Below are 72,089 nucleotides of genomic sequence, written 5' to 3'. Positions count from 1 at the left end.
TTAGGATGTTGAAATCTTTAGGACTACTTATACACTATTAATGGGAGTATATAATTATACTCTACTTGGGAAATCATGTTAGAAAACAATTTAGAATTGTTTTGTAAAGCTGAAGGTAATATCCCCGATGGCCCAGAAATTTCACTCTTAGGTACATATCCTGGAGAGACTCTTAGATATGTGCACTGTGACAAACACACAAATGTTCGAAACACTGTGGTTTTGAACAGGAAAAAATTGAATTGACCCAAAGGTTTTGAATAGTAAAATGTATAAAGGAATCACGACATATTCAAGTAATGTAAGACTGTAAACAGTTAAAATGAATGAGTTCTAGCTTCATTTATCGATCTGGATGAGCATCAATAATACAATGTAAAGTAAAATGTACATTCACAAAAGAATACATAGGTTTATTTTCCATTTATATTAAGCCAAAAACAAGCAAAAATGGATATTATATGCTTGAGAGATTCATAAATGTAAGGCAAAAGTATAAAGACCAGTAAAGATGTGGCACATACCGAGGTCTTTAAAGGTACTAATTATGCTAGTTTTTGTAAGCTGGATGTCGGATACAAAGATGTTTGTAAATTATTCTTTATCTTGCACTTACACATATATACATATAAGGTATTTATTATTTTAAATGTATGATTATTTCTATAAATGTATGTGCTGAAAAGATCAAGCAAAATATTATAATGGCATTCTTCTTTACAAGAAAGCAAAGCAAAAACAACATTCTTTACCATGTACTCCCATCTGGTGTAAATACAGAAATTCTCAGCTCCCTTTGTTTTTTCATCACTGTTTCTTAAGATGCCCCAATGGCTTTTTTTTTTTAATTTTATTTTTTTCCCCCAAGGCCCCAGTAGATAGTTGTATGTTATAGCTGCACATCCTTATAGTTGCTGTATGTGGGACGCGGCCTCAGCATGGCCGGACAAGCAGTGCATCGGTGCACGCCCGGGATCCGAACCCGGGCAGCCAGCAGTGGAGCACGCGCACCTAACCACTAAGCCACAGGGCTGGCCCATCTTCATCACTGTTTCTTCATCACAAACTTCATCACTTCTCCGTGCTCGTGATTTTCTTTTGCAAAATGTAATGCATATTTTTCATTCATCTTGGAAGAATGCCAAGGGCACAAAATGTAAGTGCTTCGAAAACAAAGCTAACGAATTCTTACCTATTCACTATAGGGCTGCAACTACCCTAGGAAAAATTATTGAATTGCTCGTAACTCTTTACAATGGATTTTCAAAGAAAAATATCTTTCCATTTTTTGAGCATTCACTACCATCATTTAATAACAACATCTTGTATGCACTTTAGTTTTTCAAAGCTATTTTATATTTGTGCTTCATTTTATCCTCATAACACCCTTGTGAAACAGTGAAGAATTGTTAATATCATTTAACAAAGAGAAAAGTGAAAGTCACAGTGCTAGTAACATCCATGGTTAGTTAATCATCTAGCATCAATCCATTATTCTTTATGTCATAATATACACTATAATTCAGTTTCTAAATGTCTTGAAATAGTCAATCAAAGTGTTCTCTTTTATTTAGATTATTCTTTTAAAAGAGCAACAACTTTCAAATTGACATTGTCAATTATGTGGCTGTTTTTAAAACTTTTTAAGGATACTTAAACTTTTGCAAAAAGAGAAGTAGTGTCTCTTATTTTGTATATTGACAATTGAGATCTACAAAAACTGAAATTTGTTTAAGGTCAAAAAATAATGTGAGATCCTAAAAAAAGTCATTGCATTTCTATTATCTTATTTTTTTAAAACTAGTTTTCTAGGGAGTAGAATTAAGCTATTGAGTATTTGAGGGAGTTGCAAATAGTGTAAAACTTAATGTAAAACTTCATTTATTGAATCCCCTTAAATAGCAGCATAAAGAGATAAGTGCTACCTATATAATCATGGATATTTAGCCCACAAGAAAGAGTAGTTCTAGACTTATGCTTTTTTTAACCTCCATCTACTTCCTGATACAATTAAATAGCAAGACTTTCTTTGCTTCATAAAATTGTCTAAAATCTGTCTTCCATCTGCATTTGCCTTTTCAAGATCTTGTTATATTATCATAATAGTCAGGGTTCTCCAGAGATATAGAACCAACAGGATATGTGTGTGAATAGATATGTATATATATGAGACAGAGAAAGAGAATTATTTTAAGGTATTGGCTCAGGCGATTGTGGAGGCTTGGCAAATCCAAAATCTGATGGGGTAGGTCAACAGGCTGGAGACTCAGGGAAGAGTTGCAGTCTGCTGGCACAATTCCTTCTTACTTGAGGGAGGTCACCCTCTGTTCTATTAAGGCCTTCAGCTGATTAGATGAGGCCCAGCCACATTAGAGAAGGTAATCTGCTTTACTTGAAGTCTACCTGTTTAAATGTTAAACTCATCCAAAAAACAACTTCACGGAAATATCCAGAATAATGTTTGAGCAAGTATCTGAGCACCATGGTCTAGGTAAGTTCACACAGAAAATTAACCATCACAACTTTGAATGCTCTAGACTCCAAATCATCCCCTAAATAATTCTCCATGCTTACAGTATAACTCATTTAAAATGATACTTTACATTTTTATTAATCCATCTAAATTGTAAATCTGATGATGTCCTCTTTTGATAATTGCTATAGACTGAATGTTTGTATGCCCCAAACATTTTATACGTTGAAACCCTAACCCCCAGTGTGATGGTATTAGAAGGTGAGACCTTTGAGAGGTGATTAGGTCATGAGAGTGGAGCCCTTATGAATGGGATTAGTGCTCTTACAAAAGAGACCACAGAGAGCTCCCTTGTCCCTTCCCCCATGTGGGGACACAGTGAGAAGACTGCCAACTGGGAACCAGGAAGTGGGCTCTCACCAGACACCTAATCTGCTGGCACCTTGATGTTGGAATTCTCAGCCTCCAGAATTGTGAGAAATAAGTTTATGTGGTTTATAAGCACCTTGTCTATGGTATTCTGTTACAGCAGCCTAAAAGGACTAAGACAATAATATCCCTCTAAGACAATAAGAAAAACTCTGCCAATTATTTTTTAAAATGCTTGAAGACACTGAAGTGATAACAAGATAGATTGGTAAGCTTAGGAAGACCTTGAAGAGGGTAGAGCTCTATCCAAGGTGTTAAGTCTGGCATTTGGGACTTTTTTTTTTCATTGTGGAGGAGGCCAAACTCAGAGGTAGAGGCTAAGAGGTCTAGAGGCTGAGTAATTTTTTGTCAATTCTTGAGGTTAAGAAGAAAAGCAATATTATCCAGACTGTGCCGGAAAGTGGGAGCACAAGTAAATCCCTCGCTTTGAGTTTGGACTGTGGAAGGCTATACATCAGGAATTTTGATGAATTGGATGTAGGTCTTTGCAAGGACTGCAACTCATCTGATGTTAACTCAAACCCTAAAAATTTATTTGTCTTATCTGAAAGAGATTGTGTCTAACATTGCCTTCCCAAAGCGATCATAATCTTCTATGGACGAAGATATCATTTTAGATCTCAAATTATTTTTACAAAAAATGTTGCACATATAATAATAAGAACACCATCATAAACAACCAAACACACAGGGACAATACTACATGGACACCAACCAGCATAAACTGTAAGCTATAGGAATAGAGCCACAGAGAATCTGTCTGGTTACTTGAAATAGACTATAAAATAGCTATGTTTACTATGTTCCAGAAGATAAAGTACATGACTAAGAAATTTAGCAGATAACTGAATAATGTAAAGATAACTTAATCGAAACTCTAGAACTGACAAATATAACAATGAAATTCAATAATACAATTGATGGGTTCAGAAGCAACTGGATTTTTAATGATGAGGAGAGAATTAGTCAGATTGGTCAGAAGAAAATATCAGAATTTAGCATAGAGAGGCAAAAGAATAAAAATCAGAAAAGAAGTTAAGAAACAAAGATGATGAGACAGTGATATGATCTAACATAAATTTAATCGATATACCAGAGAATGGGGCAGAAGTTATATTTGAAGAAATAATGAATTATGATTTTATAATGCTATGGAAATACACTTATCTGTAGATTTGACAAATGCTAAGAACCTAAGCAGAATAAATACAATTAAATCCACACCTAAGTCAATCACAGTAAAAGTGCTGAAAAGTAAGCACAAAGAGAAAAACTTTAAAAATATTCAGAAAGACCATCTTTAAAACAAACAAAAAAAACAGGCAACAAACAGATGACTTCTCAACAGAAACAATGGCAGTGGATACAGTCTCTCATCATTTTTATGATTTGCAAATATTTCTTCCTATTCAGCGGTTGGTTTTTTACTTTCTTGATATCACTTTTTTTTTTTTGTGAGGGAGATCAGCCCTGAGCTAACATCCATGCCGATCCTCCTTTTGCTGAGGAAGACTGGCCCTTAGATAACATCCGGCTGATTTTCCTCCACTTTATGTGGGATGCCGCCACAGCATGGTCTGACAAGCGGTGCCTCCGTGCGGGCCCGAGATCCAAACCCTGGCCGCCAGCAGCGTAGTGCGCTCACTTAACCGCTATGCCATGGGGCCGGCACCATTTTCTTGACATCTTTTGAGGCACAAAATGTTTTAATTATGATTAAGTCCAATTTACCTATTTTTTCTTTATTGCTTGTGTTTAAGTGTTGTATCTAATCAGGCCATGTATATGTGTATACATCTATACGTGTATATATGTGTATATGTGTGTATACTTCTATATTCATCTATATGAAGGTTAAAATCTGAAATTTTGCTTTAAAACTCAGTAGGATTTCCTGTATTTCTTTTTTTCCCAACAGTTTTCTTGTTGTGAAATTTTTGTTGTACATTATTGTTTGTCAGTCAGCATATAAATGCATCCCTTCACCCCTTGTGCCCACCGCCCACCCCCTTTGCCCCTGGTAACCACCAAATAATTCTATCTGTCCTTGTGTTGGTTTATCTTCCACAAATGAGTGAAATCATGCAGTGTTTGTCTTTCTCTTTCTGGCTTATTTCGCTTAACATAATACCCTCCAAGTGCAGCCATGTTGCTGCAAATGGGACGCTTTTGTCTTTTTTTATGGCTGAGTAGTATCCCATTGTATATATATACCACATTTTCTTCATCCAATCATCAGTCGAGGGACACTTGGGTTGCTTCCATGTCTACGTTTCTCAACCTTATTGCTAAATAACCTGTTTTTTCTCAACATGTTGATTTTTCTATACAATCTTAAAAAGGTGTGTTTTCTACAGATTGTTCTTCATTCTGATTTCCAATTCCATTGACCTTTCTTAAGTCACCAAGAAGCCAAAAAGTTGACTTGTCATTTTGTAGAAAACAAAATATGAGAATTTTTGCCGAAAGCAGAGTCGACATCTTCTTATGCCTTAAATCCAGATGCTTGCTTCTAGTTCTCAACCTCATGCAAGGTATTAAACAATGATCAATGTGTTTCTCAGATTATTTTTTGGTGAAATGAATTTCTTGATATTTTATTTCTTGCTTAGAAGATTGAAACATCATGGTGAAACAAGTTTCTCAAATCAGAATCACAAGTTGATGAAGATTGGGATGAGGGTGGAAGTATAAGGAGACTGGAGAAGGCTTAGGATTCCCAGCACGGAAGGGGAAATATGGCCTGGGTTGTTTGTTATTGTCAGGAAATGGGAAACCTGTCCACTCTGCTATCCTCTGCCATGCCCTGCAGCTTCTGCTCCCAAGGCTTCTTCCACGATCGTCTATGCTCTTGTTCCTAGCAGAAAGAGAGAAGGTCATAGTAAGAGAATTCAAAATATTTGCCCAGTAGCAACGATGAAAGCCAGTCTCTAAGCTAGTTACAGTGCTTCGAGTACTGCTCAATATTTTTATTCTGTGGATCATGCATTACCTTTTGAGAGGTTATAAATTCTTTTAGGTTATAAATTCTTTTTATCTTTTAGAATAGAAGATATTCAAGTAATTACTCAGAGGACTAGAGTTTTCCCTGGTTCAACCAGAGATTTAGCTCTGTAATTTATAGTACTCAGAACAAATCAGCCAATTCGTATTCCCAAAGTAGGAAACAATAGAAAAAACAGCTCAGATTTTTTTTTCTGCTTCCTAACTTACTGCATGGAAAACAAAGTCCTATAGGCTATGATTTGCTAGAAATACTGCCAAGAACACTCCTTAAACTATTGACTTCAGCTTTTAGCTTTGGGGTAAATGATCTTAAAGACTATTAAAGAAATAGTATTTCAAGTGTTGTTGTTTCATGCATTTTGGAATTACAGTTCAAATGGATCATTTATTAAAATATTTATAATAAGAGAATCTGGAAATGATTATGAAAAGTGTTAAATTTGATAACAAAATGATTTTAAGTCTTAAATAATAATTTTTAAGTTGAGATTTTTGTTCAGCTCATATTTTTTTGTTTGTTTGCCTGAGCCAGGATAATATGAGATTCTGACAAAATTTAGAAGGTAATCAATAATATGTTTATATAACCAAAAAGAAAGAACAGGTTAAAATCTGGACCTGAAGATAAACAAAAAAGGTTTCCAACCTTTCTGTGTTGCTTATGTGCAATCAAGTAGTCCAACCAAAATCAGCATTTAGAAACAGATATCCCTTAGAAGAAATTTAAAAATGTTGGCAAAGTCAGTTTTAGTTTCAAAAATAAATTAAGAATTTGAGCAATAAATGTAGGAATCTATTGCCACTTCACTGATTAGAAAAGAAATAAAACAAAAACTCACTGAATACCTCTCATGTAATAGGCACTTGAGTATAAAATTTTTATCGCAATACTTAAAATTAATAATCTTGTAAGGTTTTACACTACCCATTTTCCAGACAGATGTAAAGAGAGACTAAGTTACTTTCCCAAGTTAACTCAGGGAGTAAGTAATGAAATCAGATTCTGAATCTTGTTCTATTTGAAAGTTATGACCTTACTAATCACTGTTGAAATTGCTCTGGAGTTGACTATTTCCCTGTAGCTTCCTTTGTCTTAGGTATCTTCAATTTGTCTGAATTTTAAAAATAATTATTTTTAGCTCAATGATACTTTTTAGACAACATAGTTTTTGTTGACATGGATTTAAGGAATGGAGGATCAGAATGTAGTTAGTAGGCACCATCACTGAATGTCAAACCAAAATTATCCAGCCAATCTTATCTAACCTTCTCACCAATTATCTGTTTCCAAATACTTAGAAATGGGGCAGGGTTTAAAATTTTTATCTAAATATACATTGTGAAAAATTTTAGATGTTAAAAAATGAATTTTTAATACCACTGATATACTGTGTATCTGTTTATGTACTGTATGTATATTTGTGTTTTATACATAAAGAGAAGCAAGATTTTTTTGATCCCCAAGAACCAATTTTTGCTCCTGTAGAGATGGCCCCCACTGAGACTGTATGATCTATATCATGGCCACTTTACTTCCAATATTATTTATTTGTGTCTTCTTTCATTTTCTCTTGAAAATCTTTCTATTTTTTAGCCTTTTCAAAGGACCAATTTTAGGCTCTTTTGGTCCTAGTTTACCTTTTTATATCCTATTTCATTAATTTCTGCTTTTATATTTATTATTAGTTTTTTTCCTAGCTTCTTTGATGATATGCTTGTGTTCTTTTTTGTAAATTTTTAAGTGATTAAATACTTTGCATTTTGAAATTTTTTCTCCAATATTAATATTTAAGTTCAGTTATATCTTGCAATCTTTTAAGTAATATTTTCATTATAGCTAATAGTTTCCAAGCACTTACTACTTTTAAATATCTATGGTAAAATTTTACATATTTTAGCTCATTTAATCTTCACCCCAAAACCTTTAAGTCAATAGCGTTACTTTCTTCCTTCTTCACAGGAAACAAAGAGAAATAAAGTAACTAGGTCAAAGTCACACAGCTAGTAAATCCAGGAGGTGAGATTCAGCCCAGGTGGTCTAACCCCTGAATCTAGATTGTTAACCCTTTAAACTACACCATGTTTTCTTTTTTCATTATTATTTTTAATTGAAGTGTGAGTTGACTAGAAGTCTTATTTTGTTTCTCTATATATGGAGTTTTTAGTTATCAACATTATATATTTATAACTTAAATGACCAGAGAACATATTTAAATAAAACCAGTTGTTTAAAATATGTGAACTAATACATGAATAGTCTTCTTTAAAGTTTCATACTTACTTAAGAATTATATATTCATTTTCTTAGTTAATGAGGACAAGTTGCTATCCTCTTTATTAGATCATTCTTATTAACTTTTTGTCCAAAGCGTCTGTTTCTTTACAATCTTTTGTCTGCTTGTTGAATAGATACTTGAGAATTACATAGTAAATTTTTTTCTCTCTTAATCTGGATTTTACATTCTTCTGTTTAATTATGTTAATATGTGCTACACATATTATGAAGCCACTTTATTGTAGGCATTCAAGACTTTTAAATCTAATTGTTGCATATACATTTTATCAGTATGTAATGAGTCACCTTCATACTGCCAGTGCCTTAAAAATATGCTTTCTATGACATTTTGATATCAGCTTTCTTTTAGATTGGTTTTTGTCTAGTATATCTATTTCCAACCTCTTCTTTTCAACGTGGTCTTTATTTATTTTGTATTTTGTTATATCTATGACTCATTTCTAAAAGATTATTAGGTTCTGTGATGGTCAATTTTATGTGTCAACTTGGCTAGACCATAGTACCAGGTTTTTGGTCAAATATCAGTCTAAATGTTGCTGTGTAGGAAATTTTTGATGTGATTAACATTTCAATTAGTAGACTTTGAATAAAGCAGATTACTCTCTGTAATGTAGGTGAGCCTTATCCAATCAGTTGAAGGCTTTAAGAGAAAAAAACTGAGGTGTCTCGAGGAAGAAGAAATTCTGCCTCCAGACTGCCTTTGGCTACAACATCAACTCTTCCGTAGGTCTCCAGCCTGCCAGACTGTTTTGAAAATTTAAAACTTGCCAAGCCTCACAATTGCACACATATACATGTTATATATATACATATATATATACACACACACACACATATATATACACATTATACACACACATATATACACGCATTCTATTAGTTCTATTTCTCTGGAGAACCCTGACTAATACAGATTCTTTCCTCAAATGTGTCTTGGCCTAAAATAAAAGTATATAAACTATATTTTACTTTCTCATTTATTCATTTCCATCTCTCATTTATTTATGCATTTAAACATACTCATTTTATAACCTGTATCTGATTATTTCATTACGGAAATTTTTAAGTCTAATTCTGTTATTGGTGAGTTTTGTTTGTTTATTTACTCTCTCTCATCATGCCTTGTTTCCTAATGTATTTAAAGTTTGGACTGAGCTTATGTTTTGTGGGAAACCTACGGAGTCTTGGTTAAGGGAAGCCCCTCTGAAAAGGATTTGAATTGGCCCCGGGGCTCACAGGAACTACCATTATGAGAACACTTTAAGTTCTTGCCTTGATTTGAGGTTTCCTGTATCATGCAGGTGCTATAAATTTGAACCTCAAACCCATATAAGACAAGTCTGAGGTTATAATACTTATGGGAGACTTTATTTTCCACCCAAGCTCAAGCCAAGGCAGACATGCTTATTTTGTAACCTTCTTTTCCCAATGGGTAGTATTTTTTTCTATTTTATACTTTCACTACAGGTACATCATTTTAAGGGTCCCAGTTTTATTTAAGGGTCTCAATTCTAAATTCCCACCTTGAGTAGGTTAAAGACCCCTCTGTGGTCAAAATGCCCTTAAAACACACTCCTCCTAGTTGGTGGGATGGCCAATCCCCTCCGGACAGCTAGACCTTCAAATTCCCTGTCTGATTTTTAGGTTGTTCTTCACTGACTATCTCTGGCAAATTTCTTTTGTGTTTTTCAAATCTCAGCTATACTGAGAAGCATATGTGTTTTACTGAGCATTTCTACCTGGTTTATATCAAGATTTTTTGCAGGACATATAGCCTTCATATGTTTTTTCTTAAGCTATTTAAAACTAATGTCCTTGGTGGAACAAAGCAATTTTAGTCTTAATTATTAATGTCAGTCTTTTGAATGCTAAACTGAATTTTAAAATTTGTAAATTTTTTTATATATGTAATTATCTTAAGCATAAAAATAAAATAAACATTGTTCTTTTTCTTCACTTCTGCATGACTTACACACTCACTCAATTCCATTAATAGAATTCTCTTCTTATTCTTTTGTAATTATTAATAAACAATGGAGAATATGTGTATAATTTAAACTTCTCATTTCTTGTTCAGAGTTCAAAATTTTTGTGAACACTCTTGTGAATAATTTTCTTCAAAATATCATTTTATAAATCATTTTAGAACAAATTAAAACAATGTTTTAAATTATAGTGATATTGAAATTTGTGTAGAAGAATGAAAAAGTATAGGATATGATTTTGAAACTGTTTTAATTTCTCAATTGTGACAGTATGTGTGCTGAATTTGTTTCTTTTTTTGCAGGGAGGAAGATTAGCCCTGAGCTAACGTCTGTTGCCAATCCTCCTATTTTTGCTGAGGAAGATTGGCCCTGCGCTAACATCCGTGCCCATCTTCCTCCGCTTTATATGTGGGAAGCCTGTTACAGCATGGCTTGATAAGCAGTGTATAGATCCTCGCCCAGGATCTGAACCTGCCAACCCCAGGCCGCCAAAGCGGACCACGTGAACTTAACCACTACACCACCAGACCGGCCTCTGAATTTGTTTCATTTTTTATCTTGTCTCTCTGAGGTGTCAGGTAAACAAAATAAGGATAAGACTCACTGTCCACTTCCTTTCTATAAAAGATGTTCCCTCAATTTCAAAAATATGTTTTGGAGCATCTGTGTAAGCAGATTTAAAAAATAGTGTCAGAAATGAACATGCCTTAAATAAAAGATCAACCTCAGATGAACCTGAAGGACATTGTATGTTAAGTGAAATAATCCAGAAACAGAAAGAAAAATACTGCATGATCTCATGTATGGAATCTAAAAAGGTCAAGTTCATAGAAGAATTCATAGAGTAGAATGGTGGTTACCAGGGGAGTGGAGGTGGGGGAAATGGGGAGATGTTGGTTAAAGGGTACAAAGTTGCAATTATGTAGGATGGATAAGTTCTAGAGATTTAATGTACAGCATGGTGAGTATAGTTAATAATACTATGCAGTCATGCATTGCTTGACGACAGGAATATATTCTGAGAAATGCGTCCTTAGGCGATTTTGTTGTTGTTGTGAACATCACAGAGTGTACCTACACAAACCCAGATGGTATAGTCTACTACACACCTAGGCTATATGGTACCAGTCTTATGGGACCACTGTCATATACGCAGTCTGTCATTGATCAAAACGTTGTTATGCAGCACATGACTGTACTGCATGCTGGAAATTTGCTATAGAGTAGATCTCAGGTGCTCTCATGACACACAGAAAGAATATGGTACCTATGTGGGGGGATGGATATGTTAATTAACTAGACTGTAGCAATCATTCCACTATATATATATATATATATATGTATATATATATCAAAACATCATGTTGTACACTTTAAATATATACAATCTTTACTTAAAAAATAAATATGCCTTAAGAAAACTTCTACTTTGTAGATTTCCATTGAGCCTATGTATCCAATGAATGGCACTCCTTTCTGTTCCTTTCATTGCTAATTCTAACAGATTTGTGAGCAAGTACTTTTTATGTATTTATGTATATATGACATTCAGCATTTCTTTTCCAGAATTTCCAGGTGACCTTCCAAGGTTGAAACTAAAAGTGAAGGTTGGTAAATATTAATTTTCTATTGAAATGACTAAAACCTCAATTTACATCTCTGAAACTGGGGATAATAATGCATACTTTTAAGATTTTATGCAAAGGAAACGAGATAATATTTAAGAGAACAATTAGCCCCAATGGTGGACACGATACATTCTCATAACCCTTTTATATTTCACTTAAATTTTCAATTTTATTTACTTTAGGCTCTAGGAACAATAGCTACGTACATGGATACTGCCTAAAGGATTATAGTTAAAATATAATTTAGTACCAGTGTTGAAAGCATTCTTAAATAGGACAGTGCCATTAATTTTAGTAAGTTTATGAAACAGTAGTTATACTATTAAGAGCTCAGCTCAACACAAACTGCTATTACCTGATGTTGGTTTTTTACTAAAACTAACAAGAGTCAAATCTTGACTCTTCTAAATGGGACCAGACATCTTAGCAAGCAGTTAATAATGCCTTCTGAGTGAAGGAGTAAAAGGGAAGCAACTTCTGGCTAAAAATATGCTTCTCTTTCCACCCATTCATTTCTGTGTCCAGTATTTCACTGGGATAACTATTTGGATCTTAAAAGTTGTTGGCCTTGGGGGTCGGCCCCGTGGCTTAGCGGTAAAGTGCACACACTCCGCTGCTGGCGACCTGGGTTTGGATCCCAGGCGCACACTGATGCACCACTTGTCCAGCCATGCTGAGGTGGCGTCCCACATACAGCAACTAGAAGGATGTGCAGCTATGACATACAACTATCTACTGGGGCTTTGGGGGAAAAAATGAGGTGGATTGGCATGGATGTTGGCTCAAGGCTGATCTTCCTCACACACGCACAAAAAAGTTTTTGACCTTTATCAAAGATCCCTATTAGAATACAAATCCTTCAGAAAAGGACAAACATCTTAAGTCTTAATTATCTTAAAGTATATCAAGAGCTGTGTTAACTAAGAACTATGAAACGTTTCTGCAAGAAGGACAGAGGCAATACACATGTTATGCAGAATGATTTAGTCATACAGACACGTGCACTTATAAAGAAACACACATTCTAGCCGTAGAATACTGATGAGTCACACTATTACATCTATCTGTGTGTGGATACACTATATAAGAAGAACACATCTTCCATCAAATTTTAATCATCTGTGTGCATTTTTGACGCACTCAAGCATTTTTTAAAACAAAATTTTGAGGCAAGTTAAACTATCTTTGGGGTTAAGCCATCTGCTTTTCACATCAAAGAAAAATAAAGAACAGATCACTTACATATATTTTTGATTTCTTCAGCTAGAGACAGAATATCTCCAAAGGGAAACAGAATTAGGAGCACTAAGAAGCTCTGATCATCTTGAATCATCTTCATCTCTTTTTAGCATGTGAAAATTTTCTTTGATGAGTCAGTAGTGATGTGTGCATTTTAATTCTGTTTTTATACTTGACCAATTTTATCCACACTTTCTTCCTCAGAATCAACTTGTACTTTGTCAGAGATGTGGGTACATATGAGAGTAATAGCCATACTAACTTGATTCTGGCATGACCTTTCTGCATCACTAATGCTGAATTGAGTATTCTAATCATGCTAGGATATGCCTTGGTTTGGGGTTAATTTTCTGAGCTATTCACCTGACTGTTTCAATATGTAGATTTAGGTCTTCTTTTATTTCTGCAAAATTTTCGTTGATTATAGTTTTAAATATTTTTCTGTTCCATTGCTTTGTTTTTTTTTCTTCAGGCTAAACAATTATACTTATGGTGGATTGTCTTTGCCTATCTCCCATTTCAACCTCTCTTTCTTTCTCTCTCTTTTATTGTGCTGTCACAAAAGTATTACAATGTACAATCTCCTAGTACACAAGTGAGTTTTTCTATGATAAATGCTAGGACAATTTTAAATTGAGCTATGGCAATTTTTAATTTTAATACTTATTGCTAATTTGCCATCAAAAATGACTATTCCAATTCACAGTATGCAAACTACAAAAAAAGTTATTGTGTCCCCTTACTCTGGCTCTTACTTACTATCAAACTTTTTTTTTCACTGTACTGTGGAATATAACTCAGTACCCAATACTTGCATTAATTTGCATTATCTTAATTACTAGAGATGTTAATTGGTTTATCCTATATTTATTGGCTATATTTATTTTCTTGTGAATTCCTGTTCATTTGCCCATTTTTTATTGTGTCTTTTTTTCTTATTGACTTATGGGAGATCTTTATATATTGTTTCATTTACATATTGAATATAGCCTGTTATATATATCTACATATATAAATAAATTCATACTTTTTAACTTTTAAAGTTTAATCATCTTTTGGGTTACATAGCTTTAAAAATCTGTTGTAGCTATATTTGTTCATTCCTTCCTTAATGACCTTTTATTTTGTCACTAAGAATCCCTCTCTTTCCTACCCTAAATCATAAACACATTTTCCTATACTTTCTGCTCGTATTCAATAGACTTTTTTTACATTTAGGTATTTATCTAAATATATTAACAATTTATGTTTGTGAATTTGTGAGAAGAAGGGAAATTTTTTTTTTCCTTCAAGTGGTAGGTAAAATTAAATAAAATTTTTATGGGGAGAACATTCTTCCAATCCAAGAAAGTCTTTTTTCAATGGACGTCTGCTTTATCAGATAAATATCATATCTAAAGGAAAACATTCATCATTTATCTTAAAATATTTTTTATAATTGTGGATTTTATAAAATGTGTATAATATGCTGAATTTTAATTGAATACAAGTTTCATATAAACCTATATCACATGTAATTATGTCTGCTAATTTTATTACCCAGTCTTAGGTGGAATTTACAGGGCTTTAGTGCTCAGATCATGAGAAATAAGAATTCAACTACACTTAGCAGTGACACAGCCCTGGGAGTTGGTGTTGATTTCTAGTGGCCATATTTTTAGGATTAACATTGTACACTGGACGAGAACAGACTTAATGACATTTTGCATACGAACAAGGGAAGATCTGGGGCCTTCAGCCTGAAGAAATCTTAGAGGACTCGTGGTAGCTATCTTCAAATATTTGAAAAAAATATTATACGTAAAGAAACAGACCACTGAATAAGAGCTAGAGAGAAGCAACATTTAGTTTAATGAAATAGAAAGTTATTTATTGCTAAAACTGACTAAGAATTGAGTAGGTGGTCATGTGAGGAAGGGAGCTTCTGGTCACTGAATGAGAGTAATCCAACAGAGGCTGAGTGACTCTCTTTCAGATTGTACAAAAGGGACAGGGATTAGACAGTCAGCTGGAGGTTCGACTAACATATCTTTTATTTCTTATATGCTATTATTTAATTTTGTGCCATTTCACTCTGAGCTTTCACAGCCCAATGAAAATTAAGTGATGGGAATATGAACTGAGGAATTTTCTAATGAAAATGAAAATTTCATTACAGATGTAATGAAAAGAGTAAGTGAAGGATTGCAAAACAGTAAGGGTAGTGTTTTGTCATTTCTGTTGGTTGCCGTAAACATACTTCCTAGCATAGACAAGTGAGGGAAAGCAAAGTCGAAGTTGCAAAATCCAGGAGGCTAATAGCAATGAGATGGAGGGAAAGGAAGGTTGACATTTCTGGAGCCTAAAATATTCTGGGTACTCAACTCTCATAACCTCTGTTGACCTGTATGTTGGCTTCCCAGCACATTTCAAGACATCTAAGTCACTCATTTCTATGTGTTGTTTTAGTCACTTCGATTCTTGCTTATCAGTGTTCTTAAATTTCTCTCAACACAAGTGTAAATACTTTAAACAAAGCACTATTAAGCAAAACATGCTTTAGGCTGCATCATATCAATTGTCTTTCCAACTTACATGCAAGCAGGAGAGGTCTGGACAAATATAGAAGCTGGAATTTCAATCTGATGGTGGACTCTGAGAAAGTATGTTAATTCACCTGAAATAACACACCTCATACTAATTTACTTCATGACCCTGTATATGAATTTGAAGGATATATCATTACTTCAGGAATTAATAAAGTTTATGTGGGGTTTACTATGGAGCGCAACAATTATTTGCATTTCTAACATGAGAAGGTAGGAGCGGAATTAGGGAACTGGAATGATAGGAAGTGAGGCAAAGAAGAATAAAATCACAACCTCCCATGGAGCTTGGGCATGGTGGGTGCACCTGCACGAGGGCCGGGGGATGGAGGGGGGCAACAGAGTTACTGTGACAAGTCCACATGACTAATTTTATCAATGAAATTTTCTTACGAAGAAACAGAAAAACAGGAAGGTCATTCACTTGTCAGGGACAGAAACTGCTCTCTTAATTTTCTTTATTATCTCTTCTCATGTAATTCAGCCTGCCTAATGTAGAACACAGAAAAGCAGAAAGAAATATGCAGAAAGAAAACTGTGTTAAGTTCTTCATGAAGCATCCATAAAGGTCAAATAATGACAGGGAGAGTTTTGACATTTTTGCAAATGATTATATGGGAGACACTCAAAGAAAAAGCCCCTTAGCCTTGGTTAGAAGAAAAAGTGATGGAACTTCACCACAGGTATTTCCTGAATGGCATCTACTTGAAATATTCCTTCCTCTCTCCCTCCATTTCTCCCCCCTTTTCTCTCTTCCATTCTATACACCTTCTTTTATTTATTTTCACAATTTCCTCCCTACTGATTTACTTTAATATAAAATACACGTAAAATAAAAAATATAAAAATACTAAAATATAAATCCTAGACTCTGATTCAAACTATGGGTGTGTCCCTCTTCCAGAAGAAAATGTTGTGCACCCCCCTTCCTCCCCACACTATGATGATTAGGACATTAGGCTGGTTCAAGGGCAATGTGCTGAATGATAGAATAATCTCTGAGCATATCTTTTAACTAAATGCCCAGCATGGTACTCCTAGTACTGAATGTTTTAATTGGCTATTTTCTTCCCCTGGAGCCCAGCATAAAAATGGTAATCTTATTTTCCAGATGCTGTTAGCACTGGTTGGCATTTTCCTAATAAAGCCACAATGCTCCTGGCCTTTCATCATAGCTTTCCAGTCGTTTCTCCAAACCATTCTACCTTAATTACTGTAGCCTGGAAACATCACCTCCCACCCCCTGCAAGTTTTACTGAGCAATCAGCAATTTGCTGAGAAGAATGATGACTGTGTTATATTTCTCAGACTTTCATGTAGTCAGGCTTCTTTTAAATCAATTCAGCTTTGTGTTCTGTCTTTGAAAGATGGTAGTGAGGCTGCTATTTCCAATTCTCGGAGAGCAATCAGTAGCAATAGGTAGAAATGCCTCCTATGAAGAATTAATTATCGTGGCTGTTAACCTGTGGATCAGAGCTGGATGAGAAGCTGGGTGAGATAGTGTCATCTCCCCAAAGTTGGCCTGTTGAAATATGATTTCATGAGCATGGTTTTTCCTTACTTCTGTTTTAGTCCTTATTGAAATGAAAAAGAAATGCCTCACGAAATTGAAATATCTGGTCACTGATAGTACTGCCTACAAGTCAAGTCACTGTTTTCTTCATATTAACTATCCATCTTTTCCTCAAAAAATGGGTAGAAAGGGGCTTCTTTGTCTTGAGATTCCTTTTTGAATCCCAAATGGGAGTGTTCAGGTAAATGAATCACAGTGAAATACTCCTTTTTTTGAGAAGAGATTTATTATTAATAATGTCCTCAATAAATAGAAGGAGTGGAGAATACATAGAAATCTGAGTCAGACAGGTACAAAGCGATGCAATGCAAGAGAACTCTAAATTGCATACTCAGAAGAGGAGGAAGGAAAAGCTATTCCCATGAGAAAGGGTGAGATACAGGAGGAGAGTTTACTTCAACATTGACAAAAGGCCAGCAATTAATACCTGCAGGGAAAAAGAATAAAAGTACCATCACATATAATCAATATTCCCCTGAAGAACATGTGTTCAAAGAGAAGGGGAGGAATTAGAATTTGGTGACCATCGTTCCACATGCAATTCATTTGTTCTTCAGAGGAACTCTTTGATGATATGTTATTTGCATTTCACAAATTGAGTATTAGAAAGATTGAGAGGTGCCCTCAGATCACATCACTAGAGGGTGAAGAATGAGGTTTGTGGGGCTCTGAACCCTTTGTTCTGTCTACTACAGCACACTGTCTCAAACTGAGAAGCAGGTACATGTAGAGACAAAAAGGTGTTTAAATATTGCTATACAAGTTCTTTAAGCAGAGATGTATAATCTTTGTTAAATTGTCTAACCATTCATTTAATGTATATTTATCAGGAATACTATGTATCTGGGGATATAATAATTGAACGTAGACAAAATACAGCTTTTACAAACCTCACAATATAGAAGGAAAAATAGACAGTGAACAAATAATTATTACTGTGATGAATTTTCTGAAAGAGTATTCCTCAATGCTATAGAAGTACATAATGCCCCATTTAACTTATAGTCTTCTATAACATGGCAACAGGAGGGTGAGATTACAGGGCTGCTCACTCTCACAACTATTGTTTTTTTTTTTAATTTTACTGAAAATATTAGATAATAAATTAGACGTAAACTAGGAAAGGAGGAGATTAAACTGTCACTCTTTGCACTTCAAATTATTCTAAAACTGAAACCCACCATAGAATCCATTGAAAAACTATACAACCAATACAAAAATGCAATAATATAATAGAGTACAAAATCAATATATAGAAATCAATTCCATTCATACACATAAAACAGAAAGCACTTAGATGGTATACAATAAAAGAAAATTGCCCTCATTTACAATTGCAACAGAACGATAAAAATAATTAATATGCTTAATAAGAAAAGCACAAGATCCATGTGGAGAAATGTTTATTATACACTCCCCCCCAGAACATAATCAGATTATGTTCTGATAGGAAGGCTTAAAAGATATGCAAGTTTTCTCTGAGTCAATTTATAGTTTTAACATGATCTAGATAAGATATCAACACTTTTCTTCTTCTTCTTTTTTTTTTTTTGGCCAACAATGAAGATGCCTCTAAAGATCAAGTGAGAAAGTAACAGAAATAGTCTGGAAACTATGAAAATGAAGATCAGGGAAATGGGCTTAGTTCTACCATTTATTAAAATAATTATAAAGTCTAAATGAATAGAACGTTATGGCCATGTCTCATGAACAGACATGAAAACCAAAGGAATAGAATAGAAATGCCAGCAATAGACCCAAGTGCATTTAGGAATCTAAGTTATGAAAGGCAGCATATGCAATCAGTTAAGAAAAGAAAGTTCGTTCAGTAAGTGGTTATAGGACACCTGATAGTCATCTCGGCATAGTCAGATTTATACCTTCCATCTTTCACCAGGATAAATTTCTAGTGGAGTAAAGATGCAAATGTAAAAAAATAAAACCATAAAATGAGACCATAAAAGAATGTATTCCTAACCTTGGAGCAAGAATAATATTTCAGGAGCCATTAAAATGGAGCCATTAAATTCAGGAACCATTAAAATAGATACGTTCAAGTAATTTTAAAAAGGACATCTGCATGCCTTAAGATAAGCAAACAAAAGAAAACTAAAATATATCAAAAATGACAGGAGCAAAGAAAAATATAAATTGGTGTAATATGCTTTGAACTCATACTATCCATGAAGGAATAATTTTCCATAGATAGATAAATAGGTAGATAATCCAGAAAACTTCAAGCAAAAGATCAGAATCACAACAGAAAAATAAGCAAAAAATACAAATAGAGAATTCAGTAAAAAAAGAAAATTCAAAGAGGTCTTAAAAATAATCCAGGTAATGACAATTCCACCCTTCTAGTTGTGCAGGCCAGAAAACTTGGAGTAATAATTTACCTTTTTATTTTCCTTACATCACATATCCAATCATTCAGTAAGTCTTGTTTGCTATATTTTCAAAATATATCCAGAATCTGACAACCCAGTTCTACCACTACCTCCCTGGACCAAGCTGCCATCATCTCTTGATAGGATTGTTGTCTTAGCCTTCTAGCCGGTCTTTCTGCTTCCACCCTTTCTCTGTATGGTTTAATCTTAATAGCAACTAGAGGAATCCTCTTAAAACTGTGTCAGATCATATCCCTCTTTTGCAGGAATTCCTCAGTGGATTTCCATTTCATCCAGAATGAAGGCCAAAGTCCTATGCATTCTGGCTTCTCATCACTCTGACAATTTCTACCACTCGTCCCATCTCCAATTCTGTTCCAGTCGCACTGAACTCCTGGTATTCCTCCACAGTGCCAGATATTCTTCCATAGAGAGAATTTTGCCCTGGTTCTTCCTCCTACCTGGAACTCACTTCCCCCAGATATCTGCTTAGGCTACTCCCTCATCTTCAAGTTTTTGCTCAAATGTAACTCTATTAGTGAAGCTTATCTTAACTCTCATTCCTCCTTCACCTTATTCTATTTTTATTTCTTCCTAACAATTATCACCATCTAATATAACATATAATTTACTATACATATGTGATTATATATATAATCATATACATATAAGAATTTTTTTCTATTCAGTTCACTTTTATATTTCCATCACCTAGAATAAGGATGGCACAGAGTAAGGACTCAATAATTTGTTCAATGAATAAATTTAATTCTTCTCCTAATCTTACAGAAAAAAGTAAATTAAAATTTCAACAAGATGTCATTTTCACATAAATTGGCAAAAATGAGAAGTTGGTGACATCCTCTGGCAAAATATACTTTGATAAATTACTGATGGGAGTATAAAATGGTACAACCTATATGGAGGAAAATTTGGTAATATGTGCTAACGTACATTGACATATGTCCTTTGGAATAGCAAGTCAATTAGTATTTGCACGAGGACAAAATGACACATGTTCAGGCTATTTGTTGTCATGTTGTTGTTAAAGTAAAAGAGTGGAAAAAACTAAAAATTAATAAAGAACTAGTTGAAAAAATTATGGTACATCAATACATTGGATTACTATATAGCTGGAAAAAATAGTAGGTAGTTCTCTATGCACTGATTTGGAAAGCTTTCCAAAGTATCTTATTAAATTTTAAAGAAGGTACAGAATAGTGTGTACAGTAATGTAGCATTTGTGTAATAAGGAAACTAAGCCAATACATATTCACATTTGTTTCCATCTATATCTATCATCCATCTATCTATCTATCTATGTATCTATGTATCTATCTATCTATCTATCTATCTATCTATCTATCTATCTATCTATCTACCCATCTACCCATCCATCCATCCATCCATCCATCCATCCATCCATCCATCCATCCATCCATCCATCTATCTATCTATCTATCTATCTATCTATCTATCTATCTATCTATCTATCTATCTATCTATCCATCCATCCATCCATCTATCTATCTATCTATCTATCTATCTATCTATCCATCCATCCATCTATGTATCTATCTATCATCTATCTATCTGTCTGTCTATCTATCTATCTATCTATCTATCTATCTATCTATCTATCTATGTATCCATCCATCTATCTATCTATCTATCTATCTATCTATCTATCTATCTATCTATCTATCTATCTATAACAATGGAAGGAGAAGAAGAAATTAACTGGTGTTTGTAGGATGGAAGTAGTGGGAAAAGGAAAAGTGAAGGACAAAGGTGAGCAGGTGATATTTCTCTCCATATTTTGAATTTTTTTTTAGATTTTTGAACCATGTTATAGATGATATATTGATATATTTAAAACATAGAATATATAAACAGAATTTAAAGTTACTACAAGGTAGTATACACAATAAACCACAAGAGGTATAGACAAAGGAATCGACTCTTCAATTACATTCTAAGAGTAATATAATGGCACAAATTTTCTTCAGAACTTAGAACTTTGTTAAACTTTTGAGAATAGATTGCAGAAAATCAATATGTAAATGGATGAAGTCAGCCATATGGAAAAACACCCACCTAAGTAATTATTTCTTGGAAATAGGTGGTCCTAATCAAGAGATGAGGGTGTAGTTTCTATCAAAATATGACTACATTTCCTGTTTAAACTTTGACTAAGACAATGCTATTAATAAATTAAAAGGAAAAGGATATCCACTGAAGGTAGATGGTTGATTGGAAACTGAAATGCCAGAGACAGAAAGAGCAGCTGGCAGTTCATTTCTCAATGTCCCACGGTGGGAGTCCTCTGGACAATGGTCATTAGCTTATGGTCTCTTTAGTGTAAGTATTCACCATGCAGATGAATGCAACAGACCATTAAAGCCTGACGTCAAATCCACTGAAAGTATCTCACTCCATCGCCCTATTTTAATTAAAAACAACTTTCTTATTATTATTAGATGCAACTTTCTGAGAGTGAATAAAAAGATAAGGCTCATTTGAGCATTCCATTCTACTTGATGATTCTATTTTTTAATAGTAAACAGTACATGTACATTTTATTCTGTTGAGATTTTGGTTAATGTAAGTCCATCTCCCTGACTTTGATCATCTTAGTGATACTGACAAATGCTACAAACTCATGAAACTGAAGGCTAGATGCAGAATTGATATCGTATCACCAAGGGGTTGCCAGAAGACATTGTCTGGATGACCAGCCAGTGACATTACTGATGTCACCTTGTATTATTATGCTCTTCCTGCTACAATGATGAAAACAAAGGTAATTCACTAGAGGAACACAGGATGGGAAGAATGAGGTGACTGAGTTAACTCCCAGTATGTCCCAGTTTTTTTAATGCTATCAGGATGAAAACGTGAAAAAGTTATTTGTTCCCTAGAATAACTAGCCATCAAGGTATAATTCTAAAAAGAGAACAGATTATCTCCTACTCCATTAATACAGAACAATCACGAAATACACTGATAATAAACTACAAGTAGGGCACCCTTCATAAAAAACTGAAAAAGTTGAATTCCCGGGCCGGCCCTGTGGCTTAGCGGTTAAGTGCGTGCGCTCTGCTGCTGGTGGCCCGGGTTTGGACCCCGGGCACGCACCGACGCACCGCTTCTCTGGCCATGCTGAGGCCAGGTCCCACATACAGCAACTAGAAGGATGTGCAGCTATGACATACAACTACCTACTGGGGCTTTGGGGGAAAATAAATAAATAAATGAAATTAAAAAAAAAAAAAGAATTTCTTTAAAAAAAAAGAAAGTTGAATTCCCTCCTTCTCAGTTACTATACAAATAAAAATTGATAAGAGCTTCCATGTCTTTTTCAGTTAACGACCACTCAAGCAAGAGAATATTTTGTTAGAAAAAACCAACACTTCCACACAGTATCATATTTTTCAAAGTATGGGTATGGTGACTAATAGTTGTCTTTTAAGTATAGAATTATGGAGGCTGAAAATTCGTAAGAAAACAGTTCTAGAAGCTCCTACTCCCCAATTATGCAAATAATTTTCTTTAGAGGTTTTTATTTCATTTCTGCTAAACCATTTCCATTTAAACTTTTGCCCATGAGGGAAGTTTTTCTTTTTTTTGCCGCATATGGTGAATCTGTAAGTGAATCAAGTATTTATTGAATACTAGAGCATGGAGTAGGACAAGAGTCCTAGCAGACCTCTGTTCTAACTCCTGCTCTGTCCCATTAAAGCTACTTATCCTTCTGGGCCATTTGATCTCTCCATCCTCCCAAACTATGATCTACTGACTATTGCTTATCTTTTGCTTTCTTTCTTTCCATCATTCTAATGCTACTTACATACTTATCATTGGAGACAAAAGATGCTACCATACATAATTATGTGGAGAATTAAATGAGGTAACAGTTGTAAACATAAAAGGAAGTGCTTCTTTTTGTTTTCTGTATGAGGCACTGTGCTAAGCACTTCACAGATATTACCTCATATGGTACTCAAAATCATCTTTTGTATCCCCACACTGCAGACGAGAAAACCAGCAATCACAGAAGTCACTTTTAATCACATAGTTAGCAAGAGGCAATGTCATGTTCAGGACTCAATTTCTTTTGGAACTGTGTGACACATATACCTCCAAAGAATGGACAAGATCAACTGACTTTCCTTTTCCCTATTGATTCTCCTTATACAATCTCTTTCCAGCCCTTCTGAGATGGGTGCTCTGGGGATGAGTCCCAGATTATTAGGCAGAAACCACTGGTCCTGAATTGGACTTGTGCCTGGATTCTGCAAAAGGAAATTGATTAGATGATCTCTAACATTCTTCTGACCCACCATAGAACTGGAATCTAACCCATGTATCTTAGCTTGGATTCCCCAGGAAACAGACTCTGAGACAGATTAGTGTGAAGGAAGTTTATTGGAGAGTATTTGTCTCAGTCCGTTCAGGCTGCTATAATAGGATATCATAGACTGGGTGGCTTATGAGCAGCATAAATTTCTTTCTCACAGTTCTGGAGGCTGGGAAGTTCAAGATCAAGGCACCAGTAGATGTGGTGTCTGGTGAGTGCCCGCTTCTGGGTTCATAGATGGCTATCTTTTCCTTGTGTCCTCACATGGCGGAATCGTCAAAGAGCTCTCTGGAGTTTCTTTTCTAAGAGCACTAATCCCATTCATGAAGGGTCCACCCTCATGACCTAATCACCTCCCAAAGGCCCCACCTCCTAATACCATCACATTGACAGTTAGGATTTCTACATATGAATTTGGGTGGGGACACAAGCATTCAGTTCTTAACAGTGAGCTTGGTGACAACACCTGATAGGGAGGAAGTAAGAAAAGCAGGATAACGTTCATGGAGAACCTCAACTATGATGCAGTTGCAACAAAGGCCTCAGCCCATTCCACAGTGAACTCTGGAGCTTGACTTGTCTTTTAGAGTTATCCCAACTTGAGGCAAGAAACTGGGTCTTTGTACTTCCACATCAAGAGTCACTGGTAGTAGGCTACCAGGGAAAAGGCATAAACTTGGCAAGGCATATCCCTTCATCCTGAGGCAATGTATGAGGAGGAGCTCAGCTGTAAACCATCAACAGGAATCATGTCTGGTGGCTGGGAAGAATGAGGGCCTTCATATGAAAGAAGGGAGCTTGATGGCACACAAGAGCATTTGCTGCGTCTGATGTCTCTTCTCTGCTCCATTGTGGTAGTGCTGGGTTCCTGCCTAGATTTTGTCTGTCTCTGCCCAGAGCTATGGTCTACTTGAATACTTTGTCTCTCCAATTGATTCAAGTCCTACACATTGGCGATGTCGTTTTTGGAAGGAAGTCCATGAGGTTTATGCATATACTGGTGATAATGATTTGGGTTTTTCAGGGTGGTTCTCCCAATTACAAATATATTAACAAGAGTTGATTAGGTATTCTGAAATTTACTGGAAAAGCTCGTTCATTATGCAATTTGAAAACAGTCAATGTTGAGTTTTCCGTCTCATGCCTTCATTGAGCTTTGGCCCAGTCCACATTTCTATAAACTTTGTGGATTTCAACTTTGGTATGTTACTTGTAAGTTGGCCTTTCCCTTTCCAGGGAAAGGGAATATGCTCACTTTGCCATGGAAATGGGGAACTATTAGAATCTCCAGAAGATTGTGGTGCTGGACATGTATAATTTCAAAATTTTTATCAATACTTATTACTACTTACTTTGATATTTTGAAAACGAAAAAAAAAATTCTTAACGTAGGCTACAAGAATGCAATCTCTGCAAAAGTCATCTTGACTGGAAGACCATAGGCTTAAAAACACTGGCATAATTAATGTGCCGATGCAGGGCAGTAGAAGCCGACACACAGCGGTCAGGATGCAACTAGCAAGTTTTTCTTTATTTGCCTTCTTTCCTACTCACATTTGTTTCCTTCTTGGCCATCTTTTTCTTTGAAAAATCTGACTTCCCTCTTTTAAATATGAAATTTGGCAGAATATTTCAGACATGAATACTGACAATTTGCAGAACAGTTTAATTGGTTGGGGGTTATTATCACTGATGGGAGAGTTGTACGTAGAGAGTGTTGGGTTGCTTAAAAAGGATGAAAAAGATGATTCATGTACTGTAAATAGCTGTGAAGAATGTGATCATAAGGCATAGTAGAAGGGTTGAGGCATTGTTTTTCAACATATTTTTGGCTTTAATAATTAGGTCTTTTGAGTAGAAAATTGCTGGGTAGGAAAGCCAGATTGTACAGACTCAAGGTCAAAGCCAGTGGAGAGAAAATGGCAACAGCTGGCAGAGATCACTTAATATGAACCCACTCTTCTAAGACTAAAAGAAAGGAATAAAGGCAAAGAACAGAGAGAGAAATGTATTGCGGTAGGGGACAAAAACAATAGGAAATATGTGCTTATGTGCAATGGCATAAAAAAGGGAGGAGGTCAACTCAACTTTGGGGGCTGCAAGATGAATTAAAAATAAGAAGAGTGAATGGATAATTTTTTTCAAATGGGAAATGCAATCTTCTGCCTTATTCAAATACGTAAAAACATTGTGAGAAAAAAATCGTCTTTTGACCTAGTAAATTTCAATGAATTAAAAGAAACCTAAATCCCGTGGTCCTAAAGCATAAATTAGGCCATTTGAGAATGGATTCTTTAGTTTGAATCTTAAGTACTATGTCCTTGCTGTCTCTTCCTCCTCCAAATCCTTCCCCCAGAATTTGAGACTTCCTGTAATCTTTGGTAACACTTTTTGATGCTAGTACCTCTCCAGTAATAGATGACCAGATTATTGCTCCAGTGTTGATCAACAAATCCCCCAATGCCTGGAATATAATTTAAAATGTGTAGGTATGCTCATGGGGCTCCCTAATTTGCAGGATAATTGATGGGCAGCATTTGCAGGCCCACATCACATTCTCTTCATGTCAGTGATATCCTTCCAGCGTTCCTACAAATCTATATATGTAACATAGCTAAAAGTCAATCACTCCGAACACACACACTGCAGTTATATTTAAATATCTGATCTATCTGGATTTTTTTTCAGAATAGTTAGTGAATTATGAATCTACTTTTTTCTTTTTCCCCCTGCCCAAAAAAGCAAGTCATTTGTTTCATGAACTTTTAGAAAGTAAATCAATTTCACCAGTGAGTTAAAAAGCCAATTTTACTAAGCATTGAATGATAATATGTAATAGGTCTATTTTGAGAATTACTAATTTCTTCCAGCTATCATTTAGTGTATTTCTTCTTTAAGAGCAAATTGTTTTAATTCCAGGAATTTATGCTCCATTTCAACTTGCTAAGACAGATTCTCCCTCATTATTTCTCTATCCAGAATTTTCCCTGCTATTCTAACCTATGTATATTTCCATGTAAACTTTAAAATTATTTTGCAAGTTAACAAAATAAATATATAACATTTCCTGAAATATTTAGTTGAGCTATCACCAAATTTGTAGATTTCTTTGTGGATACTGTGTTTACAATTTTCACCTTCCTTAAATTAGTTTAAATGACCCCCAGTAAAGTTTTGTAGAGTTTTTATAAGTGCTATACATTTCTTGGGAAGATATAAATTTCTATTTCTTATGTTACTATTTTAAGAGAGATTAATTATTTTATTATCTTTTCTCGCTGGCTATTTCCAATATTAAAAATCATCATACTCTATAAATTCATTCAGTAATTGGCTAAATTACCAAATTATACTTTTTCTTAATACCTTCTTAGTTAATTCATTTTTAGGGGTTTTTAAACAAATATTCAGTCAAAATTTGAAAATTGTGCCTCCTCTTTTTTCAATAGGTAGATATAAATTTTGTCTTGTCTAATTGAATTGGTTTAGTAAGAAAGGATAGTGCATATAATCTTCACATTCTCGAATTTAATAATAAGACTTCTAATGTTTTACCACTGAAATAATATTAAGCATTCTTATGATCTCTCATGAAGGATTGTGATTTTGATTAAGAAATTTGATTAGAAAATTATTAGATTTTCTCATTTATAAGTTAATTGAATAATTATATTAATACACTTCTAAATTATAAATTTTCCTTGAATTCCTGAAAAAAAAATGCTACTTATAAATGATATAGATTTAAGTATCTACCAGAATAAATACATAAATGTAGCATTTTTGCAACCACATGCATAAAAAATATTGAACTTCCTTTGCCAATACAAAAAGTTGCTATATTTGTATTATGCTAATGGCAGTTTTGTTTCCATTATGGTTGAATAAATTACTAACAGATTTACTCTCCTGTAGACAACAACTATAAGCTCTGGGAAATACACACACAGACCCCAAACTTCCTGAATTTTCTGAAGAGTAAACAAAAGCAGAAATTCTGGATGAGAGTCACAATTTGGAAGAAGAGACCGGTATGGTGTGAGTTTTCTATATTTTTAGCTTTTAGTCAGAGTCAGGCTGCAGTCAGGGTGCCACAGGCAGCATCTAAAACACTGGTAACCCACACTTTCTGGCCTGATGCACCAGAAGTCAAGGGCGAGGGGAGCCCCAAATTCAGTGTATACATTCTACCTGTCTCTGACTGAGCCCTGACCATGCATGTGTGGGGCAGGTAGCAAATGGCCTTGCTAAAGGTGAGAAAAATGAGATTTGAATTGCTATCCAAGAGATAAAGATCGAAATTTAATAAAGTTAATTGAAATACAATATTAAAGTTATTGAAATTCAATAAAGTTAATTGCATACTAAAACAAAAATGTCAGCACTCCGTAATAATAGAAACTAATCCTGGGTTCCCATGATACTACATTCACAGAGTACAGGATGCAAAAATAAAAATAAACTTGACATAAATAAAACAGGAGAAGGCAACACATTTTCAAGACAAAATACAGTCAACAGAGGCCAACTCTGAGATGACCCAGATGCTGGAACTAACAGAAGAAGACTTTAGACTTTAAATAGCTACTATAGACACTCTGAATGTGGTCAAGGATAATGTGCTCATGGTAAATAATACGATAAGAAATCTCAGCAGCGAAGTAGAATCTAATAAAAAGTAATTAAGTACAAAATCAAGAACTACAAAATATAATATCTGAAATTAAAAATTCACTGAATGGGCTTACCAGCAGAATAGAGATGGCAGTCAATAAATTTGATCAATAAAATGTTCCAATCTTGAGAATAGAGTTAAAGAAATTTTTAAAAACTGCATAGAAATGTAAGGACCATTGGAATATCAAAATGCCAAATATACGTTAAATGGAGACCCTGAAGAAGAGAAGATGTGGATGTGGCAGAAAAAGCATTTGAAGAAATAATGACTAAAAAATTTCACAATTAGGTAAAAGATATAAATTCAGAGGTTTTGTAATTTCAGCAAGCCCCAAGAAGAATAAATATGAAGAAAAACAAAACTAGGCACTTCACAAACAGTTGAAATCCACAGTAGTTTAAAATCATGTGAGATTTTAACAAAGTTTGATACATTAGCTATGCAGAGGCGCTACTGGAGTTCTGAGTTTCTTGCCCCAAACTGGAGGGTTATGGCAAGGTTCTGGAGATTATGCTGTACCTGACTCTTAACATAATATTTAGCAAGAAAGAAAAAGGTGGGAAGGTTTTTCTCGGGCTAAATGAGTATATGCACAGGTATTTGAAATAGGGGCTGCAAGCACTTCATCCTCCTTTAGTAGGTTGAGTGGAGAGTGTTGAGTTATGAGATTGGGAAGATAGATGCAGATTTCTGGTACTTGATTTCCATTATTAGCTCAGATCAAACATTCAATTTGGCTCTCATTATTTCACATACTTGCCAAGATGTTAGTCTTTAAAGCACATTACCCTGAAGGGAGGAGGAAGAAACTTGAAGTGTGAGGTGTGATTCCTGCCTTAAGAGGGAAGACTACAAACACGGTTAGACAGAAGCATGACTAAAATAACAATGGTGACTTTTTAGAAACTTTATTTAGGTTTAAATATTACACACATGTCTTATGAGCTCTTTTTTAGGTCAAAGAATCATGCATTAGCAATAAAGTGAGTGATAAAGAAATAAAATCTTGCCGCATTTTTGTAACACCAAGATATGAGATTCACTTAGAGATGTGGTTCTTGAGACTTAACAGAAAGCCACTCTGCAGTCATTTTGAATGGATATTCAAACTCATAGTTGTATTATCAATTTACAGTATGCACATTACCATTTCAAGATACTTTTCCTTGAGAAATAATTTATTTTGGAATAAAAATATACTAAATATGAATAATAAACATATGCTTTTTTTCAGCTTTATTGAGGTATGATTGACAAAATTTGTATATATTTAAAGTGTACAAGGTAATGATTTGATCTATATATACATTGTGAAATGATTACCACAATGAAACTAACATATTTATCACCTCATATTGTTACACATGTAAGAGAGATCATACAGTATTTTTCTCTGTCTGACTTATTTCTTTTAGCATAACGTCCTCAAGGCCCATACATATAGTTGCAAATGGTAGGATTTCCTTCTTTTTTAAGGCTGAATAATACTTTATATCTATATCCATATTTATCTATAGATAGATAGACAGATAAATAAACACCCCCCCACACACACACATTTTCTTTATCCATTCATCTGGACACTTAGGTTGTTTCCTTATCTTGGCTATTGTGAATAATGCTGCAATGAACATGAGAGGGCGGATATCTCTTCAAGGTAGTGATTTATTTTCCTTTGGATAAATACTAAAAGTGAGATAGCTGGATTGTATGGTAGTTCTATTTTTAAATTTTTGAAGAACCTTCATACTTTTTTGCTATAAAGGCTTTACCAATTTACTTTCCCACCAACAACATAAAAGGGTTCCCTTTTCTCAACATCCTTACCAACACTTATTATCTTTTAACTTTTTGATGATAGCCTGCCTAATAGGTGTGAGGTAATATCTCATTGTGGTTTTAATTTGCTTTTCCCTGCTGATTAGTGATGTTGAGTATTTTTTTCATATACCTTTTGGCCATTTATATGTCTTGTTTAGAAAAATATCTGTTCACATCTTTTGCCCGTCTGTTAATTGGATTGTTTTATTGCTATTGAGTTGGTATGAGTTTCTTATATATTTTGGATATTAACCTCACATTTTTTGCAAATATTTTCTCCCATTCATAGGTTGTCTTTTTGTTTTGTTGATTGTTTTCTTTGCTGTGTAGAAGCTTTTTAGTTTGATGTGGTCCAACTTGATTATTTTTGCTTTTGTTGCCTGTGCTTTTGGTATCATATCCAAAAAATCATTGCCAAGACCAATGTCTAAAATCTTTTTCGTACGGTTTTTTCTAGGAGTTTTACAGTTTCAGGTCTTACATTTGTATCTTTAATCCATTTTGAGTTGATTTTTGTGTATGGTGTGAGATAAGGGTCCAATTTCAATCTTTTGCCTGCAGATATTCAGTTTTTCTAGCACCATTTATTGAAGAGACTATCCTTTCTGCATTGTGTATTCCTGGCACTTTTGTCAAAGATTAGTTTATTGTATATGTGTGGGTTTATTTCTGGGCTATCTATTCTGCTCCATTGGTCTATATGTCTATTTTTATGCCAGTACCATACTATTTTGAGTACTATTGCTTTGTAATATAATTTGAAATCAGTGAGTCTGATCCTCCAGCTTTCTTCTTCTCTCTCAAGATTGCTTTAGCTATTTGGGGTCTTTTGGGGTTCCATACAAGTTTTAGGATTGTTTTTTCTATTTCTGTGAAAAATGCCCTTGACATTTTGATAGGGATTGCATTGAATCTGTAGATTGCTTTGGGTAGTATGAACATTTTAACAATATTAATTCTTCAACCCATGAACACAGGCTATCTTTCTATTTATTTGTGTCATCTTCATTTTCTTTCATCATTATTTTATAGTTTTCAGTGTATAGATATTTCATCAGTAGTTTTGGCTGAACTTATTTCTAAATATTTTATTCTTTTTGATGCTATTGTAAATGAGATTGTTTTCTTAATTTTCTTTTTGGGTAGTTTGTTGTTAGTGTATAGAACACAAATGATTTTTGTATGTTGATGTTGTATCCTGCAACTTTATTTAATGCATTTATTAGTTCTAATAGTTTTTTGGTGGAGTATTTAGGATTTTCTATGTAGAAGATCATGTCCTTTGCAGAGACAATTTTACTTCTCTCTTTCTGATTTGGTTACATTTTATTTATTTTTCTTGCTTGATTGCTCTCTCTAGGACTTCCAGTAGGATGTTGAATAGAAGGGGTGAGAGTGGGCATCTTTGCCTTATTCTTGGTCTTAGAGGAAAAGCTTCAGCTTTTCATCATTGAATATGATGTTTAGTTGTAGGCTTATCATATGTGGCCTTTATTATGTTGAGGTCCATTCATTCAATACTTAATTTATTGGGAATTTTTATCATGAAAGGGTGTTGAATTTTGTCAGATGCTTTTCCTGCATCTATTGAGTTGATCATATGATTTTTATCCTTCCTTCTTTTAATATGGTGTATCACATTTATTGATTTGTATATGTTGAATGAACTTTGTATCCCATGAATAAATACCACATGTTCATGATGTATGATCCTTCTACTGAGCTCCTGAATTTGGTTTGCTAGTATTTTTTGAGAATTTGCATCTATGTTCATCAGAGATATTGGCCTGTAATTATCTTTTCTTGTAGTGTCCTTTTCTGGACTGATTCAGTCTCTGTACTCATTATAGGTCTTTCAGATTTTCTGTTTCTTCATGATTCAATCTTGACAGGTTGCATGTTCCTAGGAATCTATTCATTTCGTTTAGGTTATTCAATTTGTTTGCACATAATTGTCTATAGTAGTCTCTTATGATCCTTCGTGTTTCTGTGGTATCAGTTGTAATGTCTCCTCTTTCATTTCTGATTTTATTTATTTGAGTCTTGTCTCTTTTTTTTCCCTTAATTAGTCTAGCTAAAGCCTTGCCAATTTTCTTTATCTTTTTTTAAAACACAACTCTTAGTTTCATTGATCTTTTATATTGTTTTTCTATTCTCTATTTCATTCATTTCTGCCATATGTGTTTTAAGATCTTTAGGTAACTATTGCAATTTTTACCTTATAATTACATCTTCTTGTTTTATATTTAAACTCCTATTGAACTTACATTTCATTTAATTTAATATTGAACTTACATTGAAGTTGTGTTGAAATTTCCTGTCCATTTGGTCTTCATTTCCTTGATATCTTGTCCATAGAGACCAAAGAAAGGCAAGTGATGGTTAATTCAATATCTCTCTAGCATTTAAGATGCCTTTGCCTCTAACTCATAACTATCAGCTATTAAAATTAATACTGAATAAACAAAACTCTCATTAAAAAAATGTTGAGAAATGAGCACTGCCTAGTAACTTCATTCTCACAGATGTTTAATGTTATTACAAAGGATAGACATATACTTTGGAATTTCTGCTCCCCTTTCCAAAGGTTGATAAACTCATAATTTATTGAGTCTTACTCAAAACTAAAATGAAGTTTTTTTTTTTTTTTTTAATCGTTTCCACTGACATTCTGTCAGGATTTTCTACCTAGACATTGAATTTGTTTTCTACAGACAAAAGTTGTTTCATTAAGTCTTCTTGATGAACATCGTCTTTAACATATTTAAACAAGGGCGTGAATCTCTTGCCCCCATCATATGTATCATATGATTAAATATTATAGGGTTTTAAAACATGGTGAGTACTATGGACTGAGAAAGTTTAATAAGGACATGATTTTGAAATGGCTTCTAAAATACGGATAGGCATTTGATTTAGAACTTCCATAAGGAGCATCAAGTGTAATCTGTTATAACGGGCTCACGTGTACACCAATAAAACCATAGAAGGAGAAGTATCCAGTACTACAAAAATGAAAGAGAATCTAACTATAATAGAGACATTTTTGTCCAAAAGTTGCATGAAATAAAGTTGGAGACCTTTGATTTTATACTGAAATCAACATGGAACCATTGTAAGTTTCACACAGAAGACTAGGTCTTTAGGCAAGAACAAAACAAACAGCAAAGCAAATGGTAGGAAAGAAATTTTTTTAAAGAGCCATAGTAAGAAAATCACATTTTCTTATCAAAGAAAAAGAAGCTACCTACAACGAATAAAATTTTTACTTAAAAGCAAATCTTTCCCGAAGAAAGAAACGAAAATTAAGTAATGCTATTTGAATCATAGATGTAGTACCATCTTTCATGCTTCCCAGTGATCTCCAAGAAGATGGCATTAGTAAGAGTGATGAAAATTACCATAACTGCTGTGTAGTGCCAATATAAAACCAGTTGCAAAACTTCTTTCCATAGGAGGGTCTATTGGTTGCTATTCATCTCCTTGTGCATTTGTTCTTTAAGAACCACAGTTGAAGTGATACTTTTGGCAACTGATCATATTTTACTATTGCTTTTGAAATGGAATATAGTTAAATGTGGGAAAGACATATAGTTACTTTAGTCAGTTTTTAAACCTCACTTAGAAATATTAATATACAATCTGATAGGCAAACCTGTTTATAATGCCATTTTTTCTTAAATATTTCTTCTTTTGAAGTGAAGATATTCAAGTAATGTTAAGCTATTATCGGACAAGAATATATCGTGAGGAGATGTTCCCAAATCATAAATACTGCCTTTCCAAGTTTGATATCTCTTAGTATTGTTGTTTTCGAATTGTGCTCTGAGAATCCTCAGTGATTTCAGTAAAACCCTTCACAGCTGCCTTTGAGGAAGACTGAGGGACTTGTAAGCAGAAGGGGAGGCCCCCAGCTTCCCCTGTATATATATATATATTTTTTTTGTGAGGAGATCAGCCCTGTGCTAACATCCGCCAATCCTCCTCTTTTTTTGCCGAGGAAGACGGCCCTGGGCTAACATCTGTGCCCATCTTCCTCCACTTTATATGGGACGCCACCACAGCATGGCTTGCCAAGCAGTGCATCGGTGCACGCCCGGGATCCGAACCAGCGAACCCCGGGCCGCCGCAGCGGAGCGTGCGCACCCAACCGCTTGCGCCACCGGGCCGGCCCCCCCCCCCCCCCGTATATTTTTTAACTAGAAAAGCTGAGACACTTTACATTAGTCCTCTACTTAAGAGGTCTTTTGAAGAGACAATATTTCTGCCTTAAAAAGAAAAAAAATAATATTTTTTTTCCTTTACAAAGGTTTTTTGAGCTAATGAGCTGGAACCATTGACCTGGTGTGCTTTATTTAAATAACTCATTTAATTTCATGTATTCTCTGGAAAGTCAGTAAAAACTTGAACTGAAATATTTCTTTTATTATTGTTCTTTTCCACAATATTATGAAATTCATCTTCTCCAGACCTGTCACCACTTTTTAAAGACACTAACATTTTTTTCAGAGAGAAAGGGCAGACACGATAAAATAGGTGTTTGGTCTGAAGAGAAGTTCACTGTGGTTGGGCTAACTCCAATTTAATAACACTGTTTTTGCTATTTGAATTAAGGAAAAGGCCTTTACAGCTAGAGCCCTTGTCTAGTGATAGAAATGGCAATGTCTCCAAGAGGTAGAGATGATTCACAAGTGATTTTAGGTAGAGGGTGTAGGATGTGTGGGTGGCAAAAAGGAAAAAATTTCACCCGATTCCGAGACTAGATCCTTGAGGAACAAAATGTGAACTCAAGAAGAGAGTCAGTGAGAAGATGGAGTTTCTTGAGCATTTAGCAAAAGAGGAAGTTGGCAGCTTGGTGAAAGATGGCTCCAATAAACGAGAGTCCTGCCACGTGGGGGTGGGGGAGGCAATATCTGAGACTTCTTATTAAAGTGCTACAGTTCCAACACAATTTGGTTTATATGCTTGGCAAGATATCCAGGATTCTTAAAATTTGAAGAGAACATTGAATGCCATCCAAAACTTCAATTCAAATTTTTTTGTTAATTTACTTGATCTGTGGAGAAAAATGAGATATTCGGAAGTTAATTTTTTTATATTTGGCATCTGTTCTTCTCTCAAGTAATAACTTTGAAGAAAACACAATTCTGTGATGAGCATAATGTGCCAGAACAAAGCAGAGATAGTCCTCTGAAATTGAGTTTAGGGAACTGGAGAGGATTTTCAGCTTTATAAGGACATAAACCATGCAAAATAGACTTGTGCTTTCCTTTCTGGAATAGACTTAATTTTGTCTGTCCATCTGAGAAGCTTCAGGATTCTCTTATCAGTTGACTCTTGAATGTCTGTACTGGTTTGCATGGTCTGTGTACATACATAGATACAAACATACATACACAAATGCATCATGTTATAAAACAGTGGCCTGGATCCCTTCAAAAAAACCAATTGAAACCTACATGTGCTGCTGATAATGTACAAGTTATTGTCGTGAACCACATAGATATCTCCTAGGATAATTAGAACCAGTTTTGCATTCTTCCATTCCAAAGATTATCCTGTGTCAGCTTTCATATAATAATCTGTCCTAGAAAATCTTTCTCTTCTTCCACATATCTTCTCTATCCTACCCATTAGAATTTTCTGTATTCTCTAGGAACATCTTCACAAAAATACATATTTCCCTTGAGGCTCCGTAGTGAAAACCATGGTGCTCTGCACATGTTTAGCATGTCATCAAGGTTTTTGACTGACAGGCTGGCACTCCAAGCTAGCTGTGCTTCCCGGCAGTGCTGCATACAGCAGAAGCACGACTATGAAACTGATACTATAAAATCATTTTTCTAAGGACGCCTGTAGTGCCGTAGGATGATACATACTGCACTTGAACTGGCTAAATCATGCCTCTGCACGTGGTTTTTCTGCAGTATTTATTTATTTATTTTTTGTTTTTGTTATTGCTATGAGTGGAGAGGGAATGAAGAGGAAGGAATATGTCTTGTAACAATATTCTGGGAACCCATCACTTCTCTATGGAGAGAGCCCTTAGGCATATAATTTTTCCCCAAATGACAGTTCAAAATGTAATATTTTTATTTTATCTTTCTGCAGGACCTCTGAGCTAAGAAACAGAAAAATATAATCAAATGATGCATAAATTGCATGTAATTCATCAAATTATTTCATGGTCCCCTTTAGGGTGGGGAAATCACAATTAAAGTCTTGAGTACAGGGAAAAAATGGATTTGCAGCTATGGAAAATAATAGTTTTTAATGATAGCTTTTTTAGTGTTGGTTTTTTAAAGCATGTAACATTTTCAGTCATCTACAAAACTTAAATATATCAGTAAAGGCCTTTGATTTTCATGGAAATCATTTAGCTAATATCTGTAGACCCAGCAAGAGCTGATTTGGAAGCACCAGTGATCTTTTTGATAAATCAGTATCTAGGGAATGTTATTATTTTACTAAATGTTTTCCTTATGGTCTTTCTTTTGAGGGCTAAGACATTTCTTTTTTAAGTTTTTGTAGGTCAAAGCTCTTTGTAAACTCTGTATATTACTGTAGCCGTGTAAGGCATGTTTATGTTCCTCATATGCGTAGAGCTTGTTCAAAAAGAATGAAGTAATTTGCCTAAGTCGTTTGAGATAGGTTCATGTCATCCATTCTCCTTAATGGCTTAACAGAATGTTGATTACCTTTCTCTATGTTGTTTCATATTAAGAAATATGGTATTGCCTACACTTATATTAATTCTACAGGCATTCTTTCCCAGAATCAGTCATGATATGGCAGCCAAATTAGGGAGATTGCCTTTTTTATGATACCACTCAGGCAGTACAGGAAAGGTAGAGGAATTAAATGAATTGTCAAGTCAAAGCGAAGGGTCCTATGTGATCAAGTTATCTTGTTTACTGTGAGCTCCAGGTTAGCAGCACATTATCTATCTTGTTAGTAATTTATCACCAGTGCCTTCCCATCACCTAGGGGTGGATCACCATTGGCTAAACGAATAAAAATCTATTAGGTATTTATTCTTCAGAGAAAGTACTGTGAGCAGTTTAAAGGACATAGATACCATGATTCCTAAAACTCAGTCATCAATTGGCATAAAGACAAGCACAGGGTGAGTAAAGGGCTAGTGTTCCTTCTTTCAGCTTCAGAAATGGACACTTCTAGGCTTAAGGGGAGAGATAATTTCTGCATGTGTATAGTCTTACCGTTATAAATATTCCTTTTTGTATTTTCAGTAGTTTGTTCCTATCTGACATCCTTCCAGTTGCCCAAGCCAAAAACCTTAGAATGATCTATGATTCTCTTTTTCTCCTCTTTCACCTGATTCATAAATTCTGTTGGTTCCAATTTCAAAATATATCGAGAATCTTAACACCAGATATTCTGCAGGTATCCTAATCTGAACAATCATCCTTTCTTTCCTAGACTGTTGTAAGAGCCTTCTGATTTACTCCTCTGCTGCACTCCAGTCTATTCTTATCCTGCAACTACAGTGATTCACTGAAAAGGTAAGCCAGATCATGTCACTCCAATGTCTTCCCATTTGACTTGGAGTAAAAGCCAAAATCCTTCCACATGGCCTACAGGGTCCTCTCTGCTCTTACCTTCTGCTATCTCCCTTATCGCCTCTCTGCTCACACTGCTCACCCTTGCTCACACTGATTCAGCCACGCTGGCCACCACGATGGTCTTCAAACACTCCAGGCATACTCCTACTTTACAGGCTTTGTTCTGTTTGTTCCTTCTCCCCAGACAGCTCTTCATGCAGATGCTTGCTTGGCTTACTCCCTTACCTCCTTCCAGTCATTGCTCAAATCTTACTGTCTCTCTAGGGGTTATGCTATCTGCTCTATTTAGTGTTGCGCATGGCCTCCCCCACTTCTCTCATCCTCCACATTTCTGATTCTCTTTACCTTGTCTGCTCTTTAGTTTTTACAGCACTTATCACTCTCAAATATAATATATAATTCATACTTTCTTGTTTATTGCTCGTTTTCTGACTCCTCCACCAGAAGGTTATTTCTTCCAGGGCAAGGATCTTTGTTTATTTTGCTCACTGGATATCCTCACAACCTAGAATAGTGCTTGTACATGTAGGACACACTCAATGAATAGCTGTTGAATAAATGAACGGCAGGGATTTATCTATCCATATTCACGTCTACTACAGAAAACAAAACACGAAGAGGCAAGGGACTTTGTATGAGATGAACATGGTGAGTTTTCTATCATTTTAGGCATAAAAATCACCTTCAAATACACAGGGGCAAGTTAATCAGCACATATTTATTGGAAACTCAACGTATGTTTTACACATTTATGTAGATTTTGGGTGGATACAGAAGAAATATAAGATATGGTTTTTACCTCCAAGATAACCTGTTAATTTTAATTGGTTAATAAGTCTGATTTGCACTAATTAGTAGAAAAATTACAACTCTTTATATGGCTTTATGGCATTCTTCACAAACTCGAGTGTGCACTAGAATCACCTGGAGTGCATGTTAAAACGTTGATTACTAGGCTCCACCCCCCAGATTTTCTGATTCAGTAGGTCAGGATTGGACCAGAGAATTTGCATTTCTAACAAGGTCCCAGGTGATGCTAACGTTGTTACACCACATTTCAAGAACCACTGCTCTGTGATAATGGTTCTCAACCCTGGCTACTCATTAAAATCATTTGAATTTTTATTTTATTTTATTTATTTTTTGTTTATAATTTTTTTTGTGAGGAAGTTCAGTCCTGAGCTAACATCTGCCAATCCTCTTCTTTTTGCTGAGGAAGATTGGCCCTGGGCTAACATCTGTGGCCATCTTCCTCTACTTCAAATGGGATGCCACCACAGCATGGCTCGACAAGTGGTGCGTTGGTGTGAGCTCGAGATCCAAACCCCTGGCCGCTGCAGCGGAGTGTGAGCACTTAACTGCTATGCCACCGGGCCAGCCCCAAAATCATCTGAATTTTTATTAATTAAAAAATATGTATTGATGACTAGGCACCAAACCCATAGATTTATATTTAATTAATGTGAAGTGGGGCGTAGTCAATTTGATAATAATGTTCATCCACTGAAGAATGACTGTTCTATTATAACCCAGAATTAGAGTTTTCATATTAAACCAACTGAACGCAGAAATACTATTCAAGATGAGCAGGCCCTTTGCAGTCAGCAATGTATTATATCAGTCAATTGATCTTGTTTCTTTCTAGTATAATTTTTAGACTTTAATTTGAGGAAATAAACTAGAACATTATCTTCTTTTCAGTTCTCATCACTACTTTAACTTGTAACAAACAAAACTAGAAAGGAAAATGCAAACCTACAAATTCAGGTATACTCCCTTTGGGATTCATTGACCTTTTGAGCAAAAGTTTCTTTCTTTCTTTCTTTCTTTCTTTCTTTCTTTCTTTCTTTCTTTCTTTCTTTCTTTCTTTCTTTCTTTCTTTCTTTCTTTCTTTCTTTCTTTCTTTCTTTCTTTCTTTCTTTCCTTCCTTCCTTCCTTCCTTCCTTCCTTCCTTCCTTCCTTCCTTCCTTCCTTCCTTCCTTCCTTCCTTCCTTCTTTCTTTCTTTCCTTCTTTCTGATTAGCCCTGAGCTAACATCTGATGCCAATCCTCCTCTTTTTTGCGGAGGAAGATTGGCCCTGGGCTAACATCTGTGCCCATCTTCCTCTACTTTCTATGGGATGCCACCACAGCATGGCTTGACAAGGGATGCCTCGGTCCACGCCCAGATCCGAACCTGCGAATCCTGGGCTGCCGAACTGGAGGGGGTGAACTTAACCACTATGCCACCGGGCCAGCCCTCTTTCTTTATTTTTTTCTTAATAATTCCAACACACACCAGGAAGACCAGCATCTCCATTTTCATTTTCTACACTCCTCAGCCCACAGTTTTCAAAATTCCTCAGAATTTATTCACTTTAAAGGAGTAGTCCTTCATCCACTCACCAGGAAGGGCAAGGGATGGAAAGCTTACTGTGACCACTTTCTACATGTTTGGGTTTCCGTTGCAATCCAAAGATTGTCACTGTTAAAAACTGATGTAGCCTGGTCTAACACATTTGCATGCAGTGGCTCACTGATGACTTTGCCATAGAAACTACAGAAGGATTTCATGGTGCTCTGTGCTCTCAAGATTACAGTTCTGAATTACACTGACATACTCAAATATTCTACTTAAAATGGAACTGCTCTGTTGTTATGAGAGGTTCAGGGGATTCGATCAGAGATGTAAAAGAAACTTTCCACTCCAAACAAATGGACTGAAGGTACATTTTTTTTATATAGAGGATAGTAAAGGCGATAGTCCACAAATACATTGGAAGAGGTCAAATATTAAGAGGGAAAAACATCAGCTCGACTGGAAAGGGAAAACATCCACATTGGCTGAGATAGCAGCAGATTCAAATAGGTCATATAATGAGAGGGAAAAACATCAGATCGACTGGAAAGGGAAAACATCTACATTGACTGAAGGGAAATGACACACATCAACCGGAAGGAGAAACACCAGGTTGACTGAAAAAAGAACACCTCAGATCAGTTACTCACAACATCCATTCCCCACTGCCAGGGAGAGTCCCTTCGACTGACATGGCTGGGCAGGAATCCGATCATCAGAGGTCCTAGGCCAGGCATCCCCTTCACAGGTGAGACTCTCACCAAGCCTCGGTTTCCAGCAGTTTATATAAGCCATTACAGAGTTTACAGAGCAAGCATTCAGTGTTCCCATGCACAAATGGTTATCAGTGGCATACGTGCACTGAGCCTCCTGGCTATTGTCCCAACCCGGCAGTTGTGTACGTGCATGGTTTTCCCTGGTTATCGTCCCAGCCTGGCACAGATGGCCAGTCTGCCCCAGGCTGTGATGCCCAAAGGACCTTGAAATTCTTACAAATTGCAACTATCTCCATGGGAGAAAGGCCAGTTCCTGGGAAAAAGGCCAGTTCCCACCACACAGAAAGCAGCTTTATGTTTCTTTGTGTGCTGGTGGCTGTAGGTTAATGGAATGGCCAAACAAGGCTGCACTCATGTCAAGACATCTGTCAATGTGGCTAGATCAGGCAGGGCTTTCAGTCTAAACAGGATGCTCTGCTAGAGCCAGCTCTCACCCCAGAACATGTAGGGCCTGCTGCCACCTTTCAGGATGAACTTTAGTCTGAGGCTCTTTTCCTGAAAGGAAACATCCATCTGAAACATTTCAATCTGTGACAGAGACTCTAATAAGGTGGATCCTCAAAGAGGAAGAAATCTGGATTCCTTTTTCTCAAGATGCTCCTTGGCCCCTATGCATACTTTTTCACCCACACTCCAGTTATCACCACGGCATACCAAGGAAATTTCAGAATAAGAGCTATGGGTAGCCTCAAAAGTTACTGTCACATCTTTTTTACAGGACAGTGAGTCTTACTAAAACACTATCCATTTGCATTACTAATTGGGGCCATTCAAATCATTATTTTCCTAATAATGAACATCTATTCTAGGTTTATATCTATACCATATAGTCATAAAAGGACTAGCATTTGTATTTTTTAATTCTTCCTTAAAGGAAACTTGCTTTTTGAGCTGAAAATTTCCTCTCTAAACACACCAAGGAAAGAGACTATGTTTTATTCATTTGATATTTACATTCCCCCTCCCAGTCTAGCATACCATGTGGAAAGCACTGATTGAATGTTAAGTTGAATTAAATTCCTCCTATTCATCCTATTTCTACTTACAGAAAATATGACTCTTTATTACTTCTATTCTTCTCATTGGAGATCCATAAAGTGAATGTAATAACTCTTGAACATGAAAATTCTTCGAATATTTGATGGCAACTATTTTGTCCCTGTCCCCTTGATGTTCTTTATTCCAGACTAAAGTCTATAACTCCTTTAATTGTTTTCCTACATTAAGGAATCGACATTCCTAACCACCCCTCTGCTTGGTCTTGGATCAGAGATTCTTAAGCTGAAGTCTATAAATCTCTAGGGAATTCATAGATGGGTTTCAAGGAATGCTGTAAACCTTCTGAAATTGTACACAAAATTTTGTTGAATATATTAAATATATTTTTCTGGGGGAGCTATCTGTAGCTTCTTTTAGATTCCCAATGGGAGATTATCTGTGATCTCCCAAAGATTAAGAATCACTGATGGAATAATTATTCAGTTTGTAATTGTTGATCTTAAAATATGGTTCCCAAACGTGTACATAATGCTATGGTACAACCAAAGAGAGCACAGATGAGCTGATCTTTTACTGTCATACACATGAACACACACACACACACACACACAAACACACACACAAAACTATACATACTCATATCAAGCTGGTTTCCACTGCTACTTGTATATATCTTTTAGTGTGGAATTTATATTCTACATTTACACTTGTCAAACTTCATCATGTTGACTTGGCCCATCATAGTCATAGACATTTTCTTGCATCTTATTTCTTACATTACTTAACCTTTCTGGTTTCTAGTCATTTATAAATTTGATAACCATGCCTTCTCTCTCATCTTCCAAGTTGTTGATAAAACTGTTGATATCTCTATATCAGTCTATATCATCGCTATGCATTCTTTAATCCACACTCTTTGAGCATTTATCAGTTGAATACACTGCTGTGTCATACAATGCATATCTCTTCACTGTTTTAGAAGACATATCATGAAAAATTTTGATAATGCCTAAATTAAATTAAGGGTTTACTCTATCAACAATGTGAAATTTGCTAATCCTGTCCCCACAAAAAACAACGTTATTTTGGACAAAACTACTTACCATAATATAATCAGTTGGAGTTAGGTTACTGACTTTCCCTTTTCTAAATTTTGGTTGGCAATTCTAGAACATCACCAGTTGGAAATAATCATTAAAAGGAGGTCATCAATACATTGATCCATAACAACTGCATGCTTAAAAGTGAGCATTTTTAAATAGACCAAAGTTTAGGAATGTCTATCTTTTAAAATGGATTATCTTAAGAAATTGGCTTTTAAAGCAATAAATTTTCTTTACAATATAAAAACAAGCATTTTAAGAAGAATGAGAAAAATTGATCCACGTTGGTACAAGAAGAGCTTTCTGTCATTCTTTCAATGGCAGAGTGAAGATTCTTTATATTGAAACACTGCAACATATAATCCTTATATAAATATGGGAATATTGAATCATTTATAAAAAATTAAACACTGTGATTTTATGATATTTTCTCAAAAATAAACTTTTTTTCCTTATTTGAATGATGCATGACTAGAATAAAAAAAGTTGTTGCAGGAAGAAGTACTTATTGACTATTGGCCAAATCAAATATTAATTTATTTTAATATCACAGCTGATTAAAATAATATTTCTAAAACTTCAAGAATAATCACATATACAAATTATAGATGCTTTATTAATTTTAATAATATATAATTTATGATGTGTTGATTTACTGTGTGACCAACTGCCTTATCTATACATCTCAATAACTTGCTAGCACCAAAAAGATAAGAGAGAGTAGTTTGAATTTCAGGGTGTGGTGCAAGTGAAAAAAGAGTGAATAAATAATTCAGTAAATAAGAGAAAATTGAAGCAAAATGGAACACATAATTGGAAAATAGCTGTTATTTGTTTAAAAAAGCAATGTGTTGCACTGAGAAAATTTCTTCCCATTTTAGAAATATAAAAGCACACCAAAACAAACCTTTAAAGAATAAAATAAAATGATTTTTCAATATGTTTTCTATCAAAGTTTTTAAGATTTGTAAAACATGTATATAATCAAAGCACATTTAATTGCTGCAGAAAAGAAAACATTAACTGCCTTTAGAATGACCTTGGTCTTGCGTGATATATAATTTTATTTGCTGAGATGCAAACCATACATCAGAGTGAAAGGGCTGTCATCCAGGTCTCTCACAAAGAGCTGGAGGTACTAAGATAACAGGAAACAAATCATAATAAGTTAATTGCATAAAATATGTTTCATATATTTATAGTTTGGGAAATTATTTGAACTGTTTGGAAAAGCTAAGGACGTGTTTTTAGATCAAATGGTATGTAAATATCTATTAAGCAAAAGGAACTTTTGAACCTGAAATTGTTATGCATTCCTCAGATAACACTCTTAGTAACATCCTTCTGAAATCATGTCCATCAATATGCGACCGCTTGCTTACATGTTCCCAAGTACATGTGTTCTTTCCACCTGAAGAATGGCTAAAATATCTCTATTAACACCAAATCCCCTTCCTCTTCCTGTTCTTTTGCCCGCAGCGGTAGAGGTGATTCATGTTTATCCGTCACTGAGTCCTGCCATTCTATTAAGGGTGGAGGGGAGGGGCTCTCTGTGGTTTTGAATTCTGAGCTCAGTGGTTTATTTATTCTTGATAATTGAAATGTAAAAAACAAAAATAACATATCCTCCTGCATAAAAGACAGGGATCTTCCACTTTTGGTTTCACCACCATTCCTTTTCCTTTGGAGATGAGAGGTAGCAAAATAAACTATGGTGGGCATGCTTGAATAACCTGTGTTGTGGGAACAAGAGGCTTGGACTGCCTGTTACCAGTAGCATTCTTGTATAATTAATTTGTGGTGTACTATTCAGTGGCATACTAGTTACAAGTAAAGAATGAACTACTGTTACACACAACAGTATATATCATAGATATAAAGATGAGAAAAAGAAGATGGTCACGCAAAATGTATACTGTATGATTCTTTCTGTATGAAGTCCAAGACCTGGAAAAACTAACCTATTGTGATAGATTGGAGAGAATCGTGGTTACCTTGAGTGTGCAGGGCATGCACTGAGATGGGGCATGAGGGAAACTTCTCAAATGTCCTATATTTTAATCTGGCTGGTGAGTACCTGGGTGTGTATATACATGTAGAAGCTCCTTGAGCTGCACTTTACTGAATAACACTTTAAGGAAACTTTAAAAAAAAAATATTATTAAAATGAGAGCAGTTAGATATAAATATGCATATATTGCATGTGGGTATATATAACTTTAAGTTTTTTGTTTGGTTTTGTTTTTTAGCTACTTTGGCAGTTTTGCCACCTAAGACATTTTAAAATTTTATATCTGGTTCCTCTCTTATATCCCAACTATTGTATCTTATTTTTCACTTTTTAATATTTTATAATTTTAATTTTTAATTAATTTAATTAATTTAAGCCACTTTTTAATATTTTATAACCCAATTTAAATATCTTTTCTGAAATGGGTATGTCTTAATTTGCATTTAACTAGAATTCTATATTAGTGCATTTGTAGTAAATTTTATGAAGATTCTAGGCTAAGACCTCTGAAACAGAGTTAAGAAACAGAATCTTACAAAGCTCTTTATTTACAAACTATATTAATTTTGATAGAATACAAAACACTGTTACTTTCTAGAAGCCATTGTCTTTTTTCATGCTTGGGAAAAATCATGATTTAGAATTGAGAAACATTGTGTAGTATACCGTATATAATAACATTTGGAAAGAAATTAATAGAAATGTATTTGTTATATAAGTATAATTTTTATAATATTGTAGTTAAATTTTTATTTTATAGTAAATAAGTTTTTTAGTGAGGTATGTAATTCTTCACACTTGTGAGATACAGGTAATGAGCTAAGACAGCAAGGGAGATCCACATTGCTGCTGAAAAACCCTATAATCTATAGTACACATCTCTCTCCCATCTAGTAATTTTAGCTTCCACAGAAGGAGAAAGAAAATAGAGAAGGAAGACAACATCCAACGATATGCTAACATTGTGGGAAGACCATGTAGACATTTTGTAAAGTCAAGCCATACTTGGTCCCTTGGTTTTGCTTTCCCAGAGAGGGGAATCATTTTTTTTACCTTCTGAAATTTGTTTCCAAAAAACTGTAGTGTTTCCTGGAGTTAAAAAAAATCTCATCAAGCCATCATTTTCATATACAACATGATGCATGTGTGTGTTTTTGGTGATGCCTACCTCCCCTAAATGAAACAGAATTACTATATGTGATGTATCAATCCTGCTCACATCAAAATGAAACCTCTGCCTGGAAAAGTACCTACTGCCTTCCTAAAAATAATAGCCTAAGAAGCACATTCCTTCTAATGTTTAAAATCTTGTGGGAATACACTCAACCTTCAAATTTCTTGTTCAGTGAAATTCGTGCTGTAATAGGGGAAGAGGGAAATTGGAAAGATAATTTGTTGTTTCATGTGAGAACACACTAAGGTATTCTGATCATAAAAGTGGGGAAAGGGAATTTTGTGTATTTGCAATTGGCTGAAGAAAGGTGTCCTGTAGTAGATATAGAAGAATTCTTATTTTAAGGATGAAACAATACAGATTATTTACAGTAGCTACGGATTAACTACTAACAATTTTCTGTCATAATTTCAAAGTTTCAGAATGCCTGAAAAGTACCCAATGTACATTAACCTTTAGGTCAGAATAATCCTGTAACTCCCTTCATGATAAGTATAATTTTGGGATACAATAATATCCATTTCCCACAATCAGGCTCATGGAAACTAAAATCTTTGTGGGATGCCCAATTATTCTACTGTTAGAAGGTCAAGAAGAACATTGATGCTTCCAAAATATATAAACATCCAAGAACTGAGGTTAATGAAGATAGAATTTTATAGAAATTATTATGATCACTTTTGAAGTTTGTTCCATTTATTCAGAATGTTGAACAATATATCAATAAGCCACGGATTCTGAACTGTCTTCTCCCATTACAATATTTAGCCTGAAAATATTCCAGCATAAGTGAAATGGACTCTTCCATAGGGTATTGGGAAATTTTCAAATATGATATTTTCAAATATGATATTTTTAGTTAGGTAGAATTAATGGCATTCAAAATAACTAGATATTTGTATTTCTATTGACTAAATTATCTAAATACTTAGATTCTCTTAAGTTTTCTCTTTCTGGATTTCCATTTACTAATCTTTTTAACAAACTTTTTACCTCAGGGAAGATTTTAAAAACATATAAGCATTCCAACAGTCCTAATAGAGCTAATCCCTGAGTTATCAGCATCTTCTGATTAGAAATCTGTATATTTGAACAAAGGTAGGGAGGGTTAGATAGTGAAATCTATTGTTATGGCTCTTTTCTCCCACTTTTAACACACATTTTTAAAAATTTGCTTTAGCTTAGAGAGGGATATCAGGATTTAAATGAGGTTGAGCTTATCTCTCATTCTGAATAAAGCAAAATAACCCTTGGCTTTTTTTTTTTTTTAATTTCATGGTTACCATGCCAACACTACTAAAGAGCTATCTCTCAAATCATGTCTCTGGATAACTTTTAAAACCAAATATAGCGAAACAGATTAAATATCTCTAGAGTCATTTGTCTTTAAATATTAAAAAAAGATTTAAAAAGTCCACTGATGGTACTGTTTTTCTTCCTGAATTTTAATTGCAGCTTCTGTGAGAATATTTCTCCCACTCTTCTTTATTGAAAATGGACTGTTTTTACCTTGGCAGTTAAATTGGTTTTCTTTCTTTTTTTTTTTTTTTTTCAGCTAGCCTAACCACTTCACTTTAAAAACTTTTTCTGTGGAAAAATGCTTTCCATCTCCCAAATAGCCAACTTATGAACAAATATGTGCCTTACAACCTGGTTTTAAGTGGAGAACTTATTATATTAAAAATGTCTGTCTCTTAGTGACATACTGGTATCATTACTAACAGTAATAACAAGTTCTGAATGTCACTTTCCATTGCCAGTACGTTTAATTACATATCTGAGAAGGCACCATAGAGAATCCATTCTAATAGTTACGGGCACTTAAAAACATATTCTAGGTCCATTTTGTTCTTAAAAAAAATCCACCAAATCCAGTATATAAATACGTAATAGCAGAGGAATGTGGGTGAGGTTAGAGGTGAGAGACGGGTAGATAGACATCTGCTCAATGACTCTCCATTCGGGTCCCTGGGGGCCTCTGAGGTATATACGTGGAAGCTTTGATTGAAAATGTCAGATCCAGTCTATCCACTTCATTTAAAGATATAAAACAGATTCAGAAAGGGAAAATAATTTGTAAAAGTCAGCACACGGGTCAGTGGAAATAAAGATGCGAGTCTAATCTCCTGAATCATTAAGCTATCTTTCCTTGGATAGTGTTGGCTTGTACACTACTTAAGCAGTTAAGTCATAAAATGGAGCTCAAGTGTAGCTTATTTATATCTAATATGTGAGCCCTTTCCCTGTTCTCTTTCTGCAAAATTGGTAAAAATTGACATTAGGCAGATTTCAATGTGTAAAAATAACTAACCACACTAAAGGTATCATTGAATATTTTCAATGTCAGGGAGGGGGGAATCCCCCTCCCACTCTTCTTGTGTTCTTATGGCTGGACTAATAATAAAATTGACAGAAGACAAGAGTAGTAGGAGAAAAACCCAATTTAATTACGTGTGCACAGGAGAATCATGAAAATGATGCTTGGAGAATAAACAAAGCAGGCAATATGTGCATCTTTTACAGGAAGAAACAATAAATTTGTGAGGAACTGACAGGCCAAAGAAACTTATGTTTGGAATACGTAAATAGTGAGGAATTTAAACAGAGTTTAAGTTTGAGATAGTAAATTAATAAGGTTTGTTTATGCAGGCTTCTCAGATTGGAATTCCCTAGCTCTGGTGATAAGGGTGCAGGGAGAGCACTTTTCACATCAGAGATTTATTTCCTGCTTTTGGGAGGAACAGACGGAGGAGGGTTAGAGTGCCCTTTTCACTTCTCAAGTAACTTTAATTCAAAATAATCAGGGATTGCTGGGAAGATGGTGGCGTAGGAGGACTCTGAACTCACCTCCTGCCATGGACACAGCAAATTTACAACTCACCTTGGAACAATTACCCCTGAGAGAGAACTAGAAACTGGAAAAAAAGAACCGCCACAACAAAGGACAGTGGTGACTGAGGTAGAAGAGGCAGAGATAACTTTCTGGAGAGGAAAAAAGCCACATTCTGCTCACGGTGCTTCACAGCTGGGAACACTCAATAAGGTATGAAGCTTTGCCTGGAGGAGTGGGGGATCTGAACGGGAGAGTTATGCCACAATAAGCAGCTTTTTAACTCAGCACAACTGAGACGAGTATCATAATATCTGGCTTTGCTGGCTATTAACAGCAAGGGGGAATGCTCCCAGAAAAGCTATCAGACATAAGGGAAAGAAAAGCCTGCTCTTAAAGGATTTACACACAAACTCACCCATTTTGGAAAACAACACAAAATCACCAGAAACAAAGGTGCACAGTCCTTTGGTGAAAAGAGACTCACTTGATAGGCTCTAAGTGCATCTCAGAAAGGCAGGAGGTGGCTGGGACTACCTTCCCAGGGACTAAGACATTGGTGGCAGCTATAACTGTGTCCTAGTACAGGTGTGCTGACAGAGGCTAGCAGATGCCATTGGAGTTCTTCCCCTGGCTAATTAGTGCAGGGGTTTGCCCCGCCCACTAGAGCACAGATTTAATCCAGCTCAGCCAGGGCAGGAAGCCCACCCTAAGGATAAGCCCTACCCTCCAGCAAGCCCTTGGGCAACTTGTGGGCCTGCATAGGTGGGATGTGTAAGACCTCTGCAGTGGGGTAAGCAGGCTGCCTTTGTGGAGCAGGACATGCATGAGGGGCGGGCCTGAACTGGTGGAGTATGTGGGGCCTCTGCAGCAGGGCGAGCAGGTCTGATTCAGCATGATGTGGCATGTGCATGAGACAGGACTGCATGGAAGGGGTGTGTGGGCCTATGGGTGGTGAGGTTTGTCAACTGCTGCAGACTTGTGCTTCTCAAACAGCCACATGGGGGATCAGCCCCACCTTCCAACAACTGAAACAATTGTGTGTTGCCACACTTGGGGCTGACCCCACACGGCTGCACTACTGAGAAAGCTGACAACAGTCTTGTAGGCCAGAGGCTTACAGCAAACATAAGCCCCTGAGCCTAGCAAGCAGCCACACTGGGGGCCTACTCACTTAACAGAAAAACGGCAGCAGGAAAGTGCTATTAGGCCTTGGAGCCAACTGTGCTGGGGCTCCCCCCACCAAAATAAACTGGCTAAAGGGACCGTAGCAGCTGCACACAGCTGAGCATTACAACCAGCTTGCCAGGGGGCCAGCCTAGCCTCTCCATGTACTTGCAGCAAGAGCAACTCTGCCACAACAGAAGGACACACATAGCCCACACAGGGGGCACTCCTGGAACATTTGGAACTGGTGGCAGAGGGAAGCACATCGCTGAGTCTCATAAGGCATCCCTTACATAAGCGACTTCTCCAAGATTGGGATATGTAACTGATCTACCTAAAACATAGATATAAGCACAGAGAAATAGGCAAACTGAGGAGACAAAGGAATATGTTTCAAATAAGAGAACAGAACAAATCCTCAGAAAAAGAACTAAATGAAACAGATAAACAATCTACCTGATAAAGAGTACAAGCTAATAGTCATAACGATGCTCACTGATCTCGGGAGAAGAATAGATGAACACAGTAAGAACTTCAACAAAGAATTGGAAAATATAAAAAAGAACCAATCAGAACAGAAGAATATAATAATGGAAATGAAAAATTCACTAGAGGGAATCAATAGCAGAGTAGATGATACAGAAAAATGGACCAGCGATTTGGATGAAAGACTAGAGGAAATCACTCAAGCTGAACAGAAAAAGGAAAAAAGAAGGAGGACAATCTAAAAGACCTCTGGGACAACATCAAGCACAGTAACATCCATATTATAGGCATTCCAGAAGGAGAAGAGGGAGACAAGGGGCCAAGAATCTATTTGAAGAAATAATAGCTGAAAACTTTCCTAACTTGAGGAAGGAAATGGACATCCAGGTACAGGAAGCACAGAGAGCACCAAACAAGATGAACCCAAAGAGGCCCACACCAAGACACATTTTAATTAAAATGTCAAGAACTAAAGACAAAGAGAGAATCCTAAAAGCTGCAAGAGAAAGGCAACAAATTACGTACAAAGGAAAGCCATAAAGCTATCAGCTGACTTCTCAGCAGAAACTTTACAGGCTAGAAGGGAGTGGCATGATATATTTAAAGTTCTAAAAGGAAAAAAACCTACAGCCAAGAATACAATCCCTAGCAAGGTTATCATTCAGAATGGATGGAGAGATAAAGAGCTTTCCAGACAACCAAAACAAAAGGAGTTCATCACCAATAAATGAGCCTTCCAAGAAATGCTAAAGGAACTTATTTAACTGGAAAAGCAAAGACCACAAATAGGAATAAAAAATTATCAAAAAATAAAATAATAAAATCTGGTAAAGGCAAATATACAGCAACGGTAGCAGATCAATTACCTATGAAGCTAATATGAAAGTCAAAAGACAAAAGTACTAAAATTATTTATTTCCAAGATAAGAGGTTAATGGATACATACAAAAATAACAAAGGTTAAATATGATTTCAAAAACATAAAATGTGGGAAGAGGGGAGTAAAACAGTAGAGCTTTTAGCAAGAGGTCAAACTTAAGAGACCATCTATTTAATATAGATTGCTATTTATGTAGGTCATTATATGTGAGCCTCATGGTAATCACAAACCAGAAACCTATAATAAATACATAAAAAATTAAGAGAAAGGAACCCAAACATAATGCTAAAGAAAGCCATCGAATCACAAGAGAAGAGAACAAGAGAAGAAGAAAGGAACAGAGAAGAACTACTAAAATACCTGGAAAAAAAGTAACAAAATGGGAAAAAGTACAAACTTACCAATAGCTTCTTTAAATGTCAATGGACTGGTCTGACCCTGTGGCTTAGCGGTTAAGTGAACACACTCTGCTGCTGGCGGCCCGAGTTTGGATCCCGGGCGCACAACGATGCACCGCTTCTCCGGCCATGCTGAGGCCGCGTCTCACATACAGCAACTAGAAGGATGTGCAACTGTGACATACAACTATCTACTGGGGCTTTGGGGGAAAAAATAAATAAATAAAATTATTAAAAAAAAATATATGTCAATGGACTAAACACTCCAATCAAAAGGCATAGGGTGGCTGATTGGATAAAAAACAAGATCCACATATATGCTACATACAAGAGGCACACTTCAGACCAAAAGACACTCACAGACTGAAAGTGAAGGGATAGAAAAACATACTCCATGCAAATGGCAATGAAAAGAAAGCTGGGGTAGCAATACTCATATCAGACCAAATAGACTTTAAAACAAAAACTGTAACAAGAGACAGTTAGGCACTACATAAAGAAAGACATTATATTATGATAAAAGGAACAATCCAACAAGAGGTTATAACACTTGGAAATATCTATGCACCCAACATAGGAGCACCTAAATATATGAAGCAATTATTACCCAATATAAAAGAAGAAATAGACAATGGCACCCTAATAGAAGGAGACTTTAACACTCCACTTATATCAATGGATAGTTCCTCCAAACAGATCAATAAGGAAACATTGGCCTTAAATGACACACTAGACCAGATGGACTTAGTAGATATAAACAGAACATTCCATCCAAAAACTGCAGGATACACATTCTTTTCAAATGCACATGGAGCATTCTCCAGGACAGATCACATCATAGGCCACAAAGCATATCTCAATAAATTTAAGAAGACTAAAATAATACCAAGCATCTTTTCTGACCACAATAGTGTGACATTAGAAATCAACTACAGAAAGAAAACTGGAAAAGCCACAAACATGTGGAGATTAAACAAAATGCTACTGAACAACTATTGGGTCAATGAGGAAATCAAAGGAGAAATCAAAAAATACCTGGAGACAAAAGAAAATGAAAATACAATATGCCAAAATTTATGGGATATGGCAAAAGCAGTTCTAAGAGAGAAGTTTATAGCAATACAGGCCTATCTCAACAAACAAGAAAAATCTCATATAAGCAATCTAACAGTGCACCTAAAGGATCTGGAAAAAGAAGAACAAACAAAGGCCAAAATCAGTAGAAGGAAGGAAATAATAAAAACCAGAGTGGAATAAATAAAATAGAGATGAAAAAATCAATGAAACTAAGAGCTGGTGCTTTGAAAAGATAAACAAAATTGACAAACCTTTAGTTAGACTCACCAAGAAAAAAAGAGAGAGGCTCAAATAAATAAAATCAGAAATGAAAGAGGAGAAATTATAATGGACGCTTCAGAAACACAAAAGATTATATAAGAGAATACTATGAAAATCTAATGCCAACAAATTGGATAATCTAGAAGAAATGGATATATTCTTAGAATCATACAACCTTCCAAAATGGAATCAAGAAGAAATAGAGAATTTGAATAGACCAGTCACCAGTAAGGAGATCAAAACAGTAATCAAAAACCTCCCAAAAAATAAAAGTCCAGGACCAGACAGCTTCCCCGGTGAATTCTACAAAACACTCAAAGAAGACTTAATACCTATCCTTCTCAAACTCTTCCAGAAAACTGAAGAGGAGGGGAAGCTGTCTAACTCATTCTATGAGGCCAACATTACCCTGATACCAAAACCAGACAAGGACAACACAAATAAAGAAGATTATAGGCCAATATCACTGATGAACATCAATGCAAAAATCTTCAACAAAATACTAGCAAATCTCATACGACAATACATTAAAAAGATTCTACACCATGATCAGGTGGGATCTATTCCAGGGATGCAGGGATGGTCCACATCTGCAAATCAATCAACGTGATGCACCACATTAACAGAATGAAGAATAAAAATCACAGAATCATCTTAATAGATGGAGAGACAGCATTTGATAAGATATAGCATCCATTTATGATAAAAATTCTGAATAAAATGAGCACAGAAGAAAAGTACCTCAACATATTAAAGGCTGTATATGAAAAACTCACAGCTAATATACTTAGTGGAGAAAAATTGAAAGCTTTCTCTTTAAGAACAGGAACCAGACAAGGATGTCCACTTTAACCACTCTCAGTTAACATAGTATTGGAAGTCCTAGCCAGAGCAATCAGGCAAGAAAAAGAAATAAAAGGGATCCAAGTTGTAAAGGAAGAAGTGAAACTATCACTATTTGCAGATGACATGATTTTATATATAGAAAACCTTAAAGAATCCACCAAAAAACTTTTAGAAATAACAAACAAATACAGTAAATTTGCAGGATACAAAATTAACATACAAAAATCAGTTGTGTTTCTATAACTAACAATGAAGTAGCAGAAGGAGAAAATAAGACAACAATCCCATTTACAATTGCAACAAAAAGAATAAAATACCTAGGAATAAATTTAACTAAAGAGGTGAAAGACCTGTACATTGAAAACTATAAAACATTGTTGAAAGAAATTGAAGACACAAAGAAATGGAAAGATATTCTGTGCTCTTGGATTGGAAGAATTAACATAGTTAAAATGTCTATATTAGGGGCCGGCCCGGTGGCGCAAGCGGTTGGGTGCGCGCGCTCCGCTGCGGCAGCCCGGGGTTCGCTGGTTCGGATCCCGGGCGCGCACCGACGCACTGCTTGGTAAGCCATGCTGTGGCGGCGTCCCATATAAAGTGGAGGAAGATGGGCACAGATGTTAGCCCAGGGCCGTCTTCCTCAGCAAAAAAAGAGGAGGATTGGCGGGTGTTAGCTCAGGGCTGATCTCCTCACAAAAAAAAAAAAAAAAAAGTCTATATTACCTAAAGCAATTACATTCAATGTAGATTGAATTGCAGATTCAATGCAATCCCAATGAGAATCCCAAGGACATTCTCCATGGAAATAGAACAAAGAATCCTAAAATTTATATGAAACAACAAAAGACCGCAAAGAACCAAAGCAATCCTGAGAAAAAGAACAAAGCTGGAGGTATCACACTCCCTGATATCAAAATATACTACAAAGCTATCGTAATCAAAACAGCATGATACTGGCACCAAAAAAGACACACAGATCAATGGAACAGAATTGAGAGCCAAGAAATAAACCCACACATCTATGGACAGCTAATTCTCGACAAGGGAGCCAAGAACAAACAATGGAGAAATGAAAGTCTCTTCAATAAATGCTGTTGGGAAAACTGGACAGCCACATGCAAAATAATGAAAGTAGACCATTATCTTACACCATACACAAAAATTAACTCAAAATAGATTAAATATTGAGTGTAGGACCTGAAACCATGAAACTTCTAGAAGAAAATTTAGGCAATAAGCTCTTTGCCATCAGCCTCAGCAGCATATTTTCAAATACTATGTCTGACCAGGCAATGGAAACAAAATAAAAAATAAACAAATGTGACTACATCAAACTAAACAGCTTCTGCACAGCAAAGAAAACCATCAACAAAACGAGAAAACAACCTAACATTTGGGAGAAGATATTTGCAAACTGTATATCTGATAAGGGGTTAATATCCAAAATATATAAAGAAGTCATACAGATCAACAAAAAACAAACAACCCAATTAAAAAATAGGCAAATATCTGAACAGACATTTTTCCAAAGATGATATACAGATGGCCAACAGGCACATGAAAAGATCAACATCACTAATTATTAGGAAATGCAAATCAAAACTACAATGAGATATCACCTCATGCGTGTCAGAATGGCTATAATTAACAAGACAGGAACCAACAAGTGTTGGAGAGAATGTGGAGAAAAGGGAACTCTCACACATGGCTGGTGGGAGTGCATACTGGTGCAGCCACCGTGAAAACAATATGGAAATTTCTCAAAAAATTAAGAATAGAACTGCCATATGATCCAGCTATTCCACAACTGGGTATTTATCCAAACATGAAAACACCAATGCATAAAGATATATGCACCCCTATGTTCATTGCAGCACTTTTCATAATAGCCAAGACTTGGAAACAACCTAGGTGCCCATCAAGGGACAAATGGATAAAGAGGAAGTGGTATATACATGCAATGGAATACTACTCAGCTATAAAAAAAAGATGAAATCCTGCCATTTGCACCAACATGGATGGACCTTGAGGGTATTATGCTAAGCAAGATAAGTCAGAGGGAGAAAGTCAAATACTGTGTGATCTCACTCATAAATAGAAGATAAAAATAACCACAACAACAAACAGATAGATACAGAGATTAGATTGGTGGTTACCAGAGGGGAAGGGGGAGGGAGGAGGGCAAAAGAGGTGACTGGGCACATGTGTGTGTTGATGGATGGTAATTAGTCTTTGGGTGGTGAACATGATGTAGTCTACACAGAAATTGAAATATAATGATGTACACCTGAAATTTATATAATGTTATAAACCAATGTTACCTCAGTAGAAAAAAGAGAGAATAAAAAATAAAATGTTTTTAAAAGAAAAAAATAATAATCAATATGCCATTGTGGGATATTTTGGGGTAGCCTGCCCTGGGGTCCAACACCACTTTAAGTCTTACATAGCTTTGATTAGCTTTCCCATAAAAATAATCTGCTCTTCACTAAACCCATCATTACAATGATTTACTTTGGAAAACCTCTTCTAAAAACAAAAGAATGCCATCTTTGTGTTGCCTATGGAACAGGAATATTCCAAGATTTCAAGGCCTGCTGTACAGTTGGTTGTTTGGTAGAGATGAAAGAGAAGTAAGAGAGGGTAGAGCTTCTAGTCAGTGTAATTTTTTTCCACTAAAAAATTTGACTTTCTTTAATAATTATTCTTGTTTTGTTGTTGTTGCTTCCTGATTTTCAAGGTTGGATGAGTTCCCAGCCAGCTTGCTTGCTTCCAATGAGCCATGAGCTATGTCTTTTAGGTTTGTTGAAATGTAGATGCATGAAAAAGTCATCAGGAAATGCCTTTATGCTTGTTTAGCATTAACTATGACAAATAGACCAAGGGAATTTTCTCAATCTTCAGTTTTCTCATTGTGTACCCCAGTTGCTAAGGAAAACATACTTGTTTCTAACATAACCAATGGGGAAATTATCAACAATATCTTTTACAAATCCAGTTTTCAAAAAAAGTATATTGATGCTGCCAGCTCCTCAAAAAATCATGCAATACATGTCAGAAATCCTCATCTATGAATTGCTTATGTTCTGATACATTTGATAAATTGTGATTTACAAACAGAAATGAGTTTTCTTAGCATCTGAAGTCAAAGTTATCAAGGCAAGCCAATAAGCCTTCCTTAGTTTATAATAATATCACTAAGATATTGGATATTTACAATGAACAACCAGAGGGAATAACATGACTTCAAAAGAGTAATGCTTCTAAATTGAATTTTAATGACATACTATTTTTGAAAGATATATCATTACCAGACATAGAGTTATAACACAATTACCAACATTTTCAAAGTGATTTTGATAGGCGTTTCTCAAATGAGTAATTTAAAAATTCCTTTTAAAGAAAAATGAATTTTAGCTATTCTCATTATAATAATATTTAACACGTATCCATATAAACTATATGTATATGCCATATAGCTCTTAAATATCTTATACGTCTATAAAAACAATTACAATGCCAAAAAATAAAATTAAATTAAAACTTTAAAAGTGATTTTGTTTCTCTCACCATATGAACATGGCAAGTACTTGTGAGTAGAGATGTTAATAGCGTACCTGCTTTGTGGGGATTTAATGATTTACTTTTCCCTTTTCTCAGCTTCTGCAAATCTTTGGTTCGTTGACAATATTCACTTAATGGGATTGCATAATTTAGGTGCAAAATCTACACTACTTCATTTCTGATCATGGCACAATGATTAAAATACCACGGCACTGCTATGTAGCAGCAAAGGATTATACACACAAATGGACACATGTCTGAACAGCACCCATCAGTACATAGTAAGGAAGTTGTCATCTGCACAAAATGTTTAAATTAGTCTTTTTAAGCTTTCATCGTGATTGAGAACACAGAATTGAAAAATTACTGTAGAAAACTTGCAAAATCTAAAGAATCTTGGCTCCTCTTGGTTTGACGCAACATATCTTGGTTTGACATAATCTATTCTGATCTTGTTGAAATCTTGTATCTCTATGATTTTTAAATCACTTAACTTTCATATAATTTACATCCAACAAACTGCACCCGTTTAAGATTACAATTCACTGAGTTTTGACAGATATATATGCCTGAGAAACCACAACCACAATCAAGATATAAAACTTTTCTGTCAACCTCATGCCCCTTTGCAATGTATCCCTCCTTTCACCTCATGTTCTAGACAACTTCTGATCTGCTTTCTATCACTACAGGTCAGTTTGCATTTTCTAGAGTTTTATACAAATGGAATCATTCAATATGTACTATTTTGTGTCTGACTTCTTTCACTAAGAATAACGATTTTGAGTTTCATTTATGTTGTCGTGTATTGTAAGTTTTTTTCTTTCTTTTTGCTGCGTAGTTTGAATCTGTGTGATTTGATCTCTGCTCTATAACACTAGAGCTTGAGAATCTCTATATTTGAAATTCTTTGAGAATCTCTACTCTTGACGAATGGTTCATTGGCAGATGACCTGGAGATACATGGTTCTGAGGCTGTTACAAAGGACCATTAACTGCTGTGTTTCCAGAGAGAGGTCCACAGAAATGTTTCACTTTAATCTTGTTAAGTCATCAAATGGCATGAGAGATTTTTCCTATATCAATTCTGTCTTTGAGAAATCACTTTTTTTTGTTACTGTAGATGTCTTTCTTACTCAGAATTCAAATTAGGATCAGTATGCTGAACAGTTTTCTTTTTAGTTAAGGAAGAAAAAATAAACTTTCACCAGAAATATTTTTCTCTTTATTATTGATCAGTTAAGGTCTCCAGTAGTGAGATTACTCTCAGATGAAGACACACACGTCTTCATTTCAAACTGGAGGTTTGAACCCCAATCTCATTTTATATATGTAGTCCTTACTTTGGATGGTAGTACAGTACTAAATAAGCGACTTTGAAACCTGAAACGGTACAAAATAATCTTAATAATCAGTAAGAAAAAGTGTGATTGTGCCATGGTCTTCAACATTTTTGTCAGAACAGTCAAAGTTCTTCCTGTCAGTTATAAATGTGTGAGAGAATGAAAAAAACAGTAAAATTAAAATTTATTTAGTACACAGTAACTTATAATGTTAGTACCATTGAGAATTCAAGTATTTTATTTCTTGGTAAACAACTTATAAAGGGTAGTTTGAACAGTGCTTGCCTTGTTCTTCTCAGTGTATAACTTATAATATGAAGCAAGCACTGTTTTTATGCCTTAGCGAACTGTCATACTTTTTTCTCAGTTAAGATTAGCTTTCAACGTTTTAGCCTTTGTGCTTACGATGTTGTGAAATATCTTCGAGAGTTCCTTTAATGCGGAACAGGCATCACTTACTCTCAGACATGCTGTCAGTCCATGAACTAAGGAACAGGTGAGCAATGACCATTCATGGACAGACTCTGAAAGGAATGACATAAATGGTCATTGATCGTGATGCATTTCTATTATTTATGCAGTGATCTTTGGGCCAAAGAACTAGTAGTAAAGTTTGTACTTTATGCAATTACTCACAGTTAATAATATTTTAATTAAATTTTGAACTGTGTTACTGGGGAGTGGTATTACTTAATCACAGTAGCTAAAATTCATGCATCTTGGAACTGTGCAAAAAGGGACTGCTTTTGTGAGTGTGTATTAAATTTTTCCTGTAGTTACATAATAACCAAAATTAAGACTTGAATTCTCTCTGCATTTGGTAAATAATTCAGAACTGGACAGTCGCCTCATAAAATATATATCCACTGTGTATCAAGGTAAATGTTTGTCAAGTTGAGTTAGTTTGCATTTTCCTACTATAAGATCAAGTAAATAGTCTTCAATATTTTCTTGGTACATATGGTATTTGGGAGAATATAAAATTGAGGTTGTCCTATAGAGATTTAAGTAAAAACTCCTCAACTCAAGTTTAATAGAACAAATCTGATATTAAAATGCTGAACAGAGCACTTGCTTTGCTATTAATTTAATCCACAGCCAGGCCCATAGATAGCAGTGCTCTTTGTATGTTTGTTTGTTTATGTGTTTTTTGCAGGGGAAGATTTGCCCTAAGCTATTATCTGTTGCCAATCTTCTTCTTCTTTCTTTTCTTCTTTTTTCCCCCCAAAGCCCCAGTACATAGTTGTGTATAGTTGTCAGTTCCTCTGATTCTTCTATGTGAGCCGTCCCTACAGCATGGTTACTGCCAGACAAGCAGTGTGGTTCTGCGTCCAGGAGCCGAACCCTGGGCCGGCAAAGGGGAGCGCACCAAACTTGAATGGCTAGGCCACCAGGGCTGGCTGTAGATAGCAGTGCTTTTATAGCCTGTTTTAGTGTTCCTCTGCCTGGGAATAGTCACAGAAAAATTGTGATGCCTTAGATTCCACGATGTCAGTGAATAGGTGAGTGTTGGAGTACAGGGAGGGACCCACAAACAACCACATTTGCTTTTTAAAAAATATTGGTCGAGTTCCAACCCTCAGCTCCATATAAATCTATTTTCTCTCCTTATTTGTGCAAAAAGGTAAATGTAAAATCTACATATTATATATCATCAACCGGGTATGGAACTATACTATACTATTTAAATCATAGTCTAGTAAGCAATTTCCACTAATTCATGGATTTTTAAAAATTTTCAAGGTAAAATAACTTCCCAAAATATTCCCTCCTTTTGTTTCTTACTATATCAGATGGAAAAATGGAAGTCATATTATTTTAATCCAAGAATTCTTAATTTGGTAAGAATAGCAAACAAGTTAATAAATATCCAAAACCTTCGTCTTGAGTGGCAGTAATCTATAAATTCCTCACAAATAAAAATCTCTTTTTTTGGTGTACAATTGAAAGAAGCGTCGATTTTCTTTTCTTTTTTCACGTAACACAGAACTCTGTAAAACTTGAGGGGGATAAGTGGATAAAGCAGAAAGCCCCAGAGCAAAACAGGAAAGCACATTTCTGATTGAGTGTTCATATGAAACTTTCTGCTTTTAATTAAGTGTCTGAGTCTATCTCAGGGCCTCGTCTTCATGGCAGGTTTATACCACTTTATTACGAGAGTTTATATTTCATGATACTCAAGAGCAGGGAAATTCACCAAAAACCAGGACAAGTCTCTCATTCCAAAAAATAAGAATTATGTATTCTCCCAACCTCTGACCATCCAGTCAGTAATAATTCATGTTAAAACATTTTGAATGAAAATTTCTGCTTCTACAGTTTAAAGCCAACAAACATTAAGCCCTACCTTTTAAAATTAGAATAAGTTCTAACTTCATTGCATATCAGGGTGTAAAATTCTTTATGAAATTGACATTCAATTCTCTACATGTAGTTCACCTCCTGGTATTGGAATTCTGGCACTCAGAATATAGGCTTCTTTTCAAAACAATAGAATGTACGTGTTGATTTCTGCCTATGAGAAACAGCCCCTTCTCCTCACTTAACTCTGCTTAAAATGAAAACTATAACAAGGACAGAAAATACAAGCCTTCAATACTATTGAAATGTAATCCTTTAATTTAAATGTGTTTAAAACCAGATTCCAACCATTTCTATTTTTAATGTATGCACTCTGCTGTAGAAGGAACCACAGTAGAAAGTGAATAGTTGCATTTTTTAATCATAGCAATCCTTAACTTATGGTGGTACATAAAGTGACCAGAAGAAACGTCCTTAATTAGCAGAGTCCCAGTTCTTGCAGTGTCTTTTGCTTTATATTCTATTTTCAAATGCTGCAGATACATTTCGGCTCCTATTTTTCTTAACCTTTAACTACTTTTAACCTTTAAAGAGGTGCTTTGACTTCAGGCTGGTATTTGTAATTTTTAAAGACTTCACTATAAATTCAAGTTTCCTTTTCTTGCTCTCAAAGAGTCCTCTGTGTTTCCACAGTAACAAAGCTTAACAATCCCTGGGGAGAAGGGGGACTGTAAAATATTTAAAACTTTTTGTTTTTCAAAGGTAATAGAGTACAATCATTAAGCATGTGAACTCTGCAACCAAAGTCCATGAATCTAATTCCAACTCCACCAGTTAGTATCTGTAAGACCACAGGCAGTTACTTACCTTGCCAACGCCTTGATCCTTTCATCTGTAAAATGTAGGTGATAGAAGTATCTAGCACATGGAGTTTAAAAGAGATGGTGTGAAACTTTCTCTCACGCATTATGCTCAATACATGCTCATTATTATCATGAAGAAATGTTTTGCATCTGTGTTTCATTTTAAATCTTCTTTCAGAGTCCATGATTTTAGGTTTTATCATCCTTGACCAGTCACTTGTAAACACTCACTTGATAACAAATGTGGCTCTCCACAGAGTTCTAGACCTTTCCTATGAAAATGGATATGGTTGGAAACAACCTAAGATGTATTAGAAAGCCTCTTCCAATACTTGGAGAGACCTTAGTTTTCTATAAGGCACAATATGCTATAATTATTTATGTGATCTGACTGTGACAATTCTATTAAAAATAATAGAAGTTATGTTAAAAAATGTCTTCCTATTTTCTGTGAGACGGAGTCTCAGGGAACAGTGCTCTCATTTCAAATAATTACTTCGTGTTGATCAATGTAAATTCCCCGTAAGAACATAAAATGAACACTTTAAAAAATGCATTGTGTAGTGATTGCAACAAAACATTTTTTTCATTGAGAAACAAAGTTCACCATTTCACCCAACAATTTTTCATCATTATGTAGAAAGCAGTCCTCTCAAGCAGAACTCCAAAAGATAATGCATTGCATCATTTACCAAAAAATCAGAAAAGAAAGGCACGATCACTTTCAGTGACAGTCTTTCTTTTTTTCGTAAACTACAGTCATGAAGTCCTGTATTATAGTTTTTCATTCTATTAACTGCCCCTTCTTTTCAAATTCATATTGGTAGAAAGAGAAATCATGTCAGCAACTTAAAGATAAAACAGGATTTTAAAGGAAGAGACAATGTTATTTTGGCTGAACTTCTATTTTTTTGATGTGAATTAAAATTTTAAATCATCCAACATTTGATATTTAGAGAGAGGGCAGTTAGTACAGAATAATGAGAATTAGTCACCATGCATATATTTGTCTAAGTATGCAATTTTCCAAAATAATATTTCAGATGTAACTTTCAGCTGAATATTTAAAGTCAATTTGGTTGATTTCTGCCTTGGTTGTAAAATATTTCATAACAGACTCATGTCGTTTCTGATGAAATATCAATCCATTATATCATAAATATTTAGTCAGCATCTGACAGGAGATAAACAATTTATCAGGCATCAAAAAATTAAAAAGTGAGGGAAACATGTGAATCCCTCTCAAAGATCTCAATCTTTTGCATGTGTTGTTTTATTAAAAAGCAAAAAACTTTAAAATTTTCTATTGAGGTTAATTTAAAAGCTGTAATTTTGTTTCCTAGTTATATCACCTACTGTAATTATTTCCACCTGTCTGACTCCTGGCCGAGGCATCGTCGTACAGTCATCCTGGGAGTAGACTGTTCTTCACTTTGGTCTGTCCTGACATGCTCAGAAATTGGTCTGTCCTGACATGCTCAGAAATTGATCAATGCAGCATTTTATATTCCTCTTGACGACCCCAATATTTTCACATCTACTTGATTACTCTCAGCACAAAGCCTTTCATTCCCTTTACTTTCCAGCAATATTTTATATAAAGAAATGAATAAATAAGATACATGCTATAAAAATATGACATATATTAAAACTGTCTTTGGTTTAGGATAAAATAATAAACCCAGCAACCAAGGTCCTCATGCATTGGACTAGTGACATAGAGCATGTGGAATGATCAGACAAGAAATTTTTCAAATAGTTATTTGAATATTTCTATATTATTGTTTATATTATATAAATAATGTAATAAATAATATATATATCATATATGGTCTCTGAGGCAATTTTTGCTTTTTTGGAGAATCACAGGTTTTTCAACCTCACAACAGCTTTTGTTCAGATGAGTTTTTTAACAAGAAGAAAATAATTCAGTTCTATGGAAATGGAAACAGGGTCAAGAAGACTCACATTTTGAGATCCAAAAAGCCTTATTAGGTTGCTAAGGCCTAATAGTTCATCTAACAAAGGTATTACACAACACTAGTCTGTGGTAAATATGGTCAAAAAACTAAAATGCAGTGTCAGTGGAAAATGATGAAAAATAATTTATATAATTCTACATTATGTTTCCTGACTCTTGTCTTTTTCATTCTCATAATTTTCAATGTTCATCCTATATAAGTACCTGTAGTTAAAAAATTAGATGATTCTCAAATTATGTTGACTAGAGTAATTCAAATAATTACACACAAAAATTGGGCTTTTATTCACTTACCTCTTTTCTCTAACACTCCTCTAATGGGTATTAGAAGAGAGAAGAAAACATCTCTATTTCCAATGCTTCATGGATAGGAAGTCAAAATAGAGAGGAAGGCATTAAGTAACTGTCTTAAGACAGCAGTCTTCCTTCTACATCTGCTTTCAAATTCTGCTCTGGAGGAAATTTACTAGTTTCTCCAAGAAGCCAGTCACCCAATATCCTCTCCCTAAAGCTATATTCTCTTTTATTTTCAACAATTTTAATTACTTCCTCCCTTTCTGATATAAAGGAAAATATACAGAAATATAAAAGAAAATCTCTATGTAATAACCATTTCTATATAAGTATATTATACGTATAGCCAAGAATATGCCTAAACAAAATATTTTCCTAGAATTTTTTTTTTTTTTGCTTGGTATTATTTCAGTATGTAATGCTTTGATTCTTTATAGCAGATGAGAAGAAGACATAAAGAAATGCAAAGATATTCCATGCTCATGGATTGGAAGAATAAACATAGTTAAAATGTCCGTATTACCTAAAGCAATCTACAGATTCATTGCAAGCCCAATCAGAATCCCAATCAGAATCCCAATGACATTCTTCATAGAAATAGAACAAAGAATCCTAAAATTTATATGGAACAACAAAAGACCCTGAATAGCCAAAGCAATACTGAGAAAAAAAGAACAAAGCTGGAGGCACAAGAATCCCTGACTTGAAAATATACTACAAAACTATAGTAATCAAAACAGCGTGGTACTGGCACAAAAAAAGACACACAGATCAATGGAACAGAATTGAAAGCCCAGAAATAAAACTACACATCTATGGACAGCTAATCTTCAACAAAGGAGACAAGAACACACCATGGAGAAAGGAAAGTCTCTTCAATAAATGGTGTTGGGAAAACTGAACAGCACGAACACATGCAAAAGAATGAAAGTAGACCATTATCTTACATCATACACAAAAATTAACTCAAAATAGATTAAAGACTTGAATGTAAGACCTGAAACCATAAAACTCTTAGAAGAAAATATAGACAGTACATTCTTTGACATCGGTCTCAGCAGCATGTTTTCAAATACCATGTCTACTCGGGCAAAGGAAACAATAGAAAAAATAAACAAATGGGACTACATCAGACTAAAAAGCTTCTGCAAGGCAAAGGAAGCCATGAACAAAATGAAAAGACAACCCTCCAGCTGGGAGAAGATTTTTGCAAGTCATATATCTGGCAAGGGGTTAATTTCCAAAATACATAAAAAACTCATATAACTCAACAACAAAATACAAAAAATCCAATCAAAAAATAGGCAGAGGATATGGACAGACATTTTTCCAAAGAAGATATACATGGCTAACAGTCAAATTAAAAGATATTCAACGTCACTAATTATTAGGGAAATGCAAATCAAAACTACAATGAGATATCATCTTACACCTGTCAGAATAGCTATAATTAACAAGACAAAAAATAAGAAATGTTGTAGAGGATGTGGAGAAAAGGGGACCCTCATACACTGCTGGTGGGAGTGCAAACTGGTGCAGCCACTATGGAAAACAGTATGGAGATTGCTCAAAAAATTAAAAATAGAAATACCATATGATCCAGCTATGCGATTATTGGGTATTTATCCGAAGAAATCAACAATACAAAGAGATTTATGCACCCCTGTGTTCATTGCAGCGTTATTCACAATAACCAAGACGTGGAAGCAACCCCAGTGCCCATCAACAGATGAATGGATAAAGAAGATGTGGTATATATACAATGGAATACTACTTGGTCAAAAAAAAAGACAAAATCAGGGGCTGGCCCAATGGCGTAGTGGTTAAGTACACACTTCTCGAGGGTATTGTGTTAAGCAAAAAGCCAGACAAGGAATGACAAACACCATATGATTTCACTCATATGTGGAAGATAAATAAACACATGGATAAAGAAAATATATTGGTGGTTACCAGAGGGGAAGGGGGTAGGAGGGTGGGCGAAAGGAGTAAAGGGGCAGATATGTATGGTGACAGATAAAAACTAGACTATTTGTGCTGAGTGGGATGCAGTCTATACAGAAACTGATGTATAATAATGTACACCTGAAATTACACAATGTTATAAACCAATATGAGCTCAATAGAATAACTTTTAAAAAAATTCTCAATATGTGAAAACTTAAACTCATTATTTCTGGGATGAGTTTATTTGAATAGCTTACCTTTATTTTTCTAGTCATTACAAAAATCCCCGGGGGGCGGGCCCGGTGGCACAAGTAGTTAAGTGCACGCGCTCCGCTTAGGCGGGCCGGGGTTCGCCGGTTGGGAACCCCGGGCTCGCACCGATGCACGGCTTGGCAAGCCATGCTGTGGCGGCGTCCCATATAAAGTGGAGGAAGATGGGCATGGATGTTAGCCCACGGCCAGTCTTCCTCAGCAAAAAGAGGAGGATTGGCAGATGTTAACACAGGGCTGATCTTCCTCACAAAAAATTTAAAAAAACCAAAAACCAATACTGAAATTATTTTTTCCCCAAAGAAATTAATATACTCTGTAACTTCTCAGAGCAAGAGATATTTTTCTTTTGCATTTCTGCTATTCTTCAATCATAGAAGAAACTATGAATCTCAAAATAAAATAGCAATGATAATAGTAAACCAATTTGAGTGATCTTCTTAGAAGATAATCATCTCTATAGAATGATTAATTACTAAGCTTTTATAGGAATTCACTATTGTTTTTCAACTGATTGACTTACAATTGTAGAAGACATACACCTAGGATCTAAAATTTAGAAGGTCAAAATATAAAATGTTGAGGGTAGATGAATTTATTAGTGTTGTAGTCAACCAAGTAAACTTTTCCTTTTTATTTTCATGGATGTTTAATATATAAAAATACAAATATCCAGAGTGCTTTCCAATTATAATATTTTTACAAATGAAAAAATATATATGTCTATATCCATAACCATATATTCCTGGAATCATTTCAGATAAGTGAAAGCAAAATTTCTCTTATAAGAATTAATATACAGAACAGAAACGCTTTCAGTGTTACACAGGCAAATTTCCCATATTAACCTAAAAAAGGTTAAACTAAAGTTGTGTAAAATGTGCTCACTCATTTCTGTTCTTGCCATTGTTTTTATTATATTCTCTTCCTAATTAATAGTAAGCCCTTAAAAAGTGGCTATAATAACAAAATATATATACGTGGTTGTTCCCTGCTCCCAAAAAAGCTTCCTTTAAAATTATTTGTTTGAATAATGATTCAAGAAATTTGTGAAATTACTTTGTCTTGCTGTCTAATAAAATATAGAAACGTAAATCATAATACTTGTCCATCTACTGGGCCGGCCCCGTGGCTTAGCGGTTAAGTGCGTGTGCTCCGGTACTGGCGGCCGGGGTTCGGATCCCGGGCGCGCACGACGCACTTCTTCTCCGGCCATGCTGAGGCCGCGTCCCACGTACAGCAACTAGAAGGATGTGCAACTATGATGTACTGGGGCTTTGGGGAGAAAAAGGGGAAAAAAAAGGAGGAGGATTGGCAATAGATGTTAGCTCAGAGCCGGTCTTCCTCAGCAAAAAGAGGAGGATTAGCATGGATGTTAGCTCAGGGCTGATCTTCCTCACACACACAAAAAAATACTTGTCCATCTAGAATCAATGTTTAGCTGTTAAAGTTTCTGGTAGTTCTTATAATCTTGATTTTCCTTCCAAGCTTTAGTAATTCTGAATATCTCATTAGAGGATGCTGGCAATGTATCAGTTTCCTCAGATAACAGTGGATCTCCAGAAGGTAAGGAACATTATCAAACACCCAAACATCCAATGGGTCAAAAAAATCATTAAATTATAACTCTGCTCCTTTGAAAATGTCATAAAATATAAAAAAATGAAATGACTTAAAGATGCTTGGTGATATAATCCTTTCTGGTTTTGGTCTTCACTCTTCTCTGTGGAGAAAGCTTTGTCCTGTTGCTTAAATAGCATCTCAGACTTGACCCCACGTGAAAGGATAGAGTTGTAACTGGAATACCAGGTCTTATTTGCCTTGTTAAAGTATTATCTTTTGTGCACTCAATTTTTCCACTTAATGCAAATGCCAAGTGTTCTGTTGCTTATTTCTCCCCAAAGACCAGCAGATTTAGAGTTGGACAATAACCATAGCCGTAGCAGTGCAATATAACATGATTTGAGATTACACAATTTTACCAGGAAATCAACCAAGTCTTTGGAGATCTTGCTGGCTCATTTAGGTGACCTCACCTGAAAATTAAAATAAAGCCCTTCTGTAATGGACATATGTTTGTGAATGTCTTCCTGAGAACACGTTTCTAGGACTACTATTCCAGAATAAATTTGGCTTTTCTCTTTTTTTATGCACAGTTGAATGCTTCTCCCACAGTTGAAAAAAATTTTGAAGAGTTGATTTGTATAAAAACAAAGCATATCTGAAGTTTCAAAGTAAGTGTCATAAAGTGATGTCAACCAAGTAATTACATTTCCCATTTTATTTTCCTAATAATAGCTATATTTTTAGAGAGGTTAGGATGCTCCAATTAGAACACAGAAAGAGAACATGAGAAAATTAATGATATTATTCACAAAAGTTGAAAACAAATCAGAAAAAAAGGGATTCATTAAAATAATGTCTATATTTATCAACCTTCCTATGAAACTATATATATTTATTATTTAAAATTATTTTTTGAAAAAGCACTGGCTTGAGGGTAAAAAGATCTGAAAGTTCTTTATTAATCTAAAAACCATGATGATTTTCATAAAGAGCAATTAAATCTGTGGATTTCAATATCTTTTTTAACGACAACAGGGATATAGTACGAACTCCAATAGAAGTAACCAAATAGAACTTCCAAACATACTCCTAAGATCATATCTACCAACCTACCTGTATCTCTGTCATTATGGACAAAATATTCATATTCCTATAAACTACATTTAATTCTTTCTCGTCTACTCAGTTTCCCCTCGGTCTGCTACATTATCAATTTTTCATCTCTGAACATTTCAATTAGAATAAAAACCTGGTATAACAAATGCCATATTAAAATATGTATTCTGCCCACATTCTGCTCCAGTAAATACCCCCATTTCTTTGCATCCTTATAAAACAAAGCTCTTTGAAAATACTGCCTCCACTAGTTATTCTTCCTTAAGCCAGTATAATTAGACCTTCTTCCATACCACTCTGACAAACATCTACTGTCAATGTCAACAATGGTCAACACATCTCTAAATTCAACGGTTTTAGCTCTCGAGACAGTTGATCACTTATTCCATCATGAACTCCTTCACTTGGCTTTCAAGACATCAGTCTCTCTTAATTCTCCTTCTACCTCAATTGCTGCTACTTCCTTTGCTGGCTTTTCCTTTTTCTTCTAACCTGTAAATTTTGGAAAGCCCAGGACTTTGGCCTCAAACTTCTCTTCTTTGCCTACACTTCTACACTTGTAGGAGACCCTATTCGATCTTATAGTTGTAAATATTATTTATATTCTTACAACTACTCATTTTATGTCTCTAAATCTGAATAGTCTACTGAATTCTTTACTGTCATATACAACTAACTAGTCAAGATCTACAGCTGGATATCTAATACTCATTTCAAACTTAACATGAATAAAACTAACCACTTGATTCCTTAGCTCTCTCAACATCTTCTCCTCATCCGCTCTGCCTCATTTGCGGTATTCTACCTTCCCTCTATTTCTTTCGCACACCACACTCAATCTATCAGTAAATTCTGTTGACTTCAGCTTCAAAACATATATGGAATTTTACTACTTTCAGACTTTCTACTGCTACAAGAAAACTCCAAGCCATCATTATATTTTATCTAGATTATTGCAGAGTTTATAACTGCTATCCCTGTTTTTGCCCTTGCTCCTTACTCTGCCCCCATTATGATCCTTTCAGCATATAAGCAAAATCACGTCATTCATATAAAAATCCTTCAATGAATTCCCTTCTCAGAGTAAATACCAAAATCCAAACAATGTCTTACAAGACTCTCCATGTTCTGGCATCCCCCAGCTACCTCCTCGATACTCATCTGATCTCGCTCTCCTCTCTCTCAAAGCCCACTCTGCCATATGCTCCAAGCACACTTTGGGTCTTGGGGTGCTGAAACACTCCAAGCACGTTTTTGGCTAAGCCATTTGCACTGGCTCTTCCCTTTGCCTGAAATACTGACCTTCAGATAAGTTTGCAGTCACTTTTCTTCACAACTTTCAGGCCTCTGCTCAAATGTTCTATTTGCAGTGGACCCTTCCTACCATTACTACCCTGAACTTTCTACTCTGACCCATTTCATTGCATTTATGAGAATTTTGTTATTTCCTTATTTGTTTGTTTATTGAATGTCTCCCTCCTGCTGAAATAAGAGGTCACTGAGGGCCAGGACTGCCTTCACTGTTGTATGTAACCCCAGAACAGGTAAGAGTTTCTGGCATGGAGAAACTCCATAAATACCTGTTGAAGGGCTAGAAAAATCTCCAAGTTTCCTTTCCACTTCAAAACTTATCCCATTACATGTTTCTTAATACATTTTACCATAAACTTTGACTTTTCTATAAATATTGTCCACTTACATTCTTCTAATTTCTCCCTTTGGGACTAACTATTCATTGTAGGGAAGATTTTACATTTAACCATTAAAAAGAAATTTTGGAATTCAGTTTTAAAAGAAAATAAAAGTACAGAAATTTGATAATGTAAGGGAGGAAGAAATATTCCTCTCCCTTTATAGGTTCTTCTGGCTAGTCTAAGAATCAAATTGGCATGAGACAGATGAATAGGAGAAAATCAAATTTAATTGCTGACATATGGGAACCCACATACATGAAAGGTTCAGAGACAAAAAGGTAAACTGAGGTATATATGCCATCTTGAGCTAAGGAATGGGTTAGGGGCCCTGAGGTTTCAGAGGGGAGGAGGGTAATTCACAAGATGATAATAAGAGACATTCATTAGATGTCAGCAGATGTAATTAGAGGTTTGCCCTGCCATACAGATAGGTCACAAAAATTTATTTCTGGTAATTACTCTTATTATGAATTTTTAAAGGAAGAAGTGAAAGTTTTTCTTAAGCCTGCAGGGTCTCGATTGCCTTTAGCTCAAAATATTCTACATGCCAAACTGGCACATCTTGGGGAGGCCTGTCCCGAACCCCTTCAATGGAAATACCACAATTGTTGTGGAGTTATCTTATACTTTAATTCTAAATTAAATCATATTTTAAGTTAAATTAAATTAACTTCTAAATTAAAATAACTGCAATATAACACATTTCACCTGAGCAATTTTTGGAAATGATGCAATGTTAGAGAATGTGTTCTTCCTAGAACA

At 35.2% G+C, this 72,089-nt stretch overlaps 1 long non-coding RNA gene across 1 annotated transcript; it reads left to right on the top strand.

The window, feature by feature from the left end:
- Positions 1-11,752: 11,752 nt before the first annotated feature.
- LOC131411681 (uncharacterized) lies at positions 11,753-37,977 on the top strand. Its single transcript, XR_009221632.1, has 3 exons — positions 11,753-11,796; positions 27,877-27,992; positions 37,901-37,977. It is a non-coding gene; the product is annotated as an uncharacterized LOC131411681 (long non-coding RNA).
- The last annotated feature ends 34,112 nt before the right edge of the window (positions 37,978-72,089 follow it).

This window comes from Diceros bicornis, chromosome 12, assembly GCF_020826845.1.
Source record: "Diceros bicornis minor isolate mBicDic1 chromosome 12, mDicBic1.mat.cur, whole genome shotgun sequence".
Classification (NCBI taxonomy): Eukaryota; Metazoa; Chordata; class Mammalia; order Perissodactyla; family Rhinocerotidae; genus Diceros; species Diceros bicornis.
This window is presented reverse-complemented; position numbering and strand designations above follow the sequence as displayed.